The sequence below is a fragment of the Corvus hawaiiensis genome, chromosome 10, assembly GCF_020740725.1.
Source record: "Corvus hawaiiensis isolate bCorHaw1 chromosome 10, bCorHaw1.pri.cur, whole genome shotgun sequence".
In the NCBI taxonomy this organism is placed as follows: domain Eukaryota; kingdom Metazoa; phylum Chordata; class Aves; order Passeriformes; family Corvidae; genus Corvus; species Corvus hawaiiensis.
The window spans coordinates 19,903,544-19,974,369 of NC_063222.1; the positions used below are offsets into that span (position 1 = coordinate 19,903,544).

At 53.5% G+C, this 70,826-nt stretch overlaps 1 long non-coding RNA gene across 8 annotated transcripts; it reads right to left on the minus strand.

Moving 5' to 3' along the window:
• Positions 1-16,451: 16,451 nt before the first annotated feature.
• Positions 16,452-33,327, minus strand: LOC125331033. 8 transcript variants are annotated; one of them, XR_007205829.1, is made up of 4 exons: positions 33,139-33,327; positions 31,250-32,870; positions 27,057-28,514; positions 24,704-25,842 (listed from the first exon to the last, which is right to left on the minus strand). It is a non-coding gene; the product is annotated as an uncharacterized LOC125331033 (long non-coding RNA). The 8 variants fall into 8 exon arrangements; XR_007205825.1 differs by having other exon boundaries at positions 31,250-31,347; positions 32,244-33,327; XR_007205826.1 differs by having other exon boundaries at positions 31,250-31,686; positions 32,244-33,327.
• Between the last annotated feature and the right edge of the window lie 37,499 nt (positions 33,328-70,826).

Sequence of the window (70,826 nt, forward strand, 5' to 3'; positions counted from 1 at the left end):
GCAGCCGCATCCTCAGCATCAAGAGGACCCAGTGATTTGGGTCCTTGGGGGCTGTCACCATGGGAGATACCACACAGGGGCTGGGAATGGAGGGAGGAGCAAAATGGCTTGCTAGCATCTCTGCATCACACTGGGATTTGGGCTCTGGGACCACCTGGGACCTTGGGAGGCTGGTGGGGACAGGGTCACCAAGGAGCATCATTGATGGCAAGGGGATGGCATCACTTTGCAGGCCAGGCCCCTCACACTTTCCAAACCTGCCTCCTTCCAGTCCAGAGTTTCTCTGCTTGGCGCAGCTGCCACAGCCCCACGGGGTTGTGTTGGTGGGCAGGCACGCAGGTGCTGGAGCGCTTTGGTGTGGCTGCGTGCCGACAGCAACAACAGCACCAAGCACGCGTGACCACCCTCTGGTCCACTGCCCACTGTCCCCTCGAAACACTGTCCCACCCACTGCAAACACCCCACCAGGCCCTTGGGAGAAACCTCATCACGGGGTTGCTGTCGTGGCATTTGCTGCGCCCGGGTTATGGCTGTGCTCGGCAGCAGCACGAGCCTGGCGGGCTCCAGGCCTGGCGTGCTAAATAAACACAGCCACCGTGAGAAAAAGGCAGCCAGGAATAAATAGTCAAATAAAATAACAAGTTGAAGGAATAAACAAAGTGGGGACATGCCCAGGCATGGCACAAGCCTCCGACGTAGCACTTCCAAGCCGGGCTCTGCCCAGGCCCAGTGCCTGCAGGTGGTGAAGCCCAGCCTGCTGGCAGCGCCCTGGCTGGCCGCACCCCCACCCCAGTTTCCCCCTGGCTGCAGGAATCCCCTCTCCCCGTCACACCACATTCCTAGAGTGCCCGAGGATGAAGGTGCAAACACCCTGGGAGAGGTGCCAGGCAACTCCTGGCCTGCCCGGAATTTGCATCCGCTGCCCTGGCGCTTGGCTTGGGAGGGATAAGCCCAGGCTTAGCTGTTGCTTCCCCTGGGGCTGGCTGCCAGTTCCTAACCAGTTTTGCCGTAGCCCTTTCCCACACTAACTGGGGTCAAGGGAGCTGTGTGGCCTCCATCCCACCTCTTCCCTCCAGCGCTCAGGAGCTTTCATGGTTTAAACAATTTGCTGCAAAGAAGACGGTGCGGGGGTGGGAAAGGGGCAGTCCTGAGGGCAGGGGTCTGAAGTTGGGCGGGACTGTGAGGAGTCCACAGGGGATGCCTGCAGGCTGCAAAGCTGGGTTGCAGACCCACAGCTGCTCTCTTGAAGCCTGGATGAAGTTTGGATGATGGCAGAGAGGCGGCCAGCTGAGAACCTGCAAACTCAGTGCTTCCCTGGGAAATCCCACAACACAGGGCCCTGCTGGTAGCAAGGGAGAGAGCAGCTTGGAGCACTCGGGGTGTAACACACTGGAGCCATCACCGAAAACCTCCTTTAAAACTCTCTGCAGGGCCCTGACACTTCACCTCCCTCCCTCTCCAGCTGGCAGCCAGCGGTGCTCAGCCAGGGAACAAAGGAGCATGGTTTAAAGTAGCCAGTTATTTTAAGAGCCTGCACTGGCAGTGACAAGCGGAAAATAGAAAGAAAACCAGAATAAGCAACAAAAGAGCATTCCCTGATACATACTTTCTCAGCAGTGCTTCCATGCTTTTGGTGTAAAATCTATTGCGGGCAAAAAAATCAGAATAAAAGGAAAATTGCCTCAAAGCCCATTCACGAAACAGCACCTGGGTGTCCCAGTGGGGCAGGACGCCAGCGACGTGGCACTGTGAACAGCCAGGCACTCAGCTGATGGGATTTTGCACATAAACTTCACGTCTTCAGGTTTCCCTTGGCTTTCCAGCCTGAAAGGTTGAGTACAAAACAAATTGCTGGCATGCCATGCTTCACTCCACCAGCCAGGCAGATGGACCTGCTGGGGCCCCAGCACAGCCTGGCTCACCCTGGGAGCCAGCAATGGCAGAGCTGCAGCTTTGGCATGACCCGGACATCCTTTGTGTCCTCTGGCACAATTCTGCTGAGGTTTCCAAGTGAGCCTTGTTTGATCTTTGCCTCCACATGTCTGGAGGAGCAGCCTGACTTCTCTCTGTGTTGGGATGCTTTCCCATGCTGCTCAGCAGTGAGGCTCCAAGGATTCAGCTAGTTGTAAAGAGATCAGTGACATAAGATTTATTGCCCTAAGAGTGCGAAATTCCTAAAAAGAGCCTGTCACAGCACAGCCATCTCTACAGCACACTGACCAGGATGCCGTACTGGCCATCCTGGTTCCCCTGACATGGGAAATGACCCCCAAAGCCTGCAGCAGTGTGGGCTTTTCCTAAAAGCATTAGCGTGCACCATTATACTGGGGAAAACCCGGTGAGGAGGTGTAGAGGAATGTGAGATGTGTTGCTCCAGCAGCCCGTGGGTGACAGGGCTGGTTCAGCAGGCCTGTGGCTAGGTGACCCTGGTGTGCCCCTGCCCACCATCTCTGTGTGAGCCTGGTGGGATGGGGAGGAGAAGGGTGGTGTGGGAGGACCTGCCCACCCCACACCAGCGTGGAGGAGAAGTCAGTGAAAGCCGATGGGCAGAAAGGTGCACCTGGGACTATGCTGAGTCCAAAAATGCCCCCAGGCTGAGAGCTGGTGGTCCTGGCACAGGAGGGGATCTGCTGTCCTTTGGGGGGGGTCAGACCTGGACTGCTTGGCCACAGTGCAGATTGGGGAAGGTTGCCACAATTCAGATGGCCCAGAGCTGGGGGACAGGTGTGGTCCCCAAATCAGCTGCACCACAACAGAAAGCAACAGTTTCCGACCCAACCAGGTACTGCTTTGTCCGCTGCAATGGCTACCCACTATGCTGTGGCACAACTCTATAATCCACAGGGCAGTATGTTTTTTTTCCTTCTAACTGCTTACTAACCCCAGAACACCATGGAAAACCACTGCAATAAAGCTGCTGGGATGCCAGGTGCACACCCCTGCTTACTCCTTGCTGGAGTCCCAAACTGCCCCCACATCATGCCCAGCACCATCTTCACCTGCAGCAGGTATGGCAGCATGGGGGGTGGACTAATGGGGAATGGGGACAAGGACCAGGGAGAGGACACTGACTTCAGCCCTCCCCCATGGCACCCACATAGACCTCCAGATTATGCCCTAAAGGATGGTCAGACTGGAGGGGTGCTGAGCATTGCCCCCGGGACAAGCAGCACCCACTTGAAATGTTTGGGTCAGGGATCCCTGAAGTGCCATGTTCCCCCTCAGCCAGGGGCTGTGCAGGTGCAGCCATGGGTGCCCCACATTCCCCCAGGTTCCTGGCCTCCAGCAGAGAATTTGGGGGGAGGTCAAGCAGTTTCTTCATTCTCTCCCCCCTCCCTTTCCAAGATGAAGAATTTAATTTTAGTTTTTACAGCTCCTCCTAGGTGGATAAATCCCTTCCTGGCGAGTCCAAGCCCTGGAAAATCTTGTGAATCTAATGCTGGCCCTTCTGGCAGTCACTGCAGCAATTCCTGTTTCTCTCCAGCCGCACTCTGTAAAGTTTTATAGTTTCCTGGTTGTAGCTGCAAGGCCCCAGCCGTGCCGAGGAGGGTGGCGGGGGGAGAGCCCTGCACTCAGGAACTCGAGGCCAGGGAGGCGAAGCAGGGAACCGTGGCCTGGTGGGATGTGCCAGGGAGCTGTCAGGTCCCTTTGTGGGCTCATCCAGGCAGGAATGTTCTGTGCAGAGGGTGGCACAGTCCTGCATGTGGGGATGAGGTCCATCACAGATCTCATCACATCCCAGCGTGGGTCTGGGCCAGCCCTGCCTCTGTGCCGCGCGGTGGTGGCAGGAAGATGCCACTGTCACCCAGCATGGGGAACATGCCTGGGGAGTGGGCAGAGCTGCTGGCACCACAGCTGTGCTGGGTGTGAGCAGGGCCCCACCACGAAACCTGGTGCTCTTCCCTAATGAGAATCAGCTTTATATCTGCTTTGTATCAGCACAGCACTGCTCCAGCCCTAGGGAACGAAGAACCTGGAGAGCAAGCAGTGCTGTGGTATAGCCCATCACCTTGTTTGTTCCTGTTGGCCACATGCATGTCCTCAGAGGGTAATATGGCACCTTCACAGGTGGGAAACCAAGGCACAGAGGTGCTGCTTTGGCTGGGATCAGCTTCATCCTAGTGCAGGACATGGTACTTCGCTGACCAAGTGACCATAGAGCCCTCTCTGCTTGCTCCCTGTACCTCTGGCTTTGCAGTGACAACAGTACGCCCCAGGTGATCCACTCCCCATGGTGATCCACTCTCCTGGGAGCCTTGGCCACCTGTGTACAGAAAGGATAAAGCCTCATATCACCAAATCTCTTGATTTTCTTTCTGATCCTTACCTGTATTTGGCAACTTCTGATGGAAAATCTGACCCCCAGATGGATCTGGTGGCTGTGGGAGTCAGAGACAAGTCCCTGCTAAATGCACCATTGTGGCTAAAAGTCCTGGCTGATGTTAGGCTTTATTAGGGAAGCTGTGAGAGAGTGAGTGCCAACATTGTAATGCCATCAGCTCTGTTAATACTTATGCTCTGCCTCTGAGCGCCAAAGTCACCATGCTCAGCTCCGGCTGCTCTGTTGCCAAAAGGATACATTAAAAACAGCCCAGAGAGAGGCAGGGAGTGTGACAGGCAGGAAGGTGGTTTCTGGGAAAAAAGAAAGAAAGGAAAGAGAGGAATGAAAGGGATGTGACAGTGGTATGCAGCCCCTGCACCAGCCCAGTGGTCTGCCACTGGGTCTCATGGGACTGCAAGGCATCACAGGAGATTGTGACTGGGATGAGGATGGATGGGTGGGAAACAGCAGTTCCACTGCTGACCCTGCAGTGGGTCTTTCCCACATATTCCCCAATCACTCAGCAGCCATGGAGAAGAGAATGCCTGTGGATGCCAGGGCACCCATGGGTGCTGGGATGGGTGGGACAAGTGGGACCTAGGGGATGGGGATGCTCTTGAGTGAGTGCCACATGGGCAGATCTCTCCCTGTCTTCCTCCTTGTCCCAGCAGCCAGGCTGGGACATCCCCATCCCCTCTGCCACATCACTGGAGGACATCACGGGTCACCGAGCAGCAGAGAGACCTGTCTAACCCTTCACACCCTTCCCAGAAACAAGGGGCCGGGGGGAGGTGGTAAGGGGGGCTGTAAACTCTGCATTACCACTAATTAAGCACTTGGCTGTCACCGAGGCTTCCCAACACGCCTCTTTCCCTGACACTTTTACTGTTTGGGGAAATGGTGTCTCGGGCCTTTGATGAACTCGCTATGAAGTTGAAAGGAGCTCGTGGCGCAGTGCCAGAGCCCATCGCAATTGTCTCTCGGGCTGGGGATGGGAAATGACCCATTTATAAAAAGTGAGGTGATAAATTAGACCTGGGAAATGGGAGCCACCGACTGTGGAAAAAAGGCAGGATGGGCCGGACTGGCTGTCGGGCGCCCCAGCCTGTCCCCAACCCCGGTGCAGGTACAGCCAGGCTGGGGCGAACCCAAGGGGTGACAAACCTTGTCCTGCTGGTGATGACAACCTGTCATGTGGTCCCTGCTGTGGTGGGAGCACGTGCAAGTGGAAAAGGGAACTGGCACTGGGCAGGACACTGTGCAGAGGAGGACTCCTGGGGGTTTATTTATAATAGGGTATTTTTGGGGTGAAGCAAATTCAAAAGCTGGAAATCCAGGGCAGGAGCAAAGAGTGAAACACCCAGCTCTCAGGCTGTCAGGAGGAGCAAACGCAGTCTGTGTCCTACCATGAAGCCAGCTCATGGCTGGGGCTGAGGCACGGCCCCACATGCTCTGCCTGCGGAATATGCAGTTGAGAGGGCTATGAAGTCCCCATGTTCATTGTTCCAAGTGCCACCAGGACACAGGGCCTGGCTGGGGTGCAGGTGACAGTGAGTGTGTGGCCATACATCCCTGTGTGTCCCCATGTGGGGACCCCACACACCCTGCCAGCATAGACCCTCCTGTTACAAGGGGTCAAGTCCTTGGGTCAGGGTGGGCCATGAGGGCCAACTCCTCCTGGGATGCAGAACCCCTACAAATCTATTTCATGCAACATGGGCCAGGGCTCTAGGAGTCTCCCAAGCGCTCCATGTCCTGAGCAACTCAAGGTGTGACCATGCTGATGACTGAGTTCAGGAACCATCACCCACAGCTACATCATCATCCAACTTCTGAGTTCTCCCTGTCCCCTGTGTCTGCCCCTTGCCCCACCTCCATTCTGCCATGGCTCAGCCCTGAGCTGGAATAGCAGCCAAGGGGCTGCACCACAGGATCATTCCAGGTTAGCTCAGAGCAGCTTCATGGAAGGCAGCTGGTTTTCCATGACTCTGGTGCCTAACCCCAGAGAGCTGGGGCTGCAGGCAGGCAGCAGGAGCCATTCCTTTCCCTGTCCCCATCCCCCAGACTGGGGCAAGGCTGGGGGATTCTCCCCTCCTCAGGGCAGGCTCCAGCAGTCCCTATGGGACAGGGGGACACCAGCTCTCTCCTTGCATCAGCAGGTTGCAATGGGCTCTGTCGGCAAGTCCACAAGGTGAGAGCCTGCTGGAAGGCTAATTAATGACTGCCAATTAGCACCAGTCAGGCCTGGCCGGCGGCTGGGAGCCAGATGCAGCAGGTGATGGGATTTTCTGTGCAGTTGAAGGGAGAGTCTCTGGGTTTCACACATAGAATTCAGTTGCCTGTTTGGTGGCCGTGGATGGCGAGAGGCTCAACTGCACACAGACACAGCAATGGCTGCACGAGCTTGGATGGCTGCTGAGAGGCTGTGGACGGTGGTTTGGTCAGGGACGCAAAACCCCAGCTCCCAGAGATTCTGCTTCTCAGCCTTCCTTGGGCTTTGTCTCCCACTGCAGCACAGGCACCCACCAGGATCTCACCCCTTCCCCAGAGCAATGCAGGAGTAGCCCTTGGCATTGCCCTCCCTTTGGCATCACACATCCCTGCACAACTCTGGGGAAGAGCTGAGGGAGACACGTGTGCCTGTGACGAGCTCCTGGGCCAGCTGGGAAGGCTGGAGGTCCCTGCTGCCACAGGAGACAGCACCTGTATCCCATCCTATACACCCCTCAACCCCCTCTGTCTGCCTTTTATGACTCTCTGTTGTGCTCCTGCTCTTTACCCCACATTTTCATGGCTGCTGTACCACAACATTCCCTATATATTTGAGCCTTGATTATTTCTAACACCATATAGGCAAGTGTGTGAGTATATGTATACATATATATATTCATCTTATCCTCCCCGCATTGTGTTTCTCATTAATTATTCACATCTCATGAAATAGGAATGAAAAGAGATTGCATGATGCTGGCTGGAGTCTCGCAGGAGGGAAATCAGCCCAAAGATTTCCCACAGCCACTGCTGAGCTCAGGCATGAAACCTTTTGCCTCAGGGCACAGGGCACCTGGTGTCAGTGTTCCCTCTTGAGAATCCAGGGAAAGGGAGCCTGACTGAAGTGAGGCTGCCGGAAGCCCCTCAGCTGCATGGAATGGGTGACAGAGAGGTCTCCCAGCCGTGGCGAGTTCCTGCCATGGCACAAGACCTGCTCCAGTCCTGGTCACTGGGTTTCATTCCATGGTTTTGACTGAAAGAAATCCCTTCCCTTCAGCATGTGCTGACTGCAATGGGGTCACATCCTAACCTCCGCTGTGATAGAAAAATAGGCAGGGGCCTGCCTGAACCTCTCACTCAAAGGCAGTTTCCCATATTCCTGAGCCCTGTCCAACTTTTCCATATCCTTTATCAAGCCAGGATGCAGCACTCAGTCCTTGTCTCACCCACTGTACACAGAGCTGGACTCATCTTTCTCCTCTTTCCACCTTTTCTCCTTGCACAGTCACACCCTGGCCAGCACACGGGCACTGAGCCCTGGGGTCACTGCTCTGCACGAACGGGAACCTCTGCTCCTGCTCCACCCAAACACCACTTGCTTTCTAAAATAGCTCTTTTCTTCCCACCCCTCTCCCTTGCTATTTAAAAATCTGCTTCATATACTTGATCTATTCTGTTTTTAAGAGGTTATCAGGAAGAGAGGGCTAAAGAAGGTCCCTTGTTCCCTTTTAGCCTCTCTCCACACTGCCCTGTGCCCATCACCCTCACCCTCTGTTCCCTCACGTGCTGGCAAAGCCGCTTATTTAGGCAGGGGTACTGCAATATTTCCAGTGCTTTGCTCCATGCTCTCTGCCCATTGTAATCTTTTCTTTGCTCTTTTGACCATCAGCATATATTGAATAAGAGCTGTTAATTGAGCTGTCTGCATTGACATGTTGGGCTTGTACTTAGTGGCTATAATTAATTTAGGACAATATATGTGAATTATCTTGATTAGTCTATCCAAGATGCATCATCTCGCACAGGCCCATGGTGAATGTCATATATCTTCGTGCAATCCTTTCCCACAGCAGCAAAGTCCTTCAGCCTTAACTAACCTAAATATGTCACGTTTTTGCTTAACACGCTGCCTTCTCCACATCATTAATGAGCGTAATAAACCACACTGATGCTAACGCTCAGCAGCCTGCCTGGCCCTCTGCTAACCTCCTGCCACAGGGAGTAGTGGCTGTTCACACAGCCTGGAGGTAGAAATCAGGACCTGGTAAGGTGGAGGTGCCTCGATTCCTGGACACGTGCTGGGGTGGGGGGTGGCTTTGTGCAGTGGATGCTGCCGAGAGCTTTCCCTCCTCCCCACTGGGTTGGCCAACAGGAAAATCAGCCCATGAGAGGTCCAGTCAGGTCTCCTCCGAGGACTGTGCTCTAGCTGGCACACAGACCTTGGGATGTATGGTCATGTTTGCATTTCTTTGGTGTCTTTTTCTAGGGGGCAGGGAAGTGTCTGCCAGCTTTCCACAACTGAGGAAATACAGTGGTGCATCCACTCAGCCCTGCTTCTGTCAACTTCCTCACTCCCTCTGTCTCTTCATGGCCACATTTTGGTCATATCCTTTCTCACCCATTGCTTGGCCCCTGCGGAGAGCCCTTCTCAGGGTTCTCCTGGAAGTGTTCAGTGATGTTGGAACCTGTTTTCAGGCACGGCAGGCAATCCCCCACTACTGCGGGAATGCTGGTATGCCTCTGGAGCCGCCACTGGTAGGACGGGTTATGCTTATGGGGACGTGTAGTGGCTCGACCCGGAGAAGGGCTGGTGCTGGCTCCGGGGCAGGCCCTTTTTTAGAAGCAGCATTCATCACTGCCGAGACCTCCTTTGATAGTTGCACTACAAACAAACACGCAAACAAACCAGCCAGCCCTTCAGATATCACTCGGGCAGAACAATACAATTACAGGGCTCAGGTTTCCAGCATCAGCCTCACCCTGGCGCTTTGGAGAGCTCTGAAACCAGCAAATCCTTAACTCTGCATCCATTTGCAGGTCGCTCCGAATTTCCCAAGCGCTGCAGAAGTGTTTACCCAGTGCAACAGCGCACCAAGATGGAGGAAATTCGGCAGCCCTGGCAATGTGTGATCCCAAGGCAGCAGGGAGATGTGGCACACACACCTCGAGCGCCAGCAGCCTGACCTTGCCCAACCGACCGCACACTGCAGGATCCTGTTTGGGACAGACTGAGCAAGATGGGAGAGATGTTTAGGCTAAGTCCTTGGTATTTAGCCATTGGAATTTAACCCCTCTGGTTCTGATTATGGCTCTAGAAGTTCAGTTTCCATCGCAGACCACCGTTTTTGGCCACTTAAGAGCAGTCGGTATCACCTCTGACCCCCCGGCAAGCTTTATTGCTGCAGCTCACAAGGAAGCAGCCGCATCGGCTGCCTCGTAAAGCTCAGGGCCGCCGAGGGCTGGTCTTGGCAAATAAACCCCTTGCAGATCCCCTCCCCCCGTGCGCTCCCTGGGGTCCCCCAGGGCCACCCAGCATCGCCAGCCCCATCACAGGATTCCCTGCGGGTGCATGGCAGAGGGCAAAGCCAGGGACAGTCAGATCAGCGCCACTCTGATTTGGTGGCTGGTCGCTGGAGAATGCTCCCACAGAGATGAGGTGTCCATATGGAGACACCCCTCACTGGCATGGAGCTGAGTGGCATTTTCTCAGAATGGCTTTGGTTCAGCCGTGAGTTGGTAGAGTGCCATTCCTGTCCCACAAGTGCTTCCACTGCAGCCAGGTGCAAGCTCTCCTATGTTTCCTAAGCAATTACTGCATGAGGACTTTGCAGCCCTCCTCCTGCTCTCCCCAGCCTTGGTTGAATTGCTGACACCCAACAGAGTCAGGAGGAAGCTGAATTGCTGACACCCAACCGAGTCAGGAGGGAGCTCAGAGGTATCACACCCCTTCCCTGCTTTGGGAGACCTCCTTGCAGCCTTGCTGGGGACACATGGACAATGGAGGGGAGCAGCTCCATTCCATTGAGTCTCTGTTGCCATTGCCTGGCAGGCTGGGGAACAGGAAGGTGGCCCTGAGGGGTCCCTATCCCCGCTGGAGTCTCTCCTCCTCATTGTGAGCCCACTCTATTGTTGTCATCCCATCTCCTTCTCTCCTTAGAGCTTCTCCCAGGCACACACGGTCCCATGGGCTGCCTGTGCTCACCAAGGCCCTCAGCTTCATAGCCTGTCCCAAGGGCTCAGCTCAGGGATTTCTCCTGATGGCCTGGGATTTTGTGAGGACATCACAGCCAGAGCCCATCCTGCTCCCAGCACATGAGCCTCCTCTGCACCCTGATGGTCCCAGCTATGTCTCCTCCTCCTGCCCTGAGGGTCAGGGACTGGCACTGGTGGCATCTGGGGTCCCATGTCCCTTGCCCTGGCTGCAACGCTGTTGGGGAGTCTCATCCAGACAAGCTGAAGGAAAACCTTCAGGAGGTTTCCTGCTTTTGTGTGGTGAGCCAAGGCTTGAGATTTGTTTTGGAAGCTCTCCCAGGGGAGGCTTTTTGGCTTGAATTTTTTTTTCCCTTAGAAGGATGAAGTGTGCCTTCAACCCAGGTTGGGTTCCCTGGCCCTGCCTGAAGAAGCTTTGGGTTTCTGCTGGAATGGTGAGTGAAGTTTGTGGAAACAAAACTGCATGTCCAGGCTGGCATGCAGGTCCCCTCTGAGGTGACACAGTGCCATACGTGACCAACGTCCTTCAGGAGAGCTTAATCCCACACTGTTGACATGCACAGCAAGCAAACACATGGGTGTTTAAATTCAGAAAAGTTAGTCTTCTGGATTTTCCCATGCCTCATAAAACACCACAATCGGCACCCTGGAGATGGTGCCCAGTGTCAGACCACCACCTGCTCCCCAGGACCCAATGCTGTGCTAAATAGGGTGTGAGAGCCCTGACCTGCTGCATCAGCCACCTCCACTGTGCTGAAGCAAGGAAGCTGCATCTCTCCCCTCATGAGAGCCAGGGGATGGAGGCACCCCAGGGTGCTCATGGAAGGAGGCAGACCCAGCAGCTGCTATCCCAACGGGGCTCAGGGCCCCAAGGGCCCCTCAGGATGCTGTCAGTGCCAGGGCTGCATCCTCTATCCTCATCTCATGGTTTGCAAGGAGGAAGGATATTTTGGCAGGAGGGGTGGCTTTTCAGGGGGGAAAAGGGACTATTTAGGCTGAGCTGGATCTTCCCGCCTCCTAACTGCTGAGTGTATGCATCAGGGAAGTGCGGGGGCACTGCTGGCCCCGGGGACGCTCTCCCCAGGGACACAACGCTGACGCTGATACTTGAGACACTTCAAACAGTACCAGCCAAAGCCCCCGAGAGCAGACTGACAGCAGAGCTGCTGGCGCCGTCCCCAGACGGGCTCCTCGGGTCCGAGGAGGGCTGCGAGCGCTCGCCTCTCTATTTACATTACCAGGAATGCACAAAACAGGGGGGCGCAGGCTGGGGAGGGGGGTATTGGCTGATTGTTCCCAGGATCCCCTTGTCAGAAACCCTCCCTGCTCTGTTAGTGTCTCTTGATATATGGCTTGCATTAGGGGATGAAAGTGAGGCATAGCTTGGGGTTTTGGCACGACAAACCCCATTAAACTCTCTCTGGGAAAATGAGTCCAAAAAGTGTTTTGGGGGGTTGAATCACTAAGGGGCTGTGAGCGGCATTTATCCGCACCTCCGGCAGCCTGGCCAGGGCAGGAGCGGGGCGGGTGCTGCCGGGGGAGAGCGGGCAGTTACAGCACCCCTCTTCACCCGCCCCCTCGCACTGTCCTGCTGGGGACTTGGGAGTGCTCAGACACAGGGCAACTGGCCCCAGCCCTTCCATGGTATTGATCCCAAAGTCAGGCACCCCTCTGCCACCTGGAAATTTTGGGGTGGGTGGAGGAGTCACAGGGTTGGGAGTCTCCCCTGCTCTCCTAAAGCTGTCTTTGGGGAGGGGATGGAGACAGGATCCTTCCCCACCATGGCAGCCTGACTTGGGAGCCACTCCATACCTCCTCCCTGGAGTGCTCGATTGGCAGTGGGATGCACCTTCCTTGCACCACACGTCCCTGGCTGCTTTTCATTTCCCCAGGGACAGCAGGACAAACCAGGGGGCCCCACCTCAGACCCATTCAGGTGTGCCACAGGCTTTGTCCTCCACTGCTTGGAGGTCAGGCAGAGCAGGAGAGAGCCATGCTGGAAGAACACAATGGGAGCTCTTTGGGCCGGGGTTACTGCTGGGTAAACCCTCTTCTCTCTTCCCGGCACCAGGGGATCAAAGACAGGCAGGAGGAGGGAGGGTCAGTGCAGCCCTGAGTCCCCAGCCCCTCTGTCTGTAGTTCCCAGCCAGAGGGGGCCAGGCAGAACAGCCACCTGTCTGCACCCCCAGCCCCACAAAGGCCACTCTGCAGGTGATCTGCTCCAGGGCAAGGAGAGGGGGCTGCTGAAAACTTTCCATCACCCCATGAGGGAGCAGGAAAATACCTGCAGAGGCTGAGGCAGGAGTCAAAGCAGCAGCGGGGATGACTAAACACAGGTGAAAGGAAAATTGCTCCCAGTCAGAGAAGGCAATCCTCTCCAAACCCAGCCCAAATTGCCCTCTCTTCCCTGTTTGCACTGTGTTTCCTGCTCTCTGTGATGAGAGGCCACATAAATCCCTAAGTGCCAGTTGTGCAGCAGCGAGAACATGTCAGATGCCAAGAGCAACGCAATAAAAAGGGTGGGAAGAGGGACAGCGTGGGCATTGTTCGCCTGCCTGCCCCCTGCCTCCCACCAGCCATTCTCTCGCTGTACTGTACTTGCCCCTTGTTTCCCTATAAAGGAATCAGGAATTTGCTGGGGACCAGGGGCAATGGGCAAATGCAGAACATCACAGACACCTCTGGCTGCTACCCGTGTTCGGTTCCTGAGGCCCCTAGCTGGGGTAAAGGGCAGGGATCACAGCCCCAGTACCTGCCATGCTCCATGGGTCCAGAAACAGCATCCCAGGACAGATGGCACAAAGGCACTGGGGGACAGCAAGTGACACTCAGGTCACCATCCTCCAGGACATCCAGCCTGGCTTCCCTGGCCTGTCAACCCTGCCCAGTGCTGATGCCCAATGCCCCCTCAGCATCCCTCAGTGGGGTAATGCTCATGGGTGCTCGTGGCACACTCTGCCCAGGCCTTGGAGAGGAGGGGGTGGCCATCACAAATGAGAAGCAAGGCCCTGGAAGATGTCCAGCTCTCTTTTAATTAACCTGAACAAGCCAGAGCTTAAGTTTCCGAGCCAAGCCGAAGTCTCCCTGTTAGGAAAAACCTGCAGTACCTGGCAGTAATTTAATAACTCTCATTTCGAGCTTTCTAATAGCAGCACTGTGGAACGGCTCCAAACCCGCTGGTCTCCTTGCCTTTCCGCAATCAAGTTACCTTTATTGCTTTATAGCAATATTAACAGAGATACCAGTGTTAATGCCTCACCTCAAACTCAGCTGGCAGGAGCCTGGCACGGCCAAGAGGAAACCCGGCGGCGCGCGGTGGGGCCAGGACAGCTGGCTCCCAGCACCACTCCCGCACCCACCCCTAGCCCAGGGAGCAGTCCCTGTGCTCCAGGCCCCAGTGCCAGGCATGTGGCAGGGTGAACTGTCACCCCTGGGATGAGGTTTGGCTCAGGGGTGCTCTGGGAGGAAGGATGCCTGTTCTCAGAAATAGTATACACCATCACCCTGGGGTCCAGCCCTTTTTGGGGAGGTGTTTGCATCGCTGCAGGGGTACAGGATTAAGTCCTTTCCCAGCCACCAAAGGGGCTGCCAGGATCCATGGGGAATGTGGCAGCAGCCCCTGGTGCCTCTGCTCTAGCAGACTTGTCCCTTTCAGCACAGCTGGAGTTAGGGTGTCCTGTGTGGCAGGGCCTGCCTGCCTGCCCCTTGCAGGGCTGCAATTAGCTCAGTTGCGCTAGCCTAGAGGAGGGGCTCCATGGCTTGAGGGGCTTCAGAAATACTCCTCCCTCCCAGGGAGGGCAGAATGACTTTCACCTTTGAACCCACAAGCAGAAGATGGACAGGAAGAGTGCACATGAGAGAAACCCCTCCTTCATTTCAAGTCCAAATCATACTGTTCTACAAGAAACACCCCATCACACAGCCAAGGGCATGTGAGCTCCTTATAGGAGCTCCACCCAACTATCACTCACAGGTGTCCCTCCGTGGGACTTTCCCTGGCTGTGATCTCCCTCAGCTGAACCCTGTCACCCAGCAGCTGATGCTTTAGAGGGGTTCCCCCCTTACTCCCGGCTCTGCTGCAGGTTTGTCATACAACTATGGTGCTTCAAGAGCAGGTTTGAAGAATGCCATTCCTCCTTGCTGGCTGGACATTGTAGTAAAAACTTGTCTAAAGGCACAGTCCTGACCAGGGGTACCACACAAGGATGTGGTGATTGTCACCTTGCCCTCCCTGGGCTCCTCTAGCCAGCCTGGGTGGCAAGCGGCAGACTTGTCACTGCTGCCATGAGCACCAAGAGGCAGTGAGGAAGAGGAAGGGCTGAAGAAGCACTTGGTGTGTGCCATCGTGGAGAGGGCATGAACGCCCCAGCCCTGCTGCGGTGGTGGCAGCACCACATCCCAGGGCAGAGCAGGATTGTATAAAAGCCCCTGGCCGTGGCTGGCCACCAGCGTGGGAGCTGACAAAGCAGCACTGTTCCAATTTATGAGATTGGAAAGAGCTGCTGGTGGGGCACAGATAACCTGACATGGCAGGGACATGATGGGCTGCTGGAGGGGACAGGCTGACACAGAGCACGCCCTGCTGGGGGTTGCCCAAACCTTACTGGTCCCCACTGGGTTCAGCTGGGAGCCAGACTGGGGCAGTGGGCTCTCCAGGGACTGGTGTGCTTTCCTTGAGCACCTCCTTCTTGGATGGAAGGTTTCTCCCCAAGCTGGGTAGCAGAGCTGTGTGTCAGTTGGTGTGTGGAGCCACTGCTAATACCTTCTTTGCTATTTTTAGCTCAGCAGCCTCGTGCTGTTGGTTTCAGCGTATTTTTTTTTTCCTCCCAGTAAATTCCAAATCTTTTTCCTCTTTCACCTTCTATTCCGGGATGCTGCCTGTACCATTCGGCTTTGATCTGCACTGATGCCAAGAGTGTTTTGAAACTCTAAGTATAGCACATCCCTTGAATTTCTCTTATCTAGCGAAGCAGTAATATCCTCAAAGAGCTCCAGCAAGCTGGTTAAAAACCTGACATCGCATGGCTCAGTCCACACCAGCTACTCCTCAGCCTGGTTCCCAGGCATCCTCCCCTCCAGAGTGCTCTGCAGGCTTGTGACCCGGGCTGTGCTTTGCTGCTGGTGTCTTGAAGTCACTGTCAATCTTATTTTGCAGCTCAGAGACTGAAAAGGGCAGCTAGGAGCAAAGAGGGCCAATACTTCTTTTTATTTTTTATTTTATTTCCCCCAAAGATGCTTGAATACAGCCTTGAATTTTGCATCTGTAATATGATTGTAGATGTAAATAATAATAATATTTTAGACTTCAAAATAATCAATTTTCCACTGTAGGCCGGTAACTAGGAGGCCAAATGCAGTCGTTTGTGACTGGCAGTGGATTGCAAGGGCAAAGATCTGAGGGCTGCTCTTAAATCCGTCCCCAAAATGTCTGGTGCTCTATACACACACACTGTAACAAATTAATGTCAGATGCTGCACTTGGTATAATTAGACAGGATTTAGAGTGGCAGAGCCAGCAAATTGCTACGATTTATGTGAAGCCCCTACCCCAGGGTCTGCACCCACCGCTGCTTCGTCGTCACTGAAAATTCATTCATCAGTTGAAGGACACAGCCCCTGGGTTGCTTTGCACAATTTGGCCCCCAATTTGGCCCCTGGATGGATCCCTGATGTCAGCTCCTTGGGATGCCCTTTGGGGTGCAGGATATCAGTAGGAGCCCACAGTGCTGATAAACTAGATAAACCACAAAGGACACCTACCAGAAGGACACCAGAGCCAGAGTGCTAGGAAGCACCAATCTGCTTAGTAAATCTTCTGCCTTTCCCCAACACGGAGTATGAATTAAAAAAAGATTAGAAAAAAGAAAAAGCGCTTTCATTCCCTAGTTCTTATTCAGAGATAAACTCAATCTGGTTTAACTAACTAAGCCAAGCTCTGGCAGCGGCGGCGCGTGAGCGGCGCGGGTCTGCTCCAAAGTGGAACCAGCTCCCAGCCCCACACTTCAGGAAACATCTCATCCAGCGAACCTCGTATTTTTCCCACAAACTCCCCTCGAGCTGTAAAGCACATCTGGATAATTTTAGGCAGAAAGGGATTTTCCCAGAAAGTTGCAGGGGGAGGCAAGGGCCTGGTTATATTTGGAAACCTCTTTCAAGCACGGAGACCCCGTTGCGGCAGCAGTATCATGGGGTGATGCTGAGCGGCGCGGCGGCGAGGGCGGCTGTTGCACCGGCATGGAGAAATATCTGGCAGCAATTTGTGGCCATGGGTGGGTTTTTCTCCTTGCAGCTGAATTTTGGAGCGTGCTTCTGCCTGTACTGGCTCAGCTGCCCTGGGATGAAGCAGGGACCTGCTGAAATCCTCTGGAGATTTGGTCCAGTGGCTCCAGGGCAGCTCCGGACATGGCACTGCTCAAAAGCAACGGAAAGGCAACAAAAAAAAAGGCATTTTGAATAGACAAAGTGCCCCAAGTGCCCCAGGGCCCAGTCAAGCATTGCTCAGAGGGGCCGGTGATGAGGGTATGAGGAGGCAGCTCATCAAGCCCTTATTAGCACAGGAACTGCCGAGTGCAAATTAACGCGCCAGACTCTGTCTCGTCCCAGCCGTACGGAGAGCGCTGCGTGCGCAGCCACGCTGAGCAGTTTAATCAACTCAGAAAGCAATTTGTTCTCTCTCTCTTTATAACCTTGACAAGCTAGTGGGTTATTTTTAAGCACACCAGCAAAGGCAAAGGCAATTCCCGGCCGGTTGGCAGCTGGCTGGCGAGCCACCACGCTGGGCAGGTGAGCAGCCCCTTGCCAGCTCCGCTGCAGAGCAGGGGAAAGCTTTCATCCACACACCCCCAGGCCAGGGGCACTCTGCCATGGGCACAGTCCATCACTTTGGGGCAATGCAATGCCCCAATGCTGTTGACCTGGGGACACATGTGTGCCCTGTTTGCTGTGTGCTGTGCTGTGGAGAAGGTCCAAGAAGCCAAGACAGGTGCAGGGCTGAGAAACTGAGTAAGAACAACTCAGGAATGATGATCCCCCAGAGGATGGATGGGTAACTGAGGGGAACTGCGTTGTAGTGGCATTGCTCGCCCTGCCCTGTAATTTCTTCCCCCAGAGAGGGCTGTCCCCGGGAAGGGAGGGTGGAGGAGATGGTGTGTTGGGATGGCAGACCCACTGCCACATGCACCCTGACACCCAGCCTGTTCCTTCACCTCTTACCGTCTCCCAGTGAAGGAAAGCGGATGTTTTGCAGGCACAGTGCCTGCTGTGCAGCACACCAAAGGCCACCCAGGCACTGGTGTCAGGGTACCAGCCCAGATTTTGGCCAGGGCAGCTCCTGCCCTCCCTGCTGCAGCATCCCTTCTGCCCACTGCAGTACTGGCTGGGTTTGTCCTGTGGAGTCTCCTTCCTTCCAGAGGCCAACTGGACCACTGCGGTGGGAGATATGGGACCTGGAAACCTGAGAGTAGGCGCAGCTGCCTCTGGCTGCTCCGTGTCCTCAGGGCACTGGGCCGTGTTTGCTTTGGCCTGTGCTGCCCCAGCAGCTGCTCAGATGTGCTGGTGATAACACGATTAGCAGTAAATTGGTTAATGCTTTCCCAGCAAGCAGGATGCACAGGGTGCAGAGGCCACCTCCCTGCCACGACCACCACAGTCCTTTCAGACCCAGAGGTGTTGGGCACTCCTGGGGACAATGCTGCCATGCTGGTCCCCCTCACCTGGGAACCGGGGAGGGCCTGGGGAGCAAAATTCCTGCCCCAGCAATGATACGGTTCAGCGCCTGCACTTCCAGCTGATATAAAGCAATGTCCAAGTTTATAGAGAATTAGTGAGACTAAGAAACATTATTTTTCTTTATTAGGTTAAAGGGTAAGCAAATACAATCAATCTTGTCATGTATCACAAGATGTCAGCAACTTCCCACCTCAGCCAGAAAATTACCGGCTCCTCAGTGGATTGTGGAATTACATTTATAACCGCAGAAAACAAATATATACATGTATATTTTAATGAAAACACTGAAGGTCGCTACCTCACATCATCATCACAAATAGGTTACTGCTGAGCTAATTTAATCAACAACGAAATCCAGGCTGCAGAGGAACCCCCACGTGGAGGAAGATGCAGCCCACGTAGGGAGATGAAGGTATTGGTGAAGGGATCTGCATGGGATGGATCTGACAAACATGACCCCAAGCCCCAGGCTGGGCTGGTGTCCACAGGCACTTGCTGCCCCAGCCCCCAGCCCAGACCCAGATGAGTGCAACCATGCTGCTGTGTTCTGCCCTGTGTTTTAATGATGCTTTACCCCATGTTTTAGCCATGGGGACATTTTGCAACAGCCCTATTCTGGCTCAGTTTGGCTTCTTCATTTAACAGCTTCCTAATTCAACTGCACTCATCCCCATCCTTCCCTCGCCATTCCTGGTTCAGATAACCTTGCTGAACTCCTCTTGGAGATTAACCAGCGGGAGGGAGCCCATTAGCTGGTCTGAGCTTCAGAGGTGCTAATCAAAGCTAATGAATTAACCAAGAGGGTGTTGATTTCCAATCTGAGCATTCAGGAGGAGGGACAAGACCTGTCCTTCCCTCTGCCCCATCTCCTGCATCCCACTGCAGTCCCCTGCTCTGACAGTGCAGGATGCTGCCCTCTCCCCTTGCTCCCTCCACAGTCCCACCTGGCCCGAGGCCAGCCAGGGGCGAGGTAAGAGGAAAGCCCTTTTGAGCTGGGAAGACACAAATAATCATTGTAATAACGACTGGTAGGACTCCGAGCTGCCTGCCAAGATCACGAGCTGCTCAGACAGCCCAAAGAGCAGCGAGGCTGGAAGTCACCTGGCAAGCATGGGGCTGTCCACAGTGATGGCGGGGCAGAGGGCAGGGAATGCGGAGAGGCGAGGAGGCACAGGGGCCGGAGCCTTTCCTGCCTGGCAGGATGAGGGATGGGGCCAGCAGGGCCAGTCTCACCGTCGCGGGCACTGTGCCATGAAGGAAGCTGTGTGTGCCGACCGGCACTGCCAAGGGCTGCTTCTGCCCCGTGTGTGACCCTGCCTTAGCCCTGCTGTCCCCATGCAAGGGCGGCTGGGTGACAGTTTATCCAGTACCAGAGTGACTGTGTTGCTAAACATGAACTGGTGCCCTCCTCGCTCTGCAAAGGGCAGCACTGAATCATCCCCTTTTGCAGCTCCAGGCCCCCAGCTCCAATGTGTCCACATGTCAATTCCAAAGCAGAAATATTTGGTGGCTCTCAGCAAGGTCCCCCAGCATGGAGGCAGCAGGAGGAGAGAGGTGGCCCAGGCAAGTGCTGCTGTTCTCTTGGTGGGAGAGGATATGGTGGCGTTTTCCCACCCCAGAACAGTGCACTTTCCAAGGTCTGGTGTGCAGGGTAGGTGATGATGGTGATGCTGTGCCCTGTCACTGCAGCATCATGCCACAGTGGACCAGGATCAACCCTTGCCCCTGAGATGCTCGTGGGCAGGTAGTCTTGGATGTGTATCTCTCTTGGTGATGATGTGCACACAGAGCTGGTAAGGCCCTCATACCCAGTCAGGTCCTGTCTGTCCCTCCCATCCAGCTGCCCACAGAGCCACGCTGAGGTCTCTGTCACTCCTGTCACCCAGCAGGCACAGATGAGGTTTCCCCAGCATTTGTTCTCCAAATCTGCCAAGGGAGCCCAGCCACCCCCCTGAGGGTAACACAGCCTGAGCCTTGTCTGGCAGAGTCACCACTGCACTCCAAATCCCAGCGAGTGCCCAGCCTGTGGTGACAGGGACCATAAAACACTTGCACGAGCAGACACGCGGCAGTGCTGAGGGCTGGCTGGCTGGCTGCCTCTTTGGAGAGTGTCCCCGATTCAGAAGTGCCCAGGGTTGCCCAGGCTGCTCAAGGCTCCTCTGGGAGCTCTGGTTCAGCCCCTGTGCATTGCAGGGAAGCTGAGGCGGCTCAGAGCTGCAGAATTACTGAGGTTGCACCACTTGCTGCTTGCCCAGCTGATGTTGGCTGACAGCTGCTGTGCACACACTGATACTCACCGGGACTGGCAGCAGGATGCTGTCTGTTCCTGCCTGGAGTTTGCCTGCACCACCTGCTGCCCATCAGACAACGACGGCTTCAGCGTGCAGAGCCCAGGTGCGGGTGTGCAAGCCAGTGGCACGTGGCACAGCCACCAGGCTGAACAGCATGCCTGGGGAACTGAAACGTGCAGGCGCAGACACACAGAGTGCCCCTGCACCTGGTGGCACATGCAGACCCCCCAGCCTCGAGCTGGACTCCTCCACCTGAGCCCAGGGCTTTCAGATGAACTCAAAAACCTTTAAAGAAGGTTTTGCAGCAGGACATGTGCAGGAGGACTGTGGTGAGCCAGCTGCCCTGGTGCTGCAGGCGCCCTGCATCCGCAGCCACGATGTGCTTCTGCTGGGCAGCCCCAGCCCGCCCTCATTTATCTCCCCTCCAAATTGTGAATGAACGAACTTTCTCCCAGAATAAATAACAATCGCTCAAAAGTTATTTTAGGGCTGGTCTCGGTCGCTGGAGTTTCCGCGCCTGCCGAGGCCCATCACATTGTTTTCTGCTGCTTTCCTTGGCACGGCCCCAGTCCAGGGTTCAGAAGTTATTACTATAAAAGTCAAATTGCTTTGAGGGGGGGAGGCTGGGGCAGGCAGGGTCGGTGGAGGGAGAGGGGATGGGATTCCTGGAAAGTCTCCAGCCAGGGATAATTGGAGCTGTGCGGGGTTGGACCAGTCCCCGCCGTGCTCGGGGGAGCGTTTCACCTGGCCTGTGGCCAGCAGAGCCGAGGCGAGGAGGAGGAGGAGGAGGAGGAGGAGGGCTGGCTTATTGCAGGCACAGCCCCCCCTGAAATACGGTGCTGCTGGGGCTTGGTGTGCTGGGGGGGTTTCCTGGGGGCCTCCAGGCTCATTCCTTGCCATCTCCTGGAGAGCCCTTGCCCATCCTCCTCCTTGCAGCCCCTTCAACCTGCGCTCGCCCCAATTCCATTTAATACTGGTTCTTTCCCCATCTACAGCACTAATTACTTTCCTGCCTTTGCACTGAGGATTGCCTTAAGCCCTGAAATATTAATGTTTTATTTCCCTTCTAAAACTTCCTCTTTCAGTGTTTGCCACCACAACTTGGTAAATTTTGGCCATCCCTAAAAGCAAATGTTCTTTCCCTTCACACCAGGCACCACACCTGGTTGCAGTAAAGCTGGCGACAAGATACCAGTCCCCATCCTGAATGAAGCAGCATCTCCCTCAATCCTTTGGGCTCTTTTCCCACACCTTCTGTAGTCAAGAGTTGCCCTGGACCTTCCCTAACGCAACAGGGCAGGAGCAGGAACTCATGGATGTGGGATCTCAGTGGGCATGTCCTCTCCCAGGGTGTCCTCATGGGATTGTGCCCTGGCTGCTGTGTCCCAAATCCTTTGATCTAAACTCGATGATTTTCCCCCCCCTTTTTAAAATGATTTCCATGAAATGGTCATGCTGATGTGTCCATGCAACCTCACTCAGTCCAGATTCAGTTTGCTCTCTCCTTTCCTCCAGGCAGCCTTATTATTATTCCCATGATTTAAGGTTGACCTTATAGCAATGACCAGCATCCTCCTGGCAGATGGGGCTACATCTATGCTGGGCCTTCCAACCCACACCCCAAAGACCTGCCCCAGGGTGCCCCTCACCCTGAAACTGGCATCCCAAATCCACCACAACCCACAGTGCTGGGGAACCGCTGCAAACACCCTGCAGCCAGGATTCACAGGCTGGGAGCAGGCAGCAACAGCCAGGAGATAAGATGTGGCTCAGCTTTGATAAATGCAGCTCATATGCCTGGAGCAAAATCATCCAACACAGGTATCCACTCAGTGAGGTGACCACTGGGCAGCAGGGCTTCAGGGGACAGGGAGCAGGCACAGGAGGTTACCTGGCAGCAGGACGTTACAGCAGAAGACATGACCTGGGGAGGTACTTCAGAGAGGACATCTTCGTGGAATCACTGACGGGAAGAGACCAGTGCTGTTCTCATCCCACTGGCACTCCAGCCCAGCTCAGCCACCCTGGCATGGCACAGAGCACATCCCCAACCCCTTCCCTGCCCCATCTCCTGCCGGGGTGATGAAATACTGCACTACCTGTGATGCTCAGAGTGAGCAAATATAAAAGCATTAACTGAGTAAAAGGAGGAAAAATGTGAGGAAAGGAGAGAAAAGGTGAATTTCAGCTCCAGGGCAGCTGGGAGACAGGCAGGGCACTCTGCCCCATGCACCTGGGACCTCACTGCCTGAGGACATGTGGAAAACCCCTGTCCCAGGGCTGCAGAGTCGCCATTCCACACCTACCATGACCCAGCACAACCCCCCAGGCCCAGCTGCTGGGGAAAGTCTCTGCTTCTTGCAGGTAAAAGCCAGCAGAAATTATCCCTGGGGCCACATGCAGGTGGGCTGGTGGGTGAGGCGGGCTCCTGGCTCCTCCGTACAATTTTCCACCTAATCCTTCCTTTTATAGAATCATAGAATGGTTTGGGTTTAAATGCCGTCTAGTCCAACCCCCTTGCCATGGGCAGGGGCATCTTCAGCCAATTCAGATACTCAGAGCCCCATCCAGCCTGGCCTTCCAGGGATGGGGCATTCACCCCATCACCTCTCTGGGCAACCTGTGCCAGTGTTTCACCATCGTCAATGTAAAAAACTCATTCCTTATATTTAATCTAAATTGACCCTCTTCCAGTCTAAACCCATTGCCCCTTGTCCCGTCCCTTTTAACCCCCTGCTGCGAGCCCCTGCCACCCCACAGCCCCTCCACCGCCCCTCTCCTGCAATCGCCGTCCACCAGGCATAGCTGGTTCCTTCTCTATCCCTTCCCTAATGGATCTGACAGCTGCTCCCTGCACTGGGCCGGGTTTCAGTTTCCCCACGCTGAGGTTTTCTTGCACAGTCTGTTGCAAAGCAAGAGCCAGGGCTGTCTCGGCTGGGCGGCAGCGATGCTCCCTGGCCCTGGCGTGGCTGACAGCTGGGTCACCCTGCCGGCACCCTCGCAGGCACTCACCGGCACGCTGGGGACGGGAAGGAAGGAATAGAGTCGTAGGAATCAGATTATGAACTGAGCAATATCACGTGCGGAAGAGCCTGTGGGGAAGGGGCTTCCAGGGCTATTTTTGCCCAACGAAAGTTGCAATTAATTTGCGGAGGAAGCCGCTCAGCATTAAGAAACCCTCCAGGCAGAGTCCGGACCCAGGGACACACATCCCATTATTTTCTCGTTTAAAAACCATCTCGGTGGTGAATGGGGCTGCTCCCCCCGGGCTGGCGCTTACGGGGAGCCGGGGGGGAGCTGGGGAAGGGGGGAGCTGGCTCTGGAGGGGCAGGCGTGTTTGGAGAGGGAGAGGGAGCTGAAATTAACCTTGGAAAGCATTCAAATTAGGCTGTGTAATAAGAGACCCACTTCTCTGGGTAAATTTGTTAGGATTAGGGCTCAGTGAGCTGTTGAGGAGAATTCAGCATGGCTCAGAGCCAGGACGAAATGAAGCTCCTGGCTTGGTCGGCTGCGGGAAAGTCCAGGCTAATGGGCTTTGGTTCAAACTTTGATAGGAAAAAAATCCAGGAACAAAGGCACTAATTCTTCCAAAAGCCCCAAAATCTCAGTTTATACATTTCTGTTTATGTTCATTCATAATAGATATACACAGCTGTTCTTATCATTCATATTCAAATTCCATATGCATCCTTAGCAGTTAGTACTCCTGCCTCAAAATGAAAAAAAAAAAAAAAAAAAAAAAAAAAAAGCCATGTGGAAGATTAAAGAACACTGAAAAACAACCTGTCTTGGTGTGTGAATTCTCCCAGTATCTGTGTCTGAGCTCAGGTCCTTGCACTGGGGTCCAACCTCGGGACAGAGGAGGAGCCCACTGCCAGCCTGGGCTGGACATTTTAGGGACTTATTTGAGCCTCTTTGTCACCTGCCACAGACCACCCATCTGCTGAGCTTCCTCTGTCCCGGGTAGTGAGGTGTCCTGGCACCCATCAGTGTGCCCACAGCTTCCCCAGTGATATTCTGCAAACCGGAGAGGAGTGGATGAGCCTGACTTGCTCCCCAGGGCTGGGGCATCTGTGCTCACACTGCCCTGGGTGAGCAGAAGGGAATTTTTCCAAATTCAGTGGTTTAAAGCTAAAAAAAAGCACCCCCAAACAACCAAACCCACGATTTTGCGTTATTTGGTCTTTTATTTTAAAAAGTTTTCTCTGTCTTACATTCTAGAGGATCTCTCCTTGCTTCCTTTAAAAATTTTCCCTGGACTAAAGAACAACCACAAAAAATCTGGATATCTCGCAGAATATTTGCATCCTAAACCTTATTTTTTGATCCCTGGAGTTTGCTCTTACAGACAAATCTAGAGCTGTTGAGTAAAGCTCATTAGTAGGAACTATCTGCTAGAATGAGCAGCAGGGACACAGATAGCACAGATACTTAGAGTGTTGTCACTGGGTTTCTGAGTTAATCCTGCTGAGAAGTTCCCCTCTCAACTCGGAGCTGTTGTTCTGCACATCCACGACGCTGCTATTGATTCTTAGGATTATTTGGGAAGGCTAAGACTCCGTTCCTCTGCAGTGGATGTGTGACCTGTGCTACCTCAATGCAGAGAGAAAGAACAGCAGCAGTGGCACTGGGCTGCTGCAACAGCCCCTGACCCTCCTCCTCCTCCTCACCTCTGCACAGTGCCCAGGTGAGATGCGGGTTCTGGCACAGCAGGGACGTGGCCCGAGCTGTCCTGGGCAGCTCTAACCCGTGTTCCAGAGCCAGGAGGGGGGTGACGCGCCCTGCGGAGCAGCGTGCTGCTGCTGTATTTACATTCCAGCGTAAATTAGCTTCTCCTCTGGTCTCTCACGCGTCCTGTCCCCGTCCCCTCCTGTTGCGCGTTCCCCCGGCTGCCACAGCCCCTGCGTCTGGTTGAAATATCCTTTAATCGGGAGCTCATGTCTTCCGGCCACAGCAGAAGGGGAGCGGCAGCCTGGGGACAGGGGACAAGTCGAGCACGCCCAGACAGAGCCCCTCGTCCCCGTGTGCTGTACGGTCTGTGGTGCCTGGGCGGTGCACAGGGCTGTACCCGTGCCTTCCCCTGTCATCCTCAACACCCAGGGCACAGGTTTAACACCTGCCCAGGACATCAGCCCCACGGATGTGTCCCCCACTCATGCAATGTTTGGGTGCCCGTGAGACGTGAAGGGAGGCATTGTCCCAAGACTGAAAGATCCCCTGTGGGCTGCAGCAGGCAGGCCGGAGGAGTAGAAAGCAGGCTCACCCAGCCGTCTTTCATTTTGTAAACAAACACATGAAGATCTGGAAGCAATAAATCCAGAGCTTGGACTACAAAACCAAACACGGCTGCAGCTCCCCCTTGGAACAGGAAAGTGGGAGGAGGAGGCCAGCCACAAAGCCAGCCGAGGAGCACAGGCACTGTGTCCCCTCCTGAAACCACCAGGATGCTTTAAAGGGGCTGCTTCAGGGTGCTCTGGCCAAAAATGTGTCCCCAAAAAGCTGTCTGTGGTGGTTCTTTTGTGCTGTCAGTCAATGTGCCCCAGGGATGCACAGAGCATTCTTGGAAGCAGCCTGGATTGACAGGTCCCAGGGTGAGCAGCCGTCCCTCACCCTGCTGGGAGCAACAGGAGCAGAGCCCAGGGGTGCAGAGGGTGCACTGGGAGGACATGTAGCCTCAGGTGTAGGGCATCACCCACACCCCATGCTCGAGGTGCCAGCTCATGCAGCAGCCAGAGCCCCCTCGGGGGCTGTGGGCCACGTGTGCTGTGCCAGTGGGTGCCGTGCCCAGCTGCTGCCCTGATGTGGGGCTGCCCTGGGGGTGCTGCTGTGGGAGGGGGCTGCCCAGGGCTGCTCTGTGGGCAGGGCTCTGCCTCTGCAGGGCACCCAGCCAGGCATTTCCCAGCCTGGGTGCTTCCTGCCCATGGGTGCAGCGTGGTACCCAGTGGCTGGGATGACTCCCACCTTCCAGTGCTCCATGGAAAACCAGCTGGGAGTCACCAGACTGGAAAACCAGCTGGGAGTCACCAGACTCTTGCTGTGGGCTCCTGTCAGATCTCCCCAGTCCAGATATCTCACTCCTGCTGCCAAGCCCCCCACTTTCCCCCTCCCATCTTGCACCAGGAGCTGAGCATTTGTGTTGCTGTGCTGGCCCTGCCAAGACTCTCGGGCTCACTGCCACCTGCCCATGCAGACGGAAGGACAGGTGTGTGCCCAGGCTGTCAGCATTGCCCCCAAACCAACAGAGCTCACTTAGGAAGCCCTGAGTACCATGTAGCTGGGGACATCCCACCCCAAAGACTTGAGGAGTCCTGCTCCCATCAGGCTGGAGACCCAGGGAGGAAGAGGAAAATGAGGATGGAGAAGTGACAGCACAACCAGTGGGCAGTACATGCCATTAGTGGCCAAGCCTGCACTTCCCCGTGGTCAACCTGCAGTAATCCCAGCTTCCCCACATCCCTGCCAGGTACAAGGGCAGACTGGGTGCCCACCAGCTCCCTCCCCAGGACCCCACTCACCTGACTCGATGATCTTACAGGTGATCTTTTCCAACCCAGATGATTCTAAGACTCTATTACTTCCCCTGGCAGCCGGGGAAGCTGCAGCAGCATCGGAGCTGCCTTCTCCTTCCAGCACTCGGCCAAACTGCTATTTGTAAAACAAAGGTGAAAACATCAAATCAAATTGATGAGTCAGAGGAGAAGTTCAGAAAACAGGGATCGCGGGGAAGGGGAGAAGCAGGATCTCCATCTCCCCTCCCACCTGCCAGCAGGCAGGGAAGCAGGCAGGGAAGCAGGCAGCACCTCGCCTGCTGGCAGCCCATCACGGCTTCAAAGCGGGCGCAGATCGGATCTAGCAGCAGCCAGGGATGCACCGAGCAAGCGCTTAGGGGGGAAAGGAGATGGCTCCGATAAGCCAACGTGTGAACTCCCATGTTTAAATTAACTAATGACATCAGATGCTGCCGATAGTCTGCAGGGGATGGGGAGGAGTGATTTATGGGAGAAGATTAAACAGACTAATTAGGCCAGCTTTACCACTTGGGAGTTACCCAGCCAGGCTGGGGGCTGTGCCAAGGAGGACCCACTGTGCCCCAGCCTTGTGAGAAAGGATGGGGAGCAACTCCAGGCTCTCCTCCTGAAGCCACAGGTGCTCTGGCAACCTCCTCACCCAGGAGCATCCCTGCATGAGCACAGGAGATTCCACCGTGCACCCCAGCACTCGCCCACAGCTGCCCGCTCTCAGGTGCAGACATGGGAGACTTGTGAACTCTCTTCTGCTGCATGACCTGCACCTCCCCAATGCTTCCCAACCAGCACAGAGGGCCCAGGGTCTGCTTGACCCTCACTGCTTTATGGCCACTGGACCAGGCACTACATGGACCAGGCACCACAGCTGTCAGGTCTCTGGGGTGAAGTGCAAGGTCAACAGGACTCACGCCAAGGTTCTTTTGAATCCCAGTTACATACACACCAAGAATCAGTGATTTCCAGTGGCTGGGCAAGCACTGAGCCCAGCCTCATGCTGCACTGACTCACCGCTCTCACGTGTAAGAAGTTGCCGTGGTCTCAGCCAGGAGAGCTTTTTATCACGTTATGGGAAAGCACTTGCAGTTTCCTTTTCCAGAAGCCCTGGATATAATAAAAAGGCCTCCTCAGGCTTCAAAGCAGGAGGATTTTCATTGCTTCCTGGGCCAAGAACAAAGCACCATTGAGCACAGCCAACAGTTGTTGTCTCTGTCCCTTGATGTGCATCAAGCATTCCGGTCTCAGGCTCAGAGGGCTTGGTTCACGGGGATGGAGACAGGTTCATCCACAGCCATTGCTCTGGACCAGGAACACTCTGAGATGGGTTTGCCCCCCTTGAATCATCCTGGTTTCACCATGAACTGCCAGGGTGGCCATGGGCAAAGCATGAGGAGTGCTGGTGGCCTGACCCTGGGGCTGGCATCACTTCCCCGTCCACCCACTCGGTACCTGCGAGACAACGAGGCACTGCTGGACTGTATAGCATGGTTTTCAGCAGGGATTGAATGCATGACTCTGTAAATAACACAGAGGTACCATGAAAACAGCTGTTTTCATGTTAAAATGGAAATTTAACAGAGTGACAAGCAGGAGCTGCAGGGGATGCAGCATGGGCTTCCTCCAGGGACCCACACAAGTTGCAGCTTAGTGCTGGGGCACAAACTTCCCACCATGTCCAAAGCCCAATGCTGGGGTGCTGCTTGCCCAGAGCAGTTCAGGGGATTTGCTGCCCCTTTCCCCTGGGCTCACAGACAGCTGGAGCCCTGCTTTCAGCCTGCTGCCTCTGGCACTGCGATATGCCAGGGACAGACAGCCGGGGACATTTCCCAGATGCCTTTGGAGAAACAGGAGTTCCTTGTCACTGCTATCGGCATGAGGCTCTTGGGCCCTTCCCCTGCCCACGCTGGGTCTGGGACGGGTTTCCTGGAACTCTTTGTCATCAGTTCATGGGGACTGGCTGGGGAGGGCTCTGCCTGGCATGGTGCCACCAGTCCCATTGCTGGAAATGAGGTTTTGGGAGCAGAAATTTCTGATGTCCCCATGGCTCCTGTGTGCAATGCAAAGAGCCAGGCCAAGCAAGGCTGTGATGGTCTCATGAGCCCCTGCCCACTCCCAACATCCCTTTCTGCCAGCCCATGTTCTGTTTCAACCACCTCACCCCACTTCCCTGGGAAGCAAAAAACCTTCATGTTTGTGCAGAGACAGAGTCAGGACAGTTCACATGGGGAAAAAAAAAAAGAAATAAAAAGTCAGGGGAAAAAGCCTGGGCCCACGATGTCCCACAAATACCGTGCTGTTGTGGCTGCCTGTGAGCTGCTTCACCTGTGCACAACATCACTGGCAAGAAATTACTCACTGCACAATATTTTTGTTTCCCCAAACCATTAATGAATTATTTAGGCATCTCTAGCAGTTACATGGAGAATGATCAACTGCTGCTCAGTGTGGGCTGCCTCAGTGCCTGCCAGGGAGCAGCTTTTGAGAAAAGCACCCCAATTGTTGTGACACTCCATGTGCCTGAGCAGAGCCATAGCACTGCAGAGCTTGCTGCGGTGCTGCCAGCAGGGCAAAGAACGTCATCTCTCCCTACAAAGGCTACGACCAGGAGTAGGAGCTTTGTTCCAGAGCTGGAAGAGTGAAGTTCACCTGCTCCACCTCCCCCAGCCTTTTCCTCCCTGCAACGTGCTCCAGGCACCTGCCCAGTGCCAAAACCGTGGAGAAACTCAGCACTGATTTGTAATGTGTGAAGGTAATCCAGTGCTGGAGCAAACTGCTGCACTGAGTCACAGCAAACCTTGGCTACCTGCTAACGAACACGGGCCTGGGATGTCTGAAACCTGCAGAGAAAGCCCTGGCTGTGCAGAGGGGAGAGCTCTGGCTGCTGCCGATTGCAGCCATGAAACTTCATGAGGGTGATGCTGATCCCTGACAAAACAGCCCCTGTCTCATCAACTCAGTGCAGCCTCCTGGAGCAAGGTACCACTTGTCATCCTGCACTAACACTACCACGCACAAGCTGGAGGCTCCTGAACCCAGGCAAGCCACAGGCAAGGAGGTATTCCCACCTACTTGAAGAAATACCTTTAATCCTGCAGATAAATGCACTAAACGTGGAGCAATGAGGGGATAAAAGCACTCTAAGAAAACTTCAGAAGGACAGAAGTCCTTTCATAAAATCGCTCTTCCCTGTTGGAAAGGCTCACAGTGAGTGAGGATGGACTACTGCTGCTCTGAAGGTGAGCACTGGCTTGCCTGGTGCCTTACTGCTGAAGGATGTGGCAGCTAATGGGAGAAGTAGGGAGCTGGTGCTGCCCTGCAGCACAGTAGGGCTCTCTGCCCTGTAGCTAAGGAAGAAGGTTATGTTTTAAAGCCAGAATCCCCAGCAAGGGATGGAAAGCCCTGTTCCTGGCTGTCTTTTCTGTCAGTATGGTCAGCAGGCTACTGATGCCAAGAGAGACACTGGTCTTGAGGAATGACGAGGAAGCTCCTGGTGCTTTCAGCTCAAACATAGTCTCCTCATCCCTTCCCTCTCTCACTCTCACACCAAGTTTACAACCTCTGCCACAAACCCATCTTTAGGCTCATCTTGGACAGGCTGGAGGCTGCATGGGTGTCTGGGTGGGTGTCAGCCTCACTCACCAGCCACCCACTGGATCTTGCTCCCCAGTAGGGTCTGTATCCCTTCTGGCAGCCCTCAGCCTCTCTCCCAACATTTTGCCTTCTCCCGTTCCTCCAGCTCAGCCCCCTGCATGGCCTCAATTTCTGGCAAAGGTTCCCATAGACCCTGGCTGCCTACGCCCTTCTCAGACCTGGGGACCATCACCTGCTTCCAGCTCCTGAATGATGTCCAAATCCTCCTGCTCACGGTTTCACAGCTGCCTGATGTCTCAGTCATTCCCAACCTGCCTAGTTCATGGCATCCCTAGCACTCCCTGAGCTTGGCATGCTCCTGGTCCAAGGTTCCCAGTCAGTCTTTCATCTTCTGAATTACTTCCCCTATGCTGAAGAATGGGACAGAAAGAGCTGGGGGGTGCAGGTGAGGATGGGTCTGGAATCCATGCAAGCTTGAGCCTGAGTATCTGTGCCTGGGTGCTCAGCCACTGCAGTTTCCAGAGGAGAGCCCCCTCCCCAGGAAAATCACTCAGCCCACTTTGGCTGCTTCTGAATTTGGCAGAGTACCTCACCTGGGCTCGATGGTTTGGGCAGTTTGGCCTTTTCCATACCCCACGACTCCCCAGCGTTGGTCCCTCTGATGTCTCAGCGCTGAAAGCTGAGATAAGACCTGGAGGGAGGGAGGGACTCCCTGTAAGTGAGAGGGAGTTTGCAGACATCACCGCAGCCCCAGCTTCCCCTCCTTCATCCCCAGCCCCACTGCGCATCATGTGGCTCTGCCTGCAGAGGGGCCTCAGACCAGAGAAATACACGCTTTTTTTGTCAGGGCTGGTCACCTCATGTTTATTTCCCTTTGCCGTGTGAGCAATTTCCCCTTCCCACACAGGCAGCGACGGCTGTGGCTGTATCAAACGCGGCCGTAGGGATGGGGCCAGCCCTACCCCGTGCTGGCAGAGCCAGGCAGGGACGCAGGGCCGTATCTCATCCGCTGGCATGCAGCACGCCGCGCCTGCAGGAAACATATGTCACTGCTTAAACAGATCGTGAAAGCTTCAATCACTTCCTTATGGCGGAGCCGGGCTGAATTCATACCAACAGCCAGCAACTCCTGCGCTCTTTCCTGTGAGCGAGACCAGCCCTCGGCCCTGTGGGGTGCTCCCCTGCCTCGGTGCTCCCCTGTCCCCACGGACAGCTCCACAGGGAGCTGTGAAACACCATCCGGAAAAACAAACCGCTTCTTGTCAGCACCTTGTTACCTCCCTGAGATACTCCCCTCTGCCTGCAAACCTGCCCCGCAGGAAACTCAGGGAGGGAGCCCTCCCCAAATTCCCTGTCCACCCCCAGGCTCCCTCCAGCACATTTGCTGGGTGCACAGCTGCTGTGTTTGAGGTACTCTGCACTTGCTGGCAGCACATGGCCAGAGCCCAAAACAGTCTCGCTGGTCCCCAGCCCCTCACTGACCCCTGGGGCAGCCTTGGAGGAGTTCAGTGCATTTCACGGGCATGAGCTGTGCATGGAGAACAGGACCCCCCAACTCTGCCTGTCCCCAAGGAGCTTCATACAAACTTTTATTGGGGTGTCTCTCGGAGCAATCTCCTTTGGAGGGATGTCAATCACACACTCTCTCCTGCTCCACTGATGGGGTTCTGAAAGCTCCCAGTGTCAATGAAGCAGATGGCCACAGCTGCCCTGCACGCCCCATCCCCTGCAGCAGGGTCCAGGGCTGCCCAGGCGGGTCCCTGCTCCCGCAGACGTGGGTGGGTGTCCGTGAGACGATGCATCATCGCAGCGTCTCTACCATTACGCTCCGTTTTCTCCCGTGGGCTGGAAGTTGCTTTTTTTGGAAGAGATGCAGGCAGGAAATCTCACGTGGGCTTTGGTGATGAGACTGGCAGCTGCAGCCATCCAAGTCTGGTAGAAGGAGATGTTGGTGGCCAGGCCAGCCTGGCCACGGGTGCTGTTGTGATGCCAAACTACCTGCAAAGAGCTCCCCCAGATCCTCTGCTGCCACCCTGCCTTGCCCAAGGGTTCCCCCGTCTCCCTGTGTGTCCCTGCAGCCTCCAGCCACCTCCGCAACACCTCTCGCCTGGATGGAGGGGAGCACTTGGCAGTAACACCTTCCTTATGTGCCTGCAGCAACAGCCAAAATCCTTGGCCTTTCCTGGGATTGCATTTCAGTCAAATGCCCACACCCTCATGAAAGGAAAGAGCAAGACAAGAGTGTTACTTCTGCAAACACAAACACCCACAGAGATCCTTGCCTGCTGGAGACGAGGGCACACAGGCTGGTGCCATGTCTGTGCAGCTCCCACCTCCCCAAGCTCTGCTCGCCAAGACTTCACCTGAAACAGCCAGTTTGCTTGGGACAGTCCTCCTGCCTCCCTGCTTGGAGCAGCACCATTCCTGGAGCATTGCCTGCTGATCAACTCTAGCTCCTCGCCACAGGATCGTGTTTGCTTACCCAAAGCACCTTCTTGCTTGTGAAGGACAAGAACCATATCCCAGCTCGATCTCACCAGCATGATCCACCTGGGTGCCTCTGCTGCAGGACCATGTGCTGTGTTAGCAACCCTGCTTCTGTCAGTATTGGCAAATCCAATCCCAGCCAGAGCGGTGCCTCCCGCTCATTAGGGAAGGGAGTAGTACCTGCCAGAGCCCTCCCTACCCACCCCTGCAAGCCACCCTTGGGACGCTGTCCTCACTCAACCACTGTGTAACACATGTGGCAGCAAACCCGTCCCCTCTGTGGCCACAGCCTTGCCTGAGAGATTGGAGCTACCACGGCTCTGCCAGATCCCGTGCCTGCCCCAGGCAAGAGGTGGGGTGGCTGCAGCCCTATATTTCACTGCTGCACACCCATCCCCTACCCAACAGTCCTCAGGGTCGGGTTTGCCTCTCACCCACGCCTGCTGCTTTGATGGGACAGCAGGAGTGGAGCAGCCACCTTCCCACCAGGAAGGAGTTGGTGGAGGACTGTTCAAAGGCACGAGACCGTTCACATGGCCAGTTCCTGCCATGCTGATTGACCTTCCTGAGGAACACAACTTCACTCCAGTTCATCTGCTGCCTTTTATTTCCAGCACCTGGGAGCCGTCTCCCTGCCACAGCAATTCTTGTATATCAGTAGCAAGTGCTTGGCTACACAGCTAATTTGTACAAATTAAACCAATTTTAAGGGGAAGAGGAGGTGCAGATTCCCTCCCCATAAACATTTTGTTATGTGGTCTACAACCTGCTCAAACCACACAGCTTCTCACGGTTGTAAACAACTCCCAATTGCTGGTTCCTGGCTCGGTTCTCCAAAAACATTTTCGGGCCGGACCCTCCATGCCTCCCCATCTGCCCACAGCTCCAATCCCTGGAATTTACCAACACTTAAAAATATTTTACACATCCCTGTAAAATCACACACATTTAAAGCCAGTTAAGGCCTGAATTATGTTTTAAGATGTTGTCCAATTTGTAAGCATCATAAAAACCTGAAATAAGTTATCGTAGAAATAACCACAGGGAAATTACTGTCCCAACTCACACCTGAGGAGGCCGTGACCCTGGAGCGGGAGCAAACAGTTCTTGCTGTGGCTAATGCAGCCAGTGAGTGGGAGGGTTGCCTGCACTTTTGGGGGATCTATTTGACCCATCAGATTTGCTGTAACCCTGGGCAGCTTTAGGGCAGTCATTACACAGCTGACCTTCTGCTACAAGAGCTTCCTTTTAATCTGGGCATGAATTTGTCAGCAGCACAGGAGAGCCCAGCCACACTTCACCAGGGAACCCCAGGGGTGCTTGTGGGAGGGAGGGATGGGGAGTTCGAGGAGGTGGGTGTCAGGGCAATCCCCTGCCCTTGACCTGTTTGGAAGCATGGAAGGAAGCATAACTTCAGCTGACAAGCTTTTCTCCCCAAAAGTATTACCCAGTGAGTCATGCAGGAGGCAACTATGCCCATGCAAAAAACTTTCCTCCCAAACCATACCAGGGTTCAGTCTCATGTTTTGTATTTGATCAGCCTGGCCGGGGCTGGTGAAGGAGGCTGCAGACCCTCAGCAGCACTAAGAACCAGCAGGCACACAAAGTGGCTTCTGCCTCCCAAATCTCCAGTTTATCTCTGCAAGGGACCACTGCCCTCTCTCTGCTACATCACCATATTCTCCATCTTGCTTCCTTTCCAGGCATCATCCTGCTACATACTGATTTTGCTCTGAAATCCTCTTGTTTTTGCTGCCAGTTTCCAGGGAAGGAAAGCCACCACAGAGTAGGATGCACCAGCATTCCTTGGCACTGGAAGGCCTCACTGGGTTCCCAGTCACCCTGAGGGTCTTCAGTGACACATCTGGGCCACTGGCTTCCCACCACCTCCATGTTGGCTTCGAACCTCATGGATGTGCACAAAAGGTGGGCCATGAAATTAAACTGCCCAGAGAAAGACATGGAGCAGGACCCACGCCTGAGAGTGAGCTGGTTCCCTGCGTGGCGGGAGCAGCCGGATGCCTTCCCCATGTTTTGCACTCTCCATCTGTCTCCAATGGAAGGCAGAAGCCCAGCTTGGAAATGCGCTGATTCTTTCCAGAGCCACAAAACGAAGCTTTTTCATCCCAAGGATGCAGGTTGCTCTGCAAGCTGCCCTTCTGCCTCCCTAAACTCCGACCAGATTTCACACCGAGCCTTCAAAGGGAAGGAGCTGGAGCAGCATCCCCGGCAGGCAGCACAGTGGGGACTGGCCAGCTGAGCCCCCCAGGGGTACCATGGGGCCACTGATCCCCAGGGCAGGGCAACAATTTCTCATGGCAAAAAGGTGTTAAAGAAGGCCAAGCAAGCAGGCTGCGGCTCAGCTGCTGGCAGGGAATCAGAGAGTCCAGGTCTGTTTTGCTGCCAGGTTATCAGTGGATCCATCAAGGGATGCCTTCAAGACGCCAAATCTATCAGCTCTCCCATATGGATGCCATCCACACTGAGCCATTTCCTGCCTAATCGGTATCAGCCCTGCTCCTCCCTCCCCAAAAATTGCTCTCTACAGCCTGCTGCAACTCTACAAATATTTTTACAACAGGTAAAAAAGGCATGGAACGCATTCCCCCCCCCCCCCCCCCCCCCCCCCCCCCCCCCGCCCAAGCCTCCCTGGAGGCATTTGCTGTGCACCACCACAACAATGGGGATGCAGGTGCAGGAAGAAATCTCTGGGGTCTAACATTACTTTGCACTCTGGATTTTCACTGTGGGTCTGCAAATGCCCTGGCGGGTGTTGAAGGCCTTGCAGGTATCCAGGAATAAGGATGCAGGTGACAGGGGCTGGACAGGACCTCCCTGGGTGCCAGGGCAGAGCCCCAGCCAGGGTGTGCCTTATTTACCAGCAAAGAGGAGTTTACCTTGTGAAGGTTTCTGTGCCTGATAGCCTGGGATTATTTTGTCTTTCATGTGGTCTCTAATGAAAGGGAGTCTGGAACAGATGCAGATTTGAAAAAAAAGAGGAGGAGGAAATTTCTTAGCGTAGGGTTTCGGTTCCCCTGCCTATAAACAGTGCTGACAGCGAGAGGCGGCAGTGATAAACACGTCGATAAGAGCCCAGCTAGACAGGTAATCTGGCACAAAAGGTCTGTCTGGAGAAGTTTAGGCAAAAGTCGCCACACGCTGTTTAAAAAACACAAAACCTCAAGCCCTGGCCAATACGAGTGGCTGCACCAGGAAATTCCTCCTTGGGCTGCTTGGGCACAGGGTACCCCCGCGTACAAGGGGGGTTACCCCATTACTAAGCATGGCTGGTTTTCCCACATGGCAGCTGTGAGAATTCCCAGCAGAGGGATTGTTCCCAGCGAAGGCACTTGGTGTTCCCTCCACAGCCCCAAACCATCTTGCTTCCTCATCTGATGAGCTGTCACATATTCTTAGTTAAATGTCTTCAATGCACAGTATTAGGGGAAATAACTTCTCCTGTTTAAAGATTCATGGGTATAGGTGTTGGAGAGAAAAACAGCAGTTTTCCCTTCCTTGTGGTCAGGAGTTGCTGCAGAGCAGGATTGTTTCTGATAACAATTAACAGCGTCTTGGCCCAAGGATCATCCCGCTGGTGATACCATTCCCAGGGTCCCAGGTAAAGAGACCATAAATCCTAAAGCCTTGAATAAAGAGTGTAAATATTTTAAGGCAGGAGCCACATGTATAAATTGTGCAGAACTTTATAAAAGCCACAGAAAATACATCCCTGCCACACGAGCAGCATAAGCCTTACACAACAGCCGGGATGATTCACGGGAGTGGAGAGGCATGAATCACCCAAGGCGGGTGAAACAGGTTTTTACCCTGTACCTGTAATTCAGAGACAGCCCAGCTTCGGCAGGGATCTTATCAGACCCATCCTGCTCCCTCGGCACTGCTGCGTGACTTGACTTGCCGGCACCGGCATCACCAGGGTGTGATGGGAAGAGCCAGGGCAGGTTAAGGTGCTGTAGGAGAGCCAAGGAGGGTTTTCTTTTAGACCAGCTGATGCCTAGCAGGGCTGGCAGAGTGATGCCCATTATTTTCAGGTGATAACAACAAAATATTTCTACAAAGAGCCATGCCAAAGGAGCAGAAATTGTGTGAATCTGGCTAGCACAAAGCTTCTGAAGTTGAAAGTGAAATACCCGAAGGCTCTGATGGCTCCCACTTGCCAAGTGACCTGGCTGCTAACAAAAGAGCCAGTGAGGGAAATAGCCTGCTCTCTGGCAGGCATGGAGACACGACTCTCTTTAGGGCTGTGAGAACTGAATCGGTGGTTAGAGATGAAGGTGCTCATAAGAAGCTGGATTTTAAAACCCGTAAATTAACTAAGTAAGAAAGTAGCAAGCAGTCCTGGCTTCCTGAAAGGGATTCATGCCTCTATCTGCTAGGATGCTTTCTTCCATTGTCAGGAGGGCAAAGTAAGGAGAACTACTTGACATAATGTGTTTGGGGTTTCAAAGCTCTTTGACAAGGGTCCCTTACGAGAGACTATTAAGGGAATTAAACGCTTGCAAAGCAAATGGAAAAAGTAACTCTAATGGCTGGAAGCAAAGAGTCAAAACAGCACATATTAACGAGGGCTACCTTCCAGAAGGCTATGGTACCCGTGGGGAGGCTCCCCAAGTTTTTGTGTCAATACCACGGGTGTTAAAGAGATGCCTTAATGATCTGGAAAAGGAGAATGAAAAATGTCATAAGAAAAACCTGGCAGAGGACCCAAATTGCACAGAGTGTTCGGAACAACCGAAGGCTACAGGGAACTTCAAAAGGCCTGAAAAGAGCTTGATGGATGGGCCAGTCAATGGCGGATGAAATCCAAAGTAGACAAATGCATAGTCATGCACGCTGCGAGGAACAGGCCCCACTAATTCAAACAGAATGTTAAAGCACAAAGCAACAGGAGAGATAACAGGGGAAAGGCTCTGGTGCCAATACCTCCATCGATGGCACCCCCTCATAGAAATCCCTCTTGCAGTGGGATTAGAGGGTGCCATGCTCAGCCCTGGGTGTCTCACTTTGGAAGAGGTACTTTTCAGCCCCACTTTCCCCTGAAGGAGCCCAGGGGCTGCACAGACACAGAGGAACCCTGCCCACTGTTAGGCAAAGGGATCAGTGCAGACAAAGGAGGTCTTTCAGGTGAGGCAAAGCATCTCCTCTGTCGGGAACTGCTGAGCAAGAGCCTGATTTTGCAGGCTGGGATTGCCCTCAGAGCGACTCTCCTCATCTCCCAGGGGAAGAGCTCAGTGAGACCTGCCAGGCATTTATCCAGCTGAATAACCTCCTGACAGCGAGGTAAGGTGAAATACCACACCGCTTCCCCCCCCCTCAGGGATCAGCCATCCCAGAGGACAGCGCTCTGAAGCAGACTGGGAAGGTGGGAAGTCCCACGCAGAGCCCAGGTTCAACGGGATCAGCCGGTCTGGTGAGGTCCACATGGTGCCTGACCCCGACGCCGTCTCTCTCCTGGGACCGGGCGGGCTGCTTCTTTGCTCAGCTGGGGATGGCCCCAGCTCCCTGCTTCTCCCCTTTCTGGTGCTGCCCAAACCAGCAAAGAGGAACCGTGGAGCTGGGGCTGGACTTCATCAGCTTTAACAGGTCCCATCAGCGGGTGCTTGGAAGTGAAAAAGATCTAAGATGCCTTTGAAAGAGATGCAGATGTTGAGAGGCATCAGTCACTGAACAGGGGAGCACTTCAGGGGCAGGAGTGGCCCCAGGGCTGGGGGCTGATGCCAGCAGGGTCCTAAGAAGTGGCTTTGACACTTGAGAGACACCGGGCTTTGGTGGGAGCTTTGCTTTAAGACCTGGGCACTCCAGCCCTAATATTGGCTTTGGGGAGCTTCCCATCACAGATTGGGGAGGGGAGAAAGCAATAAATACACCAAACTGAACTCCACTGGGCAGTCTGGGGTGAGCAGGGACCTTGTGAGGAGCAGATGGGGAAGACCCGGTGGCAACAGTGCTGAGGAAGCAACGAACACACAGCCAGGAGCAGGGGAGGGAACGCTCATCCCCACAGGGGAAAGTAAGCAAAGAGACCCAGAGAGCCTCGCCGGGTTTTTCCCATCCATTCACAGCTTTGTCAATGGTTACTTTTCCACAAATAAATCCAATATTTATTTCCAACAAGTGGCTGGTGGGAGGTAGAGGAAGGAAAGACACTTATTGAATAATTGCACAACCCTCAAGAAAAGCCATAAATTACCCAGCTCTGTCACTATAATTTCCAGCCGAAGTCCTAATGAATCTTTCCCAACAATAGTGTAAGGACAGGTCTGAAAATGTATTGAACCATCTAAGCACTTGGGTAAGCAAAGCAGAGGCATTAATAACCACCACGAGACAGCCCACACAGCAGCGGGGACAGAGCATCGCGGGCTGCCTTCACCCTGCGGCCTCTGCCACAGCCTTTGCTGCCCTCTCACGAGGTGAGGGTGGCTCTGGGGGTCACCAGCCCAAAAGAGCAATTGGAGGCTTAAATAGTTCAAAGGTTTTGATAATTATAGGCAAGAAAACTCAACAGCAGGAAGGCATCGCTAACAGAGGCCAGTGCCTGAGGTATGTCTATGTAGGAGAGCAGCGACAGTTGTGCTGGTTTACCCTGTAGTTTTGGTCCACAAAGCAATAGAAGATGAGAGGTTTGTCCACACAATGAGTCGTGTTTCACCTACAGCCTTCAGCCTAGCACATTAATGTAAGAGCAGATAAAAAATACTGGCAATTTTTTTCCAGACAATAGCAAAATACAATAAAAGCTGCTTCTGTGAATTGCTTTTCCAGGAAGTGTTTCTTAATTCAAACACATTTTTCTGCCTTTTCTCCTCAAACTCTTCCTGCAACCAGCAAGGGAAGGTTAAAAAAAAAACATAATAAAACAACTCAGGTGGTGGTGGGTGGGATGGGCAAAGCCCAGCTCTCACCAGGATTACACCCACCCTCACAACTGGGGCACACCAGCACCCTGATGGCCATGGGATGCTGGTGACCAGGGCTCCTAACTCCCTTCTCCCAGACAAACCCAGTCCTGAGCTGTGAGTCCAGTCATGCTCCTAAGTCCCCGCTAAGCCGTGTGCTTTCACTTCATGTTTCACTTCTGCCCTTCAGATGCTGTTCCCACAGTGAGGATTTAGTGCCGCCGGGCTTGCAGCAGCCCTGCACCGTGTATCACATAAAGCCACCTCCCAGCCGCCGGCACGGCTCTCTGCAGTGCTTACAGGACCCCCGTTACTGACATCCCAGCACTTCACAAACAGTAACGGATTTAAGCCTGCCACCTCCAGCTGAAGCAGGGAAGAGTTATTACTCCAGTTTACAGAGGGGAAACCACGACACAGCTTGCCCAAATCCATGGTGAAATCTGTATCAAAGCAGGTGAGAGGGATGTGGTTTTCTGTCTCTTGGATTAGCATCTTAATACCAAATCTGCTGTTTCCTTCCCATCCCCGTGGACAGCCTTCCTCCACCAAGGTTCTGGATGTTATTTCCTGCCCAGCTACACTGGAGCTTTCAATCCAGAGGGACATTCCCCAGCCCTGCTCTGCTGGAGGGCACAGACAGCTCCTGGGACCCTGGGGGGCAGCTGGGAAGGGGGTCCCATGGGAGATCACAGCCTCCCCTGAGCAGACAGATTAATGTTTCAACTTGTCTCGGTGTGACATTTCCATCTGGTTTGACAAACTAAACATTTGAGTTTGCAAATGTCAAAGTATTTCCATCAAAAATGTCGGCGGTGAAGTCTGACATTTCCTAATCTCTTTTTTGTTCCCATTCTGTGAACATTTTTGATATTTCAACTTTTCCTTGATTTGAGAGGGAAAACACACTGCAATTTTTGACCAGTTTAAGCAATTACATATTTTTAACCTAAGCCATTAGCTAGGTCCTGCGGGCTATTCCTGCCAGGAATAGACATTGATGGTGGCACTGGACAGTCCCTCCATGAACCCCGGTTATTTACAGAGGGGGTTCAAAGTCACAGCCCACAGCATGCTGGGAAGCGAGCTTATGAAGTTTCCTCACTCCAGGCTCCAAGCCACATCCAACCTGCCCTTCACCTCCAACTTCTTGCTCAGCTTTTTCATGGGATCACGCTGAGCTCCATCTCCAGGGGCCTGGGCAAGGGGCTTCTCACTCCCTCCTGGTGTGTTAGTGGAAGAAGGAGCAGGAGTCAATGCAGAAGAGCACGTACTGTACAGAAATCTATAGTCAGCTGCATTTTGATACAGTTCCCAAAGTACCTAATTATGCAGCTCGGATTTCTCCCTGCTCCTCATTCCAGCGATAGCTCACCCTGAATCTTTATCAGGCCTTCGGGCTGCACAGACTGAAAGGAGACATTCGGCTCTCCCCTCTTCCCAGCAGGATGAGAGGGCAGAGGTAGAAGGGCAACATACTGCTCTTGTCAGATTTGCAGAATGCAGTGTCAGGGAGCAGGCGTCTAAGTGCACATAACACCTAAATAAATGCCTGGTTTCCCCACAGTGCTCAGGCTCTGCCGGGGAAGGCTGGTGTGGAGCCAAGGAGGCAGCTGCAGCAGCACAGGAACACGCTCCGAGGGGGTCTTAGAGGGATTTGGGAGAGGGACAGCATGCATGAAAATTGCATCAGAGCAACAGCTAATTGCCAAGATTAACAGGCTCCAACAAGTGAAGGGTGAGCACTTGAAGTATGAAGTGTTGGCTGAGATGCGAGTGTTACCCACAGAGCAAAGTGGGGATGATGTGGAGAGGGGCAGAGCTATTTTTGAGTGGAGAGGGAGCTACACAGCCCCAGAGGGACTGTATGGCCTCCTGCCCCTTACCCATGGCAGGGAGCGTGGCTTTGGTGGGCAGATGTGAGGAAGCACAGAAGAGGAAACCGTGTTCCTCCACCCAGGGGTTCACATATTAGAATTTTCTCAAAGATGGGGTTGAGGACGGGCAGCAGCACTGCCAAGGTGCCACTGGCTGTTTGTTGCCCACAGCATATCTTCACCATTACATCCCAAGAAAGGCATAGGAATGCTGTTTGCAATTAGAAACTCGTGACCTAACTGAAGAGGCTTGAGCCACCAGGAGCAAGCAGACAGCAAGGCGCAGGTGGATGTCTGCTTGGAAAGCCAGAGCCAGCTGCAAGAAAAATAAATACAGCCAGCCAGCACCAATGCTCAGCCAGCCCAGGGACGTGTTAAGTGCACAGCCAGGGAGAGCTGTGGGGTGGCTGCAGGAACTGGACAGCTTATGAGAGAGATGAACACCGTGGCCAGGAGAATTTGTCGGTGTTTAAATTAAATGAGGATGGACACAGAGGCAGACACACCTGGGACTGCATACCTAGCACAAGACAGAGGCTGATGATGGTGTGTGCTGGAAGAGGAGAGGACAAAGATGCCACCATTGTCTCTGCAGATGAGGGGAGGGAAGAGGGATGGCTGGGGCAAGGGCTGCAGCCCAAATCTGGAAGCAGCTTTGCAGCAAGATACTGCCACGAGGAGAGAGGAGATGGATGGGAGCTGCCCAGAAGCACTGGACAGGTTGCAGAGCACACATCAGCCTTGCAATGGCAAAGCTGGTGGCTTTGAAAATCCTTGAAAAGGAGCCAAGGGAAAAGCTGAGATAAAGAAGGAAAACCCAAAGGAAAAGCTACTGGGAGTCTCTTCTACCCCAAACACCAGTAGTGGGAGTGAAGAAGGTGCCTGGCCCCGTGCTGAGGTCCCAAGGATCATTTTAAGATAGGGGCTCAGCTGGCATGTGCTGTAAGTGGCTGATACTGCAGTGGGATCAGGAGAGCTGGGCATTAGTGACCTGCAGAAGAGTGGTGCCCATGTGAATTTGTGCCTTCAGGCTCCAGAGGTGCAATACAGAGAGCCTTGCCAGTCTGTGGCTCTCCTGCTTAAAAACCCAAAGGAAAAGGGAATGGGACACATCTGTGTTTGGCTTGGAAAGGCAGGAGTGCTGTGGAGGAGGATGATGAGGAGATTCGCGCCAAGTCCTGGAGGAAATCGATGTGGGAACTGGGAGCAACCCCTCTTTTCCCCACTTGGCTGATGGAAACTTACAAGCACTTCCCCTGAAACCAGGTTTGGGGCAGGCGTGATTCACAAACTAGAGAGAGAGATAAACTTCTAACAAACATTATTTGCAAACGCATCATTCAGCCAGCCCCGTTTCTAGGTTACACAGCTGACAATTTTGCAATGCAGAAAGAGAAAAAAGATCAAAACCAGCCAACATGTCAAGGAACATAAGCCACAGAAGACAAAACACAGGGGAAAAAAAAAAAAAGGAAAAGACCAGTTTTCAAAGAGAAAACATTAAACCATGGGGTGCCTGGAGATCTCCACCAGAACCAGGCTTCTCTTCCTCTTTACCAGGGCTGGGAAGTCAGAGTTAAAGCAATGAAAACTTGCAAACTCTTTGGGGTGGGTTAACGCAGGGCAGTGAACATGGTGCAGGGCACAATGAGGCCCCTGTCACGGCTGGGTCCCGCTGCAGGGGACAGCGCTGCTTTCCCAGCGCCTGGCATGGGGATGTCCTGGACTATTCATGTGCTCAGCAAATGGTTTGAATGCAGCTGAGGTGGAAAAGAAAATGCCTGAATATCACTGCAGATATTCCCCCAAATGCATCTATGCATAATGCAGCAACATTCAAAACCCAAATAAAACATTATAGAATATATAAAGGGCAGGATAGAAAATACTATTATATAAAGCTGTCTTCACATCCAGACTGGGGGCCTTTCCAAAAAGATACACTTCAGCCAAACAAATGATGGAGCTCAGTACAGGAATAACTGGATGAGGTTTAATGGCCTGTAATAGACAGGAGGTCGGGCTAAGTGAGCTAACAGTTTCTCCTGGCCTTAAAGCCTATGAATGTATGAATAAATCAGGGGAATACTTGCTTAGTTCCAGTCCCCCAGCCTGCAAAATTATGGTGCAGCAGGAGGAGAGGGAAATTAGAGATGGGCATGGCATGAGGAAGGGGGTGAGGGAGGTTCAGGGAGCACAGCACTGGAAAAACCCAAAAGCCACAGACGAAAGTGCTGGGTTTCGCACAACATGTGACTGACCTTGGAGCTGGTGGACAGAAGAAATTGCTGCAGTGAATTACAGAAGTGAGAGGACAGCTGGGAAAGGATCAGCCCCATGGCTGGTGGGACCAGGAGGAAATGCAAGATGGGAGCATGGGACACTGGAAGAGATGGCATCAGTCCTCGTTCCCGAATGCCCATGGATGGAGTAAGAAATCCCTCTGACAAATACCTCATCCTGGGGCAGGTTGGGGCTGAGAAATCCCAGAATAAACATGGTCAGTGAGGAGTGGGGAAGCACCAAAAGCAGAGGCATGAAGGGAGTGAAGGCACAGGGACAGCAGCCAACCAGTAGATTAAGCTGGAACCTACAGAATGTTCCAGGGAATATGAAGGGCTTTTAAAGACATTGGAAAAAGAAGCACTAGAGAGACAGAAGGATAATAATAAATGAGAAAGGGACTAGAAGGAATGAAGAGCTTTAAAATGGCTGTTGCCGAATTGCTTTTTAAAATTGCTCTTTAAGGCAATAACTAAAGAGAAGAGGCATGGTCAATTAGGAACTAATGAAGACCTTGTAAATACACTTACTGATAAAAAGTACGTAAGGGAAGCCGTGACAAGCCCAACGTGCACAAATCAGCCGGGGCGAACAGCACGCTTTCTGAATTATTAAGGGAATTCACTAGCGGACTTAGTGAGCCTCCACCACTTTAAAAACCACCACCAGCACCGAAAATAAAATTACAGCTGGCCAAATTCCGAGCTGGCGTAACAAATCAGTGAAGGACCTGGGGGGGCTGGTGGGAACTGTCAGGGAAGGAAATAAACACAAAGCAAAATTTAAAAGAAAAATAAAAGGAAGAGAGTGGAAAAGGAGACTGACAATTAGCAGCCAGGAAATTTGTTTCATCTGCCAGGCAAGGAATGCCAAAAAAATTGGGGATTAAGGAAAAGGCATTTGATGCTCCCGAAGGAGAGCAAAGCCACGAGCAATGCCAAGGATGAATTTATTAAAGGACAAACTAGGGCGGTCAAAGCCAGTTGGTATTTTACAGGGCTTTGCACCCTCTCTGGAGGCAGGGACTGGTGTATAAACGCTGGCAGGACACACAGCATTTCATTCTGTGTCTCATAGACAATTCCTGGAGGAATTAACTGGTTACAAAGGAAGGCCGGATTAGGAGTCCACACGGTGCAGTGGCTGGTGGAGGAACCAGCACTAGGCTTGGTCTAGTTTGGGGTGAACATTAACGATGGAGAAGATAAATAGCAAAGTAATTGCATTTGCAGATGATGCTTAATTAGGTCACGCTGGAAACAGCAATAACACAACAGGAACCAGGAAAGTTTGAAGCACAGGTGGAACCAGGCAAGTGATGAGCCTGGAAGGATGCAGGGACCTCAGGGAGAAGGTGTCCTCAACGCAGGTGGTGGGGAAGAGCTGGGAGACAACCCTGGAGCAGGAGGAGGCTGGAAGTAGCAGATTAAGTGGGATTTCTCAATGCATCTGTCCTGCACTCTCAGTGCTCTGAAAGGTTTTGGGGTCCCTCAAAATCACCAGTGGCATGGCAGGGCTTAGCCAGGCTTTTGCAGCACAAGAAGGACATTGATTTCTGCCTTGCCTGGAGGTCTTGGGGCACAAAGAGGTTCTGGGGGCTGGGAGAAAGATACTTCCTTGGCTCCAGCGAGCTGGGATGGTGGTTCTCCCCTTTGGCATGGCCAGGGCTAAATGGGCACACAAGGGAGATGACATCTCCACTCTGGGAAAGGGCACTAAGATTTCCCCAGCATGGGAGGAAACTCCCTCCAGCCATCACCCCAAACAGAGCAGGGCAAATCAAAGTAGTCCCAGCAGAACGGGTGTTATTTGGGAGAGCTGTCAGAGTGCTCACTCCGGGGGCACCTCTGTTTCTCATCCGCCTGATGGAAGCTGACGTTGCATGAACCTTTCTGAGCAAACTCAAATTATTTTAATTTCTAAATCCAAACAGCTCCAATTATATCATTTCCCCTGTGCGAAGCTGGGTAATGCTCTCCCTCTGCTTCCCTGGCAGGGCTACGGCAACCCTGAGTGCTGGCAGTGCTGGGGGCTCGGGACTGCTTTGGGGGTGCCAGGAGCTCACACCCCTCCTGTTCAGAGACAGCTCAAGGGGCACACTGGGACAGATCCCAGCAGGAAAAGTGAGATGCGGTGACGGTGAGGTGATTTAAGTACACAGGAGTTTCCAAGGTTCGGTATCAGAAAAAAAAGAAAAAAGCCAGGCTTTTAAAATAAATTAAAAATCTTTTGCATGAATGTTCCTATCCACAGCAGAACTCTTTGGTTTCCCTTTTTTTGCTCCACACAGAGCAGCCTCCCTTGGCAGGCTCAGGGAAGATTTCACCATAAGGATGAGCAACAAACCATTTGGTAGTTACGGAAATAAAGGGGTGAAAAAAGAAATTGAGGAAGCACTTCCTAAAGAGCTCTGCTTCACTAATTAGCTGAGTTTCTTCCTACACTAGCCTGTCCCTCACAGCTTCGGTGCCATACCTTTGCAGAGGGTATATTGCACTAACACATATCATAATTGCAATTATCCACCTGCAGCTGCCTGTGGTAAATTTTTTTTTTCCCACAAGGAGCTATCCCCCTTTTCTCCAAAACTGCTACTGCCTCAGCACCCTTCTCCCACCATTGTTTTACCCACAGCCCATGCAGAGCAAGCAGAGCAATCCCTGGATGCAGTTTCTGCCTCTCACTCCCAGGCCACCATGGCTTTTTTCACCTCCACCCCCAACCCCCATCACCCCCAGCGTCACCTCTCTCTCCTTCCTCCCCCTTGCTGCCTTCTCTTCCATCTCTCCCTGTGCTATTTTTACCAGGGTGCCAAGGTCTCTGCTTCCAACAGCTCACAGCAACTCTTCTCCAGCTCAGCCAAGTCAAATTCCAGGCACATTCCTTGCACCCACACTCAGCTCCCCAAGCCAGCGAGGGGTTTCTGCCGAGCCACCCCCAGCCCAGCCAGACAGTCCCAGCAAACCTGGTCTCACACAGACAAGCCACGTCGGCTCCGTCACACACAGGAGATGCTGACACTGCTGCCACCACCTCCAACATCCCTGCCTCAGCCCTGCCCTCACTGCCCTTTAGCATCTCCGGTCCTGCTCCATCATCACCTGGCTGCCGGCAGCCCCTGTGCCCCACACCCTCAGCAGCCCGCCTGCAATAGCTGGGGGCAAGGCAGAGGCTGAACTGCTCTTGCTGCCACCTGGAACCCCTTTGCTCCAGGAACCGCAGCTCTTTGGCGGTTCCATCTCCCTTCCAGGCTCCACTAGTTTGCAGGAGCACCCGCAACCCTCCCTCCCCCTTACCCCCTCCATTTCTGGTTTAAATTCCCAGCCCCTTATCACATTACAAAGTAACCGGGGCGCCTCTGCACTCCTCTAAACTTAAACACCTTTTATTCTCATTAAAGGGGGCTGTGCTTCTCTCCTGCTTCTCTATCTCCCAGTTAAAAGCCAATTAATTACTGTTGACTTTCCCAGCAGATGTTCTCGCTTCGGCACTGGTCGGAAACGCAGTGATTTGTGAACCGCAGGGCTCCGGTGTGGAGGAGTGAGGACCGGGACATGCGGGCCGGCAGGGAAAGGAGCCCTTCCCAGCCAGCCTGGCTTTTGAAAAGGGAGAGAGCATGGATGTTTATGAGAAAGTCACTGGCTGTTTTTCTTGGAAAGAAGTAAAATCCTCAGATAGGGGTAAAATCCTGATTCCACAGAAAATGAAGCAGTGTGGATTTCAGTTGGGTCTGGTCAGAGGTTTATTTCCCCTTGTACAAGAAACCTCTCATAAATCACTGCTCTCTCCGAGGGCTTTTCAAAGCAGTGATGCAAAACAGAACTGCACTGTCCGCCAAAGGCTGGCCGGCCCCAAAGTGCGCAGGGAAGCGGAAAGGAAGGGGAAGCCATCTCCACTGTCCCACTGCCCTGCCCCTGCCATGTCCCCACCATCCTGCATCTGTCTTCCCATCTCTGCAGCTCACAAAATATCAGCCAAGGGAAGCAGGGATGAGGAACAAACGGGTGCTGGGGGAAGGAGATGGGTGACAGCAATGGATCAGAGGGAGGATGACCTGACTGTGTGCTCCAAGGCCGGGAAGGGGAAACAGTGCTTGGTGATGGGGATATCATTGCCATGGTGTGTGTATACAGATACACTGGTGGGCATCCCAATGGGCATGGGCATCCTGCTGGGCATCCCAGAAGCATTTTAGTGGGCAAGGATGTCCGAGTATGATGGGCATCCTAGTGAGTATGTCAGCTCCTGGCTGGGGCTGGCATCTTCACCACTGCCTTTGCTCTGCTGGGAGTGCAGCACACTAGTGCAGAGTGGGACACAGGGGTATGGAGCCTCTGCCAACAGGGTGCATGTCAAAGGCACCTTTTTCTGCAAAAATGCTGCTGAAAATACTTGCAAACAGTGAAGCTCCTGGGCTAACAGCCATGCAAATCCCCCTGATGATTACAGTGACTTTCTAATATCGACAGAAACCTCTGTGCTAATGAAATGCACTGAAGTTAAGCAGCCGTGGAAATGCCAGTGTAAAGGAGAAAGGCCACCAAACAGGCACTAATGGAAACCCAAATCCCCAGAACTAACGGGGTGTGATTGGAGAAGAGGGAAGGGAACAGAGGTCTCCTGTGTCGTTGTCCCTGGACAGTCGTGTGACCTTCTCCGGCTTTGACTGCGTGGTGCCATTGTCCTCAGAAGAGGGGGGATGCACGGAATCAGTGGACGGAAGGGAGCACTGGGGGTGGAAACTGGAAAGATATGGAGCAGTTTATCCCTTTGTCCCTCAGTTCTGGCACTCTGAGGTGCTTGTCCTTCCTGGGGAGCCTCCAGTGGGAGCCTCCAGTACGGCTGGGAAGTGCTGTCTGTGGGGGTGGTGCCTAAGGAACGCAGCTACTCACGGCCCTGCCTGGCCCTGACAGGCTGTTTCCCACTAAGCTGCGGGAAGAAAATGGGATTTCAGCTTTTCTTTTCCATGGTAAATGTTTCTGATTCTGCCAGCCGATGCTTTCACCTCTCAAGCTAATAGGCAATAAGCAAAGCAGTGCCAGTCTTGTGAAGAGACAGAAAGGGTTCCATTTAAATGCAGTGTGCGAGTGACATAAGCTGGGATGGGAGAATACTCCGGGCCTCCTGGCAGTGGTTCGGGGAGCTGGGAAGGGTGGTTTGCATTTTCTCTGACAGCAGAGGCAGGCTGTGGGCATGGCTGGAATACACCAGCACCAAAAATAGGGATTTTTGTCATTTTGCTGTCAGCTCTGCCAGGTGTTTGAATTGAAAGTAACCTCAGACACAGGTCTTCCAAGCTGCTCCCTCCTGGTTATCAGGACAGACCAGGCACCCTCTCCCAGCCCCACTCTGCCCTGCATGCTGCCACTCCTTGCAGGTGCTGGAGCAGCACAGCCCAGCACTCTGCTGATGCTGTGAAACTCATCTTGGTGGAGAGAAGCAAGAAACAGGGACCGAACCCCTTCAGACAGCATCCATCTTCCCGTGTGGGCTGCAAGGTGCAGCAAACCAGGGGGCCCAGTGCTGTGAGTACATTTTCTGTTGAACACTTTCTACTGATTGCACTAAAATCTCACACTGAGGTGAGGGTAAAGGCACCCAGGCGGTCCACAAGAACATGCTCAAATCGACTCATCACAAAATCCCTGTTGCTTATAGGGCCCTCTTTTTAAATAACAAGTGTGAGATTCTTCTTGCTTTATAAAATTCCATTTAAAGGAGAAATTGCAAAAGCTTTCTGGCTCCTTTGATCATTTTTAAGGGCCCTTTCCAGTGTGCAAGAGAGACATTTGCTTGAAGAGAAAGGGAACAGCGCTGAGCCGAGGGAAGTGCTCCGCGGAGTGGCTGCACTGGGCTCTCCTCACATCTCCAAGGAGAAATCCCTCGGCCATACACAGAGCACTGCCTGCCATCACAGACCTGTTCCCAGAGCCCAGAGCTGCTGGTGCAACTGGTCAGGATTGGTTGGCCCTGATCCCTGGGACAAGCTGGTGAAAGGAAAGGAGAAATGCAGGGGGCTTTGTGACCAGGGGACTGCTGGTGATTATGTGCAATGTCTGTGTCACCCTGGAGCGGCCTGTGCAGTTTGCTCAGCAAAGTTGAAAGGTGTTAAAATTTGGGTCCCAGCCTTGACTGCAGCCATGAAAGATGGGAATGGGGCAGCACACATGGAGGCTGGGTTTTCACTGCCCAAGGCAATGTTGGCATCCCCACATCCCCAAATCCCCACATCTCCACATCCCCACATCCCCACATCACTGGACATCACCCCAGGGAGCCCCCACTGCCAGGACCAGCCCTGGGCTGTGCCAGCCTCAGCACTGCTGAGGACACACAAGGTCACCACCAAAAGCCTTCTCATTGCTGTGGCATGTGAGGGATCAGTTTCCCTACAGCCACGCACATCCTTTGGCGTAAACACCAAAGCCCTGGCAGGTAAAACTCTTTTTGTCTTTTGTCTTTTTATTGAAGGGCAGAACGTGCAGGGGAGGGAACGGCAGCCGGGTGTGTTCTAATGAACCCTGATTTCTAGCAAAGCCTTTAATAGTATCTCGGTCTTGTGGTATCTTGCTTGAAAAATTAATTCAAATTGGTTTGGATATAAGCCTTTTCACAGGGCTGAGAACAAGCAGAAGGATCTGAAACAAAAGGGAACAATAATATCTTGAGCTGGAAGGTGCTGTTCAGACCCAGCAAGGATTGGTGTTAGGCCTGGTTTTATCTAACACCTTCAATTAATTATCTGGGAGAGGGAACAAACAGCACCTTAATTAAATCTTCAGATGACATTACAGTGAAAAGGTGTTAGACACTTACACGGACGTGCAAAGTAGAAGGAGGTGGAGAGAGCCCGGCTGACTCAGTGATGCCATTCGGGAGGAGGACCTTGGGCAAGCTGCATTCTCCAAGCACCCCTTTTCCCCCTCTGCCTCATGCTGCATCCACAGAGATGAACGTGGGAGAGATCTCAGACTGCCGGATCCTTTGACCCCCAGATTCCTGGCTGAGCAGGTTTTGGTGCTGCCAAAATCATCACCATGGAACGGCATCCTGCCTGCTGCCCCCTGGCTATGCTGACTCCAATCACACCGGACCATGGAGGACTTGCACCTCCTCTGGCTGCTTGAGCATCTTTGAAGCTCTGTCTGGGCTGGGTCTGCTCAGAGGAAAGCCAAAACCCTTCAAGAAATCTATTTGAGCTGGTGGAAATCAAGGGAACTTAACAGAGGCGCACCTACGGTCTTAACTGGAAATGCCAGGTTTATTAATAAAGAAACCAAGCTAAGGAATTTCTGGACAAAAAAGTTAATTAACTAAAAATTGAGCTTCCAGAGGAAGTTACATGAACATACTGAGGAAAAAAAATAAACACACAGAATATTTCCGAGAGAATTAAGAAGAGCCATAAGCATTTCAGTCTAGAAATGAGAAAATTATATTGTGAGCATAAAGATTTCAGTTCCTTTGCAGTTCATACATTTTATAACAGAAATCCAGAAATCTAAAAACCAAAATAAAACACTCCAATAACAATCATAACTCTGACTCTCTCTTTTTCTTCTTTCCTGGCACCCAGACAACAGCTCAGAAATGCATCTCATAACTCAAGCTTGGCGCCGGAAGTGACTTCTATAAAGTGGGATAATTAAGCAAGAGTAACGTGTTATTTTAGAAATTACATCCTCGCCATAACATGCCGGAGGAGGATGCTGGGCGGCCATGGGCTGCGACCGCTGGATGCGTGCTGGCACCCTTGGTACTGAAGCATTTGCAGGGGGGGCATTGCCAGAGGCTCAGGATGGTTACAGTTAGCCCAGGCTTTGCATTTGGGAAGAGGTAGAGCTTAAATTGTGTTTAACTCCCAGATTCTCAGCTGCTGGGGAGGGCAGAGGGGAGGGTGGAGGTCAAAGCAAGGCTGCTCCTGGCAGACTGATTAATTCAGGCTGCACGGAGCGGGGTTGCAGTGCTCTGGGATGACAAGCACTGACATCTCCCTGTGCCTTATCCTGCTGCACTAAGGCTGTGTTTTGCATCTTGTATCATGCGTCAGATGTTTTTGGTGCGGTGTGGCTAATAAACCAGCGGCTGGCAATTCCCACTCTCCTTTTCCACTCCAGCTTTTTTATTGCTGGGGCTGTTGTCCGTCTTTTACATCCTGATGTTTATTTTTCCCTATTGTTTAGATTAGCTTTAACTTCAGTGGACGCCAGGCTTTTGTTCAGGAAAAAACCACAATCCCTTGAGTCGCCAGATCTAACAACATCTTGCAAGCACCTCTAAATATTTCAGGTAGAGAGTCTGTCAGGGTTGCAGGGAACGTCTCCGATCTGCTCTCATTCATAGTTTAGCACATCCCTGGCCTCCTCCCACCTCCACAAGTGATTGCGCCTGAGCTCAAGCACACACGCACCTTCCTCATGCTGAAAACATGTCAGCAGCTTCCTGCGAGGAGCTGGGCCAGCCCGGGCTGCCAGCTTGGCTGCCCCGGCCCTGTGGGGGGGAGAGGAGCAGGAGGAGAACCGCTGCCTCCAATTAATCCTGAGCAAAGTCCCAGTGCAGCCAGAGAGAGCTTAGATTTATCTCCCGACTGCCTGACTTGGCTCCTCTCCCCCAAACACTTGGCAGCGGCGGCTCAGGCGCGGTGGCTGGTGGAAACCCACAGGGGTCCGCCGGCGCTGGAGCCTCTTCAAGGAACCTGCTGAGGGTCCCTGTGGAGGGGTGGGACCCTCGGGGCACCCCAGCAGAGAGGTGCCCGCCCTGCTATGCTCTGCTGCCGTGGTGTGCTGCTGCCTCCCTGCTCTGACCCTCCCGCCTGCCGCTGGCAGCTCCGCCGGTCACCGCGGGCGCACGGGAGCCCAGCCTTGGCTGGGACCCACGCCAGGCAGGAATGCCGCGGGGAAGGCAACCCGCAGCCGGTGCCTAGCAGAAGGGATGAGCCTGCTGGTTAAAGAGGTGCGAAAAAACCATTTTGTTTCAGTTTGGTTTGTTTTTTCCCCTAGTCCTATTAAAAGAAGGGATTGGTGAAATCCCTGCAGCCGGGACAGAGCCAGCCATGCTGGCAGATCCTCCAACCTTAGAGCGAGGATGGAGGCAAGTGATGCCTGGGAGCGACGCCGAGATGCTGCTTAACCTTGGAGATGACCCATCTGCCCAGGCAGCTTCCTCCAGCCCCGCTGCGTGGGCACGGAGGGATAAAAGGATTCATTCTGCCAGCACAGAGCAGTAAGTCACACTGAAAAAAGAAAAGGAGAAGCAGCAAAGGCAAAGGAAGATCGAAAAAGGGGTGGAATAAGTCCTGAGAAGAAGGAAAGGTGAAGGAGCATTTGGGTTCAGTGCTGCCTGGGGAGGCCTGGCAGGCCGAGCAAACCCACAGCCTCCGCTGCTCAATTCCCACTGCGCCAAGAGGAACAGGATATCGCACGTCATTTGTAAATAAACCCGCGGCATCAAAGGAGCCCTGCTCTTCCTGTGCACCCATCCCGGCCCTGCTCTCTGGGGAGAGCACACCAGTGCTCCCAGGGATGAAGCACAGGAAGGCACCAGGGCTTTTGGAGGCTTGTTTACTTTCTGCACAAGCCGGTAGTATGTCAAGGGGGGCTATCCAGGTGCCTGGAAAAGGGACATGCTGGAGGAGTGGGTGGAGATGTCTCCATCCCTGCAGCCCTGGGGAGTGGTCAGAAGCCACCCTGCTGGGGTGCCAAACCGTGCGGTGATGGCTTCAGGAGATGCTCGCAGGATGAGGACCCAGGACAGGAAGAAACTCGCGGGTGCCACACGACTTCCCCGGGGCCCTCCTGCCACCGCCTCCGCCCGGGCGCGCGGGAGTCCGCCGAGGGAATCAGAGCTGCCTCGGCTCTCCGACTTCAAAGCTGTGAGGGGAACATAATGATGTGCGAAACGCCGAGCTGCCAGCTCCCCGCGGCCGGCCCCACGCTTCCTTTGGAGTAAATAATGCCGTCTAACGAGATGCTTTAATTGTGTCACGCTAATTCCATGAGAAAGGAGACAAGATTGAGCATGTGCGCAGTCACCGTGGGTGCAGAACTCCAGCCTGCAATGTCCCCCTCCCCACGATGGCCCGGTCGCAGCCTCATGATGCTCAGGCCGGGTGTGAGTGGCAGAGACTGCTCCAGAGATAAGGGAGTGACCGGCAGAGCTGTCCTGTGCGGGAAGCTCCGCTGCTCCAGCGCACCCTGGGGTGCACGTGGGCGAGTGGTGGAGAGATGCCGGGTGCTGGGCAGCACAAAGGGGTGAGGGAAGGTGCCATCCCACACTGAAACCATCGGCGAGTGCCTCGAGGGTCCGTGCGAGGGGCTGGGATGCTGGGAGCGCTGCCAGCTCGGGAAGCTGTAGAGTGAAGCCAGAGTTCGGGCAGTGTGGAAGGGATAGCCTGTGGCTTAGGTTTGTCTGGGCTCCATGGGCATTCCCGGCACAAAGATACAGCGTTGTCCTTGATCACAGCGCCTCAGGGAAGGATGCTGTTGAGCCTTGCCTGCCACTGAAGCCCTGTGCCGATACCTCAAGGTCAACCCATGGGATGGCTGCAGGCAAACACCAGCTGGGAAAACCCCAGCAGCAGGACACGCTGTGCCCGGGGCACAGTCACGTCCCCAGTGATGGACACGGATGCTCACAGACTGAGCAGGAACGTGAGCATCTTCCAGCTCCCAGCTCACATCCAACCTCATTCTTCCAAATCTGTTTCTTAAATGAGATTAGGACAAAGAGCATGAAGAGCAGAAACGTGTACAACGGGTAAACCAAGCCTGGGAAAATCCTCCAGCGAGCCTGAGCCTCGTGGTGGGATGTTTTGAAGTGACGGTCCCCTATTTCCATCTCCACAGCAACACTGGTTGATCTGGTGGAGCTCCCTGTCCCCCTGCACAGACGTGCACAGCACCACGATGCTTCTGGGTGGTTTGTGGCCACTGTTATTCCCGTGGATTAGCATTTTGTTACTGTCTGCAGAGGGCCTGACCCCGGTCCCCACACTGGGGCTCCTGCACCCCGAAGCCCCCAGGCGTGACTTCAGCCATTGGTCACATGTGAGGAGGTGCTGAGAAGCCAACACCTGTGCTTCTGGTGTGCCCAGTCACCCTGGCCACTGTAAGCTCTTTCCTGGACATAAACCCTTGGTTTTCAAGGCTGTTTTCTCACCAGATGAATGAAATAAACCAATGATTAAAAGGAAAAGTAGGAAAATAAATTGCACCATGTGCAGTCATTTGGACACCCCAGATGGCTTGTCAGCAGGGTTTGACTTTCAGGCCTACAGCACAGATGGCTCTGAAGCCAGGGGAAGAGCTGCTACCCGTCGTGTGCGGCAGCCCCCAGCCCTCAGGGCGCTTCTCCTTGGAGGTCAGGGGCCGTGGTTCAGCACCAGGGCCTTGTAAGTCCCACCATGGTGTGATCAGAAGAGGCTCCACTCACGGTGCTGTCACACTGGATGGGTGACGCTGTGACAATGCCCTGGTGCGCTGTCTCTTGTGCTGCTCTGTTTGCACCAGGTGATGCCAAAACATTTTGAGAGCAATTCAGCCAGGCACCACACCAAGAGCAGGATGTGAGGGCTGACTTTGGGCAGGGAGCATGGTGTTGCTGAGGGGCCATTGGGCCAGGGGAAGCCTGGAGCAGGTTGGGGAACCTTGGTGGCCATGCCCTTTGCTCCACGCAGTAGTGATGATGACAGCCATCCTCTCCTCTGTGAGCCTGAGGCCCTCAGAGATTCCTTCCTCCTTTTCCTCACAGATATATGGTCTAATTCGGAATAGCAACTCCTTCGAGTGGAGGCTGCATCAGTCTCTGCCTGGAACTGCCAGACGCATCAGTGTGGTGGCATCGGCAAGAGACAGTAGCAATAATCATTAGCACTGGGACTGAGGACTCTGTGCTGGCAGTGATGTAGCATTTCCATTAGGAGCCTCATACCACTCTATTACTGTGGCATTAGCAGGAACAATGCTGCTGCAGCCCTGGGGATGGGAGAGGATGTTGGGTGTGGTGGGGCAGCAGCTCCTCACCAAACCTTCCTGCTCTGTTCCCAGCCAGGATGCAGTGGCAATGCTCATGTCATCACCTGGGGGGAAACCTGTCCCCCATCACCGGTGGGTCACCCCATCACACAGAGGGTCTGTCACGGTGTTTTGGCACTTGGTTTGGTTTCCTTGCCCCACCCCCCCCCCCCCCCCCCAATCTCTGGTTTTCATTGTAAAGCTCCAAACTTTCCCCTTCACTTCCCTGCGTGCAACAACATTTCCAACTCTCCCCTCCTTGGAGACTCACGAAGGCTCCAGGAAGAGGGAGGTTTGTGATAAACAGATGGGAAATAGGGAAAATAGTCAAACAAAGAGAGGAATGAGAAGGAGAAGAGAACAAGGTGCAGATTCCTGGCCACTGGGGTAGGAGGGGGAAGCGGGTGGATTATTACGTTAGGAGCAGCTTCAAACTCCCAATTCTCAGGGCACGAAACCTGCACAATTTAAAGTAGTCAAAACAAACCCTTTGCCGCTATTTATACTTGGGCTGCCTGCAGGCGGCAAAACCTTGACTCCATATTCCAGGCATAATAGATTCCAGGTGTTTTCCAATAAACTCCCCTCCTCCAGTGAGAAGACTGAATAAGCTCCAGGCACCTTTCATTCCCTAGTCCCCCTGGGAGCAGCTGGAGGGAAGAGGCTGGCCCCTAGGGTGACCAACACAGTGGGGCATCCCCTGCTCCCAGCCTTCACTGCTGAGGCTGGAAATACAGGCTGGGAGCCAGGGCTGATGCTGCAAAGGGGGGCTTTCCTGATCGAGGGGTGCAGGCCAGCTCTGGGGGTTACCTCTCTGCAGCCTGGCTGGCTCCCAGGGTTGATGGGAGTGGGTATTCCATGGAACAAGTATGGAGTGGGAGATGGGCCTTGCAGAGGGGATGCTGTTTATTCCTGCTACATCCCCTTCTCCCATCCCCACGTCATTATGGATGGCCATGGGATGTCTGCTGCCTCCAAGGGGGTCCAGCCCCATGGCTGTGCTGCACAGTGCTGCCCTCGAGGGCATCTCTGAGACCTTCAGCTGCCAGGTCTGGGGCAAAGGCTCTGCCCTGGCAATGCCTCCCCCTGGTGCTGAACACGGAACACCCTGGGAAGCACCGGGGCTCCCAGGCAGAGAGCACCCACCCGCATCCCTGCCTGTGGCCCTGTTCCTGAAGGATGCTTAGATCTTGCAGAGCAGAAAACTCTGGCTTTTAAAGCAGCTGAGGAGAAGCAGTGCTAAGCCATGCTCAGCATCAGGCAATTAAGCTGGTGACAGGGGTCCAGAACAGGCTGTGCATTCCCGCTGCTTTCCTGCCGCTGTCCCAGGATGCTGGGCACAGCCAGGCTTTCTGCCTGGCATGACCCCACATCCTCCCAGCCCACCAGAGCACCTCTGGTAACATTTGACAGATCAGCACCTATTCCCCATAAGTGAAGTGAGGTTCATTTGCAGCTCCCCAGGGAGAGGTGCAGGTCTGGCTAAAAATGTCATGTTTCAGAAATTACTCAAGTGGGATAAAGCCTAACCCTGGTACTTATCAGATTTACCCAGCTCTCTGGCAGGAGGGTGCTGGGACGGGGATACGATCAGGCTGAGCCACGGAAACGCACTGCAAACCCTGCTCCTACCCCCTCCCTCTCCAAAGAGGTGCGCGTGAAGGAGCTGGGAAGTGCTTTTGTTTTATTCATGTCTCAGAGCCAGCAGAGGCCACAGGCATTAGCACTGCATTGCACGTGGCAGAGGAAACTCCCCATCAGTTCCTCTAGTGTTTGGAGGAAATTAGACCTCAGCATTTGAGCGACACCCACAGATTTAAGGACCCCCTACCTGAAGGACCTGCAGCATTCTCTTGCTGCAGCAGATAATTCTTCTCCCAAATAAATATTTGTGCCTGAATTCAATTTTTCCCCCTCCTTTGAAACCTCCAGCTTCGGCATCCTGCTTTACCTGCTAAGCTGGAGCAGCCTCTGCTATCAGATATCTTCCCTTGGTGCAGCTCAGGTCTCCTCTCCTTTGATCAACTGATTGGGATCCTTAAATTTCTCACGGTAAGCAGGTCTCGCAGCTCAGCCCTGCCACGTATCTCAGCCTGTTTCTGATCTTGTTACTGTTTTCCAATATCCTTTGCAGGAATGAGGTCACCAAAACTGGACCCCTGCTGCTCTTCCTCTTGCCTCCGAAGCAGCACCCACCATGTGCGTCCCACATCCCAGCCCAGCCGGCACTGCCATCATCTCTGTGGGTGGGAACCCCACAGACCCCATGGCTGTGTAGCATCCCCCACGCTTGGAGACTGTCAAAGCATGGCTGAAGGCTGGAGCAGGAGCCTTAGCACCCTCTGGCAGCTCTTGTGCCAGCAAGGTATGTGCCCATTTCCAAAACAACCCCTGGTCATTGCATTTAAGGTCAGAATTGACTTTCCGCTTTTTATGTGCCAAATTAGCTAATCTGCAGGGAAGCAGAGCCAGGGCATCCAAGACAGTATGTAAGGGACAGGAGAGGGTCAGGACCCGGGGCTGGCACTTGGGACAAGGAAACTGCTCCCTCTCCTGAGAAGGAAAAGGGGAAGAGCTGAGCCCGTTGGAGTAATTTAAAACGAAAGAAATAAAAAGAAAGCGCAGCAAGAAAGACAAATAGTTTTCAGGCACAGTGTTGGCATTTTGGCCTAATGACTGATTAATCTAAAGCAGAGTCTCGTTACGGATTCCTGGATGTCGATCGGATCAGATCATTAATTCCAGCATGCACTGACCGTGATTAGAAATCCAAACTGGCAGAGCCTGTGGGGGAAGGATTAAAGACTTGGGCCAGGAGGAGGGAGTGAGGTAGTGGGAAATGGGAAGGCACGGTCACCCCTATGATGAGGGGAACATAGTGCTGTCACTGAAATAGCTGCTGCTGTGGTCCCAGGACTGATTTGCTTTGCAGCAGCGGGAGAGTATCTTTCTATGGGGAATGAAGACCGTCAGACACAATTCCAGGAAATCTTGATTATATCCCCCAGAACTGGGGCCAGAGGCACTCAGACAGGTCCAGTGCTGCTGCTCAGAGGAGGCACAGCCCCAGAGCAGTTGCCATCCGCTCTTCAGCTGTCGGATGTCAACTGATTAATTTTGCCTGGGATTAATTAAGGATCAGCCAGTGACCACTGTGCTGGCAGGGGGGGCCATGGTGACCTCTTCACCAGAGGCAGTAGTGGGAAGCTGGGGTCAGTGACCTCCTCCACGTACACAGCCACCGCTGAGCTGGGCTCTGACCCCGGCAGTGTTGACCTGACGACTGCCTGGGTCACATTTCATCCTGTGGAGACACGATGCCAGGGCAGTGTGCGGGAGCACAGCAGTGCATCACCCCCATGTTTCACCTGGACACTTCTTATGGGTTTCCCTCCATCTCAGTACTGGGTTTATGGCAAGTATTTTGCAAGGCTCTGTAGCTACAGGCTCCCCTGCTTGGCCAAGGTGGCTGCAAGGACAGGGGCAGGTTGTGGTGGTTGAACTGAGCTTGCCACGGGTGGGCACTGCCAGCTGTTAGGCAGGTGCAGGTCTGTCTCACTGGCAGATCCATTGCCAAGTCATCACCTGGTTCAGGAACTGAGAGTACTGAACGGAGGTGTTTTGGGGAATAAAAGCACTGAGGCTTAGGCAGACTCAGTGGAAACCTGAAGGAGGTGGAAGGCAGCTGTTTGAGCAAAAGCTGTAGCAAGATGTGCTGCCCTGGTATAAGGTCCCCATGGGAGGAGTGCCGGTGAAATCCTGCTTGCTCAGGGCTTCCACGCTGGCTTGCCATGCCCTGACATTCCCCTCTTGGTCCCAGTGGGAGGACGCATTCCCTCCCTGAGGGGCGGTGGGTCCTGGCGGGATGGGGATGGCCGCGGCAGCCGGCCCCGGGGCCACGCCGCGCTTCATGGCTGGAGCTGCTCTCACCGTGGGTGAAGCCATCCCAGCCAGGAGCTCGCCCAGCCTGCTCCTCCGCCTCGGTGCTCCGGGGGTGGATAATGACAGCCCGCTGTTTCATGTGGATGTGAACGCCTGAGAGCGGCTCCGGGACGGCAGCTGGAAGGTGAATCATCACAGAAGCCGGTCCTGCTGTCCCCAGGAAGAGCTGAACACCTGGGCGGTGCTTCACAGGCACAGGGGGTTCGAGTGGTCATTAAGCACGAATTACACCTTCAATGTGGTTCCAGCAAAGGCATCCTCGCACCTACAGACAGCTCACACCCCCTCCTGCTGCGGTAGCAACACAAGGGGCTCTGCTCTGCCCTGAGCAAGGCGCTGGATGTGGCAGCAGCAAACACCGGCTGCTTGAGCCGCAGCTCCCAGGACCCCACACCCCCGTTTCCCTCCCATACCCGACCTGCAGAGCAGCCTGCCTCACTGCTCCCAGCCATCCCAGGTGAGACCCATCTCCATCTGGGAAAACCTCCCAGCAGAACAACTCGGAGCCAAGGCAGAGGAAGGAGACTGTCTCCCGCGTCTCTGGCACTTGGTCTCAAGATGTGTGCATCAAAAATGCTTGCGCGGAAATGAGTTTCATGGCATCAGGCAAACCATGGATGCTCGGGGACCCCTCTGACAGCACCATGCACATGGGTCGAATCTGGCGAAGCCTCTCAGATTCCACAGAAGCAAACTGCAACACTTCTGCAGTGCTTCCAGCACCAGAGACGGGATCCAATCCCCTTTCCCCCTCGAGTAATCTGTGCCCGGCTGTGAGGGAACAACAGACACTGTGCATGGATCCCTGGGCTGTTCCCTGGAGCAGGTAAGGGGGTGAAGGGCCCACACTGCTGGTGGTCCCCAGGCTGGCGGGGAGACCCTGCATGGGGCGGCAGTGAGGGGTATCACTTACAGGAGGCAGGCGCACAGGGTGGCTTGGGGTTCTCTGCTCCTCTGCAGAGCAACCCCCGTATGGAAGGGAAAATATGAAAAGAAGGGAAAGAAAAGAAAAAAATCTGCACCATAGGGAAGATTTGCTCGGACTCCCCAGCTGGGACATTACCACTGCTATTGCAAGAGATCCCTGTCAGAGTTTTACAAAGAAAAACTACCAGGAGAAATACATAACCTTTTCTTAACATCGGCAGCTCAATTAACTAATGACAGCAAAGCATTCTCCAGTGTCACCAGCCCCACTGACTGTGAGGAGGTGGGGGGTGAGGGGGGCCACCTCATATTTGTACAGCTGTGCCCAGCCTTTGGCTGGGCTGGCTACTTACGTTTTATCTCTGGCGGGATCTCTCCTGCCTCCCGCACGCGTGCGCGCACACATGCTTTTGAGAAGTGAGTTCCACCCTGCACAAGAAGGTTAACAAATACCAGACTGCCTCTAAAAATACCTCCTCAATCGATGCCGAGCATAAGCCAGCCCGGAGTGCCAAAAGCTGTGAGGAAAGGCATTTGTTCCCCACAGGATCACCCCTTTCCGTCTCCCCTCTATGCTGCCAGAAGCTCTGGATCTGTCCCTGATGCCCATCCCACCTGGGTGCCTCTAAAAGGTTGGTCCCTCTCCTTCCTCTCTGGCAAAAACCTCCATATTAAATCATTTGTCTGTGTCAATTGATTCAATATTGAGACTCGACTTGTAGCCACTTGTATCTAAATAGAATCTAAATTGTTATTACGGTTCCATAGTCGCAGCTTCTCCAGCGTTGTCCCTGGTCTTGCCAGCTCTGCTCTGCTCTAATTGCCTTCAGCACGCTGAAAACATGAGCGCCTACAATTTGCAGGGAAGAAATTATCATCACATCTCCTTTCAGATCTCACTAAATGCTGTTGTGTTTATTCATTCACCCTGTGATTGCTCCCGGGGCAGAGAGCAGCAGGCAGGCTAATAGCAGGCAGATAGCATGCACTTCTGATCAGAGGCCAAGAGGAACATGAAAGAAGAGGGAATCCCATCTCCACACGTGCCGCAGGGGCAGCCCCCAGCTCCCAGTGGCTGCGGTGTGCCTGGAGTGCTGCCTGTCTCCATCCCACCTGCTGCACACTGGGGATGGCTGCTCTGGTGGCACAGAGCCCTCCCTCACACTGGGCTGGGCAATGCACAGGGTACAATGGGCATTGGTTCCTGCGAGGCCAGAGAGGCTGTGACTCTTCTAATGATGGGGAAACTGAGGCAGGGAGGGCAGTGGAGGTGGCTGGGGTGTGAGCTTTGTCATGGGGAGCGCTGCTCCTGAGGCTTCTTTGCAAGGTAAGTTATTCCCAGGGCTGAGCCAGGGTGGAAGCAGCACTGGCCACAGCCGGAACACTTCACTGGCCCTCTGTCCCTTCTGCCAGGCTTGGCAAGTACCCACCATGCTGGGCAGCTCTGGCAGAAGCCCCAGGAAGGGGCACAGGCCTATGCTGCCCATAAATCACCAGCTGCATGTGTGTCCCTCGGCTCTGACCTCGGCGGGCCGAGATTAATGGACTATCCCTTTAACCCCACTAGCCCTTAACTAGCCGTGAAGTGCAGGAACAGCTCACCAACGGCACCGGTGGGAACAGTCCCACTCCGTGGGTGGCTGGGGCGGAGAGCATGAAGAGCCCCTCGTTTTTGGAAGAAAGCTGCCTGGGAAAGTCATTCTCTCCAAGCAGGGGGGAGCAGCTCTGCCACTTCTCCCCTGTGCAGGACATTTTTCATAATTACAGGGAAGAACTCAGTCACAACAGCTCGACACAGCTGCAGTTAATACCCTGCCTGCTGCTGGCTTTGCTGTTCCTGCTCCACCTTCCGTTAGAGAGATGAAGGGAGGAGAGGGCATCTCCCTGGCGCAGTGCTTCCCATGCTGGCAGTGCCAGCATTGTGCCAGGAGCCTGGGCAGAGGGGTGGTGCCAGCCCCTACAAGGTCCCACACAGGGCCCCACACGGCTGGGGGAAGGCATGCAGCCTCCGAGGGACAACAGAAAGGAAAAGCACACGGCTCCATCCCCAAGCCCCAGCAGCAAGGGACAGCTCACCCTCCCACCACCTCATCCTCTCTGCTGAGAGCCAGCTCTTCTGCTGCTGCCCAGCATCAGGGTGAGTGTGTTTGGGGTTTCCTACTGGTTCCCCTCCCAGCTGCTTCTCCAGCCTGGCACTGGTCCCAGCAGCACCCAGACACGGGGTGTCTTTGCACCACAGGAGGAGGCTGTGCAGCAGAATAAAGTCCCCGAGGCAGAGCCAGGACACCTTTGCTATCGCTGGTGGTGACAGTGGTGGGTCAGAGCCTTGGCTGCAGTGCTGGTGTTCAGAGGCTCCCCGCCAAACTTGCCACTGTGCATTTTACAGTGGAAAAAGGGATGGGAGATCAGCCTGGTGTGTCCTCAGACTCCCTCACCAGACCTGTGTAAGGTCACGCTGTAACCCCCAGGGCAGGGGGCTCCTGGTTCTGTGTTGCAGCATAATCCCCTTAAAGAACAAACTGTTCTGCCTTCCCAGCCCAGCTCCCATCTCCTTCCACCATCAACCTACCCTGCACACCCACCCCCTATGGCATTGCCTCACACCATGAGGGGTTCCTAGGGCAGGGTACTGAGGCGTTATCCCCATTTTCAGCTCACAGCCCTCTAACACTGTTCTGGGTTTGTGAGGCCACTGTTCTTGAGTGCAAATACAGTGCCCTCATCAGTGGCACGACCTGGGTTGGGCTTCTTCAGGGGGGAAGGCTGAGATACTGTGCTTTGTGCTCTGCTCCACCCTCTTCCTCAGCCTTAGGAAGACCTGAGGGGTAATGGCCAGGCAGCATCACAGCCTCACCAGGACCTGCTGGTGTCAGCTCCCCTCTGTGGCAGCAGGGCTGGCCAGCTGAGAGTGGGAGTCAGATGTCCCCAAAACCGCAGTGCTCACTCTTTCAATATTGTTATACAGGAAAATGGAGAGTAAATATGAATGAATTCAATATTACCTGTGTGAGATAGGATGTCGTATATTCACATGGTTAAGTAAAAGAAAGTAAATGGAAATCTTTATCACTATAGACTGCTGAATATTAATAGTTATTGTTTGAGTTGCTGCAGCATGGAAAAGTCAATTATAACCTAAGTGTAAAAACGTCCTGAATTATAGATAAACTAGGCAAGGAGAGAGACGAATCTTCACCACACAATACAAAAACTGAGATAAAAGAAAAAATAACTATGATAAGAACTTTAAAACAGTAGCTGTCAAAACGCACTGAATGATTCTTTATGTTAGTTAATGCTGTGAATAAACCGGAATCCTGAAAGGGTTAAATGCCTGCATGTTAAACACTTGCTTTATTTCTGCAGCCTACACAGAGACATGGGCAATAGAGGGGAACTAACATGTTTGCATCTTCAGCACAAAGCCTGAATTTTCCAAACAACTCAACCCCCACACTGAGGCCGGGGTTTTCCAGCACCCTTTGGAGGACCAAAATGGTCAGTTTTCCCTGAATTTTCAAGAGCTGAGAGCTGAAAATGCAAGGACATGTGCCTTGGCAGTGGCTGCTGGGTCCTGAGTTTGTGGGGAGACCTTGCCCTGGGTCCCTGCCCAGGAGTGGAGCATAGTCCCTCTGTTCTTGATAGGACAGGAGCTGCCTTTGGGATACAGCAGGTCACTGACTCCCAGCCTGGGAGGTGAAACAGAGCTGCTGCAGCCTCAGTCCGTCCTCACGATCACACTCGTGAGATCACTTCTGGCAGCCAGAAATTAGGATACACACCATGGGGACGTTCATGATGATACACTGTGGAGGCTGGATGGGGCTTTCTGCACCCCATGTTCCTTTTTGCCTGGGAATCAACCCACATTTCCAGAAGAGACATATGGGTATCTCTGGGAGGTGACTTTGCTCCCCCTGGGGACAGCCTAAAGCCGGCTGAGCTCTGGCAAGGGGACAGCGTGACAGGAAGCTCTGCACAGCACGCTGGGGAAGAGGGGCTCCCATTCCCCCACCCACTCGGACACCACTGCAGACATGAAGGAGACCGGTCCCTTGCAAGATGTCACCATCATCTTCCATGACTGTTCCTGGCAGTGTGCAGGCACACGAAGAGGTCACAGCTTCTCCAAGTCCCTCTGGGTCTCCCATCATCCCAGTCTGCCCCACCGACGGCAGTGGTTTTGGCTGGTGTCCTCCAGCCCTGCAGCTATGCTAATCAACCACTCATCTCACCTGAATTTCCCTAGCCACAAGGAAGCCTTTTGCCCCGAGATCTCGGATGCCTTTGTGGCAGAAAAAGAGGTGAGCCAGGCAATCCCTGCCCCCTTGAAGGGCCAGCATCCATTTATCTCCCAAAACAGGGGTTTCTAAATCACATTAGCTGCACACGTCATTGCTCCCAGGCGGTGCCAAGTGACCCGTTAGAGCAGGGGTAATAACAGCAGATTTCCAGAGCGAGGAGGTTTGACCCTACACCAAAGGTGATGTGCTTCCTCTTCAGTAATTAACCCGTCCTGCTCCCACCCCTCGCAAATGCTGTGTCATTATTTTGCAATCTGGATCCTTCAAACGAGTATCTCTGCTCTCAAAGGCATCATTTATCCCTGGAGGACAGCGCTAGAGTTCATTGTATTTGCATTCACAGCTTTCACAGAGAATGGCTTTCCCGGAGGAGCTGAGGGGGGCAGGTAGTCAGCCTGCTTCCCCCGGCCCCGGGGGGAGAGCTGGGCAGGAAAAGCCGTGCTGCCCCTGTGCTGGGACTTGCTGGGCTGATCTCAGCAGGGAATCACAGGCTTTCCCTGCTCCTCTGTCCGGAGGTGCTGGATGCTGGCTGCACATTCTGCTGGCGGTGATGAGGGACTGGAGGCCACCTACATTCTTGTCTGAAGCAGAAATGGGGCAAAGCCTTAGATCTGGATGGAGCGATCCAGAGCTGCGGCTGGTGGAAGTGAGGAACATTTCCCTTGCCAGCCTCAGCCCAGCTCTCCGAGAGCCTCCCATGAGAAAGAAGCCAAGGCCACTGAGCCCTCGTTGTCCTCCCATCACTGTCCTTGGCTCAGATCTGCTGCACATACCAAACCCCACTGCTGAGGTTGCACAACTATTTCCATTAGAAGCCATAATTAAGGTCAAAAACTATTTCTATTATAACCCTGCTTTACTCACTCAGAGCTACTTGAAAAATTCTCCTTTTGCTCTAATTTTTTCCATGCCCTGAGCCCAGAGGCAAATTGGGAGTTAATGTTTAAATTAAGCCTATTGAGGAGCATCTGAGAGATGTGAGAAGCACACTGTCCTGCTCCGGAAACAGCCTGCATCCCCAAACCAGCTCCATCCCTGGGTCTGGAGGGGAGGCTTTGCTAGATCTGAGTGGAGGAAAAAGCTGATTAATATTAAGCTTGATTAATATGGGTCCACTGTTTAGACATACCCCATAGAGCATTTATATTAATTCCACACTAGCACTGCGCTGTGACCCCATGCACCGTGTGAATATTTGTGTAACCTGAATATTAAAATCTTTTCAAAATAAGGAAATCTTGGCCACAGCCAAGATCAGAGTGGCTGTGGACAGCAGCCTGAGTCCCCTGCCCATGTGGCGAGCTGACACCTCTGCTCAGTCCCGGGTCCCATTCACAGACAAAAGATGAACCAGCACAGGAACAATTTAGCCTCAAAGCAGCCGTAAGTGTTTGGGTCTGGCAGATCACCTGCCGCGGGTCCTGCAGTGCTGCAGGGTGGGAGAAGGGCTGTTAGGAAGGTTACAGGCTTCAGGAGCAGATATTTGGGGAGATCCTATCGCTTCTGCTTGCTGCAGGCACATGGGGGTTGTTGCAATTAGTGTAATTTCCTCTAGGAATCTAAGAAAACACCAGTTCTCCAAATCTGCTGAAATTCCTACCCTTCCAGAAAGGCAGGTTAGCAGCAGCCAGCCGGCACCTCCAAACCACCTCTGCTCACAGACAGAATTTGTGACTCATTAAGGCAACAAATATGAACAAGATCAATATCACCATCTTGAACAACTCCAGGTACGATTGGCATGAAAAAAAAAATCATCTGATCTGAGCTGTGGGAGAGAAGAAACACTCTGGGGCAAGACCCTGCAGGTATTCTGCTGGTGTCAGGCAGAGAGGTGGAGATGAGCTGGTGTAAAGGTGTAAAGGTGTTTTTTGGAGGAGGTCTCCATTTCAAGGGTAGTTTCTCCTCCCAGAGAGGCTGCTCAGAGGTCTCGGCTTGTGTGCAGGGACCGGGAGCCGGGCAGACTGTTCTTGTGTGCATTAATCCCCTCCGTCTGCTCGCCATACGGGCTGCTGCGGCCGGCCCCGGCGGGGAGAGGAATGCTTTTGTTAGCCCAGCGCACTTGGCAGCCGGGAGGGATCGCTGGAAAGCAAAGCGGGCACTTAACGAGCCGCGTCCTTCCATTATAATTAAAGTGAGACCCAGAAATCAAAGCTGTTATCTGCCTGCCTGCCTGCCTGCCAGGCGAGACGCTGCCCTCAGTTGCTGCCAAGCCGGGGTCCAAGCCGAACCCACAGGCTTTCTGCCCTAAGGAATGGCTGTGGACATGGGCCAGGGCTGCCAGCGAGCCACTGGCACCAGCTGGTTTAATTTACAGGTAACCCGTCTCCAGCGTCGGAGAGCGGCCGCAGGGTGGAGAGACACCTCCGGCTGTCAGGGATCAACAGGGACAAGCTCCCCCCATGTTCCTCCCAAGATTTCAGATGCTGGGTCACCTTCAGAAGGGAGGAGAGCCATGGTTTTTGGCAGTGGTTCCCAGAATAGAGGTGCAAGCCTGACTGTTCACATGCTGTCTTGTCATTCCCCCTGGCAGGGTGGTGGGGTGAGCATGGGGGATGCAGCTGAGCTTTACTCTGCTCAGCTCTGTCAGGGGAAGCCTGAAAGCAAGTTTTCACCCCACCTGCCCTAGAAGTTATGTGCATAGGATGAGGAAAGGAGGGTTTTGGCAAGGAGGACCTTCCCTGCCCAGAATCCCAGGGCATCCCATGGGTGTCAGCACAGCATCCCGCTCCCCACCAGGCCAGGATCACTCTTTGTGCTGGGCTGGCGTCTCTGTGGCCACTGCAGAGACCAGACTTGGCGGGACCCTTCTGGTTGGATCAACATCTAATGGCCACAGCTGGGGGGAACAGCCGAGCTGGGGACGGAGGGGTGAAAGGGCAACGACTGATTCTCAAACCACCCAGTCACCAGAACAAAATTCCCCTTCTAACAAGGCATGGAGCAAACAAATTATCTTTGTTGTTAGGAAATCTGTAAGCACTTATGGTTATAATTACCATCTGTGGTTTTGCCATTCAGGTAAAGTAGCAGCAGCAGCGCTGATACGGGTTAGGCTCAACCCTGCGAGCTGCTAATCAAAACCAACCCCTTTGCCTTCAGGTTGAAGATGATGTCAAACTTGATTGAATGTCCACCTTTGATGGCTTTACCTGAGACCTAACAACATCTGTGCCCTACTCACAGTAGCTCTGAAAGGTAATATTTGTGGAAGAGTGAAGCTGCCTGCCATCCAAGCAGTGAGCTCTGACTGAAACATCACAGCTTCAGGAATCAATAAAACACATTTCCAAAAAAAAAAAAAAGAAAAAAAAAAAAAGAAAAAAAAAAGTGTAAACAACAGAGACCAAAGCTCAGAGAACTGGTCAGAAGATTTATATGCAGCTTAGTTCAAATTTCTGTAATCTATTTAAATTAATAGCCACGTCCCATGCTAAATTGCTTCCAGAGGCCAACAGCTTCCAGGTTATTTCATTCTTTGCAAGGGAAGCGCAGAGGGGGACCTCACTGTGGGCTTAACAACGTGGTGCAACTCATCCTTTGAGGGCTGAAGTCTGGATGTGGAAGGAGGTGGACATGGCAGTGAGGTGGAGAGGTCCTGCTTAGGTGCTGCCCAGCACCTCCCTGCAGAGAAATGCAGTGGGAAGCAGGTTTGGAGTTGCTGTACCCTGGTATTTGCTGGTACCCTGGTATTACTCGTTTGGAGTGGGGACAGGAACATCCTCCCACACTCAGAGCCCATCCGTGCTGAGTCTAGCTGAGCACAGCAGTCAGCAGCACAAGTCCCCATTGAGGAGGTTCCCCTCACCATACTGCATGCTCCAAAACTATGCAGGCTTGCCCAACATTTTCCATTTTAAGACCTTCCCTCAATTCCTTATAACCGTGCCAGCATTTAGTTTTCAAAAATAAGAAAAGCCCGTGGAGCTGGGGGCATAACCCAGGCCACGAAGATTTCAGCCAGTGTGCCGAATGAGATTCTGAAAAACAAAGATGGCCAAATTGAGAAATTCTTTCAGCCGCTTCAAGGAGAAGCTTGAATTCCTCTGCATTTGTGGTGGAGTTCTGAATTTCCCTGGAGTGCTACAGCAGTTTTCCCAGTGATAATTCTTCCAAGTTGTGCAATATTTTAAGCTTCTGAAACTCCTGGGTCACCCATGCTGAATGAAGAGCTTGCCTTTGCTGACTGACAACTCAGAGGATTTATTCAAGCCCCAAACTGTGAATGCTGGGAAAGCAGAGCTCTCTGCTCTTGCACCTTGCAGAGGCTGAGCTAACTCCCATTTCATGGTGCAAACTCTCCACATCCCAGGCAGGGAGAGAAGGGAGAGAAAAACTGCACACCTGCCAAGGGAAAGGAAGAATGTGCCAGAACCTGGTCGAGGAGGGCTGGGACTTGGCAGGGGCAAGAGGAGTGCCACAGAAGTGCCATGGAAATGCTCAGGCTGGATCACGGGATCCTCAGCCTCCTGCAGTGGGAAGGCAAGGCCATTTGTCAAATACTACCTCTTATTTGTGCTAGGAAGAAATATTTAATTCCCTGTGGGCAAAATTCCTGAAGTCAGGGCCTACAATTTTCATGAAATGGAGTAGCATCAGGCCACCAAGACTGGAAGCTGCACCCAGCTTTCACCCAATATCTGTAAGCTCTTGAGAAGGGAGAAAAAGCAATTCAGAAAGGTCTCCTCCCTCTCTCCATCACACACCTGGTATCTCAACACAAAACCCCACCTAGTTAGAGTTTGATTTTAACTCATTCTCTCTACCACAACCCACCTCTGGCAGAAACTAAGCCCTGGGAATGAGAGCTCCAAAAACTGAAAGCAGGAAAATCTCCTGGAAACCATTACACAACCCAGCACTGTTGCGACACATCTGAGGTACAATAAACAAGGTGCTTGACATACCAGCAATATCATTGCTCTGCCCTGCGTCACTGCCACCCACTTGCAGGAGACTTTTGTCTGTCCCCAAACCTCTTCCGAGCCTCAAGAGCCAGGCTGAGATCCTGCTCCAGTGTTATCCTGGTCACCCAGCCCCAAGCAGCCACCATCCTGGAGGGAGGTAACAGTCTTGGGAAAATGGTGTTGCATGGATTGGATGTTGGTGTTTTTCTGGGTGGGACTTCTGCTGAGGTTTCACTGATACCATTTCTATTTGTCAGCACAGTAACCACTCTTATTGTGAATGGTAAAGGACCCTTCCCTGCACCTTGCCTGCTTTGGGGTGTGGTATGATGACTGCAAACCCCTACATCCGACAGCAATCCCTCTCACTACACCTGGCTCCAGCACCATGGGTGCAAAAACTTCTCACCAAGGATGGAGAGGTTACCCCTGCCCCCAGTGCAGCTGTTCTGTATAAACCATGTCCCACAGATTATCATCTGAGGGCAATATTTTAACCACAAACTATTATT